We start from the raw sequence: 72,089 nt of genomic DNA on the forward strand, positions 1-72,089 counted from the left end.
ATGGCCTGCCAGCACCCTCCATGCCCCTTCCAGTTGTACTTATGTCTCTTTAACATTCTAGACTATCAAGAAGTCACCACCAGTGCAAGATCAAGAAAAGGTAAGTCATGGTTTGGTCCTGATGTTGTCAGCAGGCCTGATGCACACACTGACCTTGACAAAGAGGTTTCCTGCAGCCTGGGGCCATTTCCACTCCCCACACCACCATCTCTACCCACTTGGTCAGAGAGAGCTGGGAGGAACAAGAGGGTGACAGAGGGGCATGGAGGGGCCACGGAGGACCTGGAACTCACCAAACATCACTCAGACAACCTTCCCTGGCTCCCAATACCACCTGATCCAGGGCCTTTGTCACTGTATTAGCAGCTTGGGAGAAAGTATTTAAGCAAATGCTATGATCCCTACTGAAATAAAGTGTGTTTTTTTTTCCAATTCCCAAAGGACTCTTTTTAGGGTGGTCCTTCCCTAGGACTAGGGGAGTGTTTGGAAAAGGAACCTGTTTGGGAATCTGGTTTGCCCTCTAGGCTCTGATATACATTGAGCTCCATTTCCTTGGTCTTCTCCTTGTCTCCTGCCAAGGAAAGGCTTGGCTGGGGTAGCCTGTGGTGACCAGAGGGCTGAGGAGGGTGGAGGGAGTCTGACCTGGCACTGAGCTGTGAGGGAGACCCAGTCCAGGTGAGCATAGGGACTGAGGGTCAGGTAAGCAGGGTGGGTGAGCAAGTTGAGGGGACCCATGAGAAGTCATTGTAGCAGGGGCAAAGTGTCCTAGAAACAGGGAGACCTGGGCCTGGGATCTGGGGAAACTGGCCTTAATGGCTGGGGTAGCTCTGGTGCTGGTTGCAGTGTGTGACATGGAGAGGCTGAATCTGGCAGAGTCAGGTAAATATAGCCCCATCGCCTGCCCATGCTCACACCCTGGCAACCTCCATTACATTACACAGCCCAGCCAGGCTTCTCCAACAAGGGCAGGGTCATGAACACCAAGGGAACTGGAAAAAAGTTGCAGGCCTTTTGGAGAAGAGTCATTATCTGCAAACCAAAAGGTTTCTTATATCTCTCATGGAGGGCACTCTGTTATGTTACAGGGTGCTATTTATTTGTTTTTTACTTCTTTCACAAATATTTGCGTAGTAACCAACACCTGACAAGTGTCGGGGCAACAGAAGGCATATACATCCGCACCTAGGAGCTGCCAGAGAAGGAAACAGACAGTGTTTCCTATTTCCTCTTTCTAGGAGCCAGAGACATGTCACATACAGACATGCCCAACTGTGATTGTCCCTTGCTGTGGATGCCAAGTAGGCGACATAAAAAGGATAGAGGTAAGAAGGGTACTTAGGAGAGGGAACTGTGCCATCTGGAAGCAGTGTCTGTGCCTAAAGCTTCTTCTAACAGCCACATCTTTTCAGTGCAAACTGGACACCTTGTATGACTTTGTTCAAAGCTGCAACCAGGTACCATTGACATGTCATCCAAAGGTCAAGGTAAGCAGAAGCATAGGGATGCTTTCCATGGTCTAGGAACCTTGCTTTTGCCCTTGACAGTAGCCCAGTCAGATTGTAAGTCAGAGAGCTCTGTCTGGGCGTCTGTCAAGGAAAATGCTCTAAACCTGGAGAAATGGGGGCTCAGGAGCCTTCCAGGCTGATGATGCTGGACATGGTATCCATGCATTTTCCTTGCATTGTGGTCTTAAGAGTGTCAGAAAACTTAATAGAGCATTACCCTACAATTTCCAACTTGAGTAAAAAGGGTTGGAGAGGAAGACAGGCCAGCAAATTCTTTTGGCCCCCCAGCCCCTCATGCCCCCCCACTGACTACCCCACCCTGTGAACCTGCTGGTTCCACCCCATCCACCCCAACCACTCAGTGTCTCCTGGGCTGATCATTCAGGGCCACAAGTTGTGGCAAGTATGGTAACATCCCTCCCAATGATGTCTGACCAACAATCACTGGTTTTACCAGGTAGTAAAGATTCTTTGTGTCATTGCCTGTGACTCAGGAAGAAGCCAAATTGTTACATTGTCCTCTTTGGAAGTTAATAATAAAGGCTAAGTTTCATTGGATCCTTCCCATGGACCACTTGCTAGCCTAAGAACTTTACACATTTTCACTATTTTAATCTTGCTTATAACTATGCAAGTAGATACTACTATTATCCTTATGTAACCAAAGGGGAAACTGATGCACTGAGCAACTAAGTGACTTGTCCCAGGTCACAAAGGCTGGGAGTGGCAGAGCTGGACTAGAACCACAAGGCCTGGCACTACCCTTCTCATTGTTCTGCCTCCTTTGGGTCAGCACTCCTGGTCTCATGAGGTCACCCCCAAACCAACAGAAGGCTGCCCTACTCAGCCCCAGGGCCCCAAGGAGAGTGGTACACCTGCTTACCTGGCAATTATCTGCCTGGGTTTTTCCATGCTCAAACTCTTTGCTCAAATGGGCAAGGGATCCTGGAGGATGTTTTATTCCCAGGGTCTACAGTGAAGGCTGCATTGGCCATATCCAGGGAGCACTGGCTGTCAGTGGACTGGCAGGTGAGCATTTAGCAGTTCTGGGCAGTATCATTCTCCTCCCATACCAAGAGGCTCTGGGTGCTGCATCCTCTTAGTATAAGATAATGATACTGTCACCTACCTGAGGGTGCCCTAACTGTCCTTATGCTAGGGCCCTGTAGCCTAGTATAAGGTCTGTGGAGAGGGCTCATTCCTTCTTGCTTCAGCACATTCTCACCTAGAAAGAATAGCAATGCTGGGGCTATGAGGGATGTAGCTTCTCCCTTGTCCTTGTTTCCCAGACTTTCAATCTGGGGGATCAGGAGTTCCACATCACAACAAGGGGAGTCCAGAGTCAAGACAGTGGATGGAGGGCTGCCTCAGAAACACAGAGCAGAGATCTGACACCTGAACTAAGTCTCCAATGAGGACCCTAGGCTGGACTCCAGAACCCAGGGAGAAGAAGGGCATAACAAAGGCCCAATCTATAGTCTTGATCGGTCCTGACCTGAACTGCCTTAAGTCAAGGAAAACACAGCTTCTGATCTCAATTTCAATGGCTTCTCAGTAACCTCTCTCTTCTCTTCCCTACAGGGGAAGTGTGTCACCTTTGCACCAATGAAGCCCTGCCTCAGGCAATTGCCCTGTAGCCCAAAGATATGCCTTGGGCCCAACCAAGAGTTCTTCCCTCTTAACAGCTGCTACTCATGGTGCCAACACCCCTCAAAGATATGCTCTCAACCTCCCTCCAGGATGCTATCACTGAACTCTCCCCCTTCCCGGGCACTCTGCAGAACTACTTTGTGTCTCCCACACCCATAGTCCAACCTGTAGAGCACCAAAATCCCAAAATCAGTAAGAGACCTTTGTGTACTAAATTGGACATATACATTGAGCCTTAGTTTAAAGTCAAAAGTAGTTGGAATTGTTGCTGATTAGCATGAGAGATTATTACCTGATGAGCATTGCTCTCTGTGTGAGATGTACCTATACTGCTCTTTCAGGACAAAGCACCCTACTGTCCTGTGAGTGTAAATCTGGATGATTCCCATTCTCCACAGTCTAGACACCAAGAGCTGGGACACCTGGGTTTCTAGCCACATTCTTCTCTTTAAAAAATTCCCAAACCATCTTTGAAATATAAATACAATCTTACGTTTATTCCTCACAGGTTTTATGAAATCTCTTGGGCAACTTATTTAAATTATCTGTGCTTTTTTTTTTCTAACTGAAAAGAATGGGATAATGGTGTCTCCTTTACATGAGGTTGATGGTAAGTGTTGCAATGTGCTCAGCACAGTGCCAGGCCCCTGGTAAAGATTCAGGTGCCAGTAGCTAAAGTCTTCCCTCCCTGCCCCAGGAAAGGGAGTGAATATGAGCTCAGAGACATCAAGAAGTATTTGGAGAGCTCAGGGCTGTCAGAGTGGAGACCATGCCTGAACCTTTCTGCTCAAGATACTAGGGCACAGAGTCCACACATGTGAGCAATCCCAATAAGAAGGCTGCCAACCACATGTTCATTCACATCCCAAGCACACCACCCAATGTAGCCTCCTTAGCACCTTGGAAAAGCCCTGTCACATACTGCCTTCTTCAAAAATTTCATTTCCCTTCCCATATGCTTAATGTTTTTCATTATATAATGGAAACCCATGGGAAAACTTGGAAAGAAAAGAGCTGTGATCCATCCCTTCCACCAAGAACATACTTTCTTCTAAGGAACAGAAGTTGTGTGGATGCAGGTAGACCTTTTACACTGGGACAAGTTACTCCAGCATTTTTACCTGCATGTTCTGAGTCAGTTAGAGTGCATCAGTCCTTTCAGCAGAACCTGCCATACGCACTTAACCTTTTGTGGCTCAGGTGTGCCAAGGCAAAAAAAAAATGGCCCAAATGGAGGAACAGATCAAAGCTCCAGAACAAATACAACTAAGCAACAAAGAGACAGCCAGCTTATCAGATGCACAGTTCAAAGCACTGGTGATCAGGATGCTCACAGAATTGGTTGAATTTGGTTGCAAATTAGATGAAAAAATGAAGGCTACGATAAGAGAAATGAAGAAAAATGCACAGGAAACCAATAGTGAAGGGAAGGAAACTGGAACTCAGATCAACGGTATGGACCAGAAGGAATAAAGGAACATCCAAACAAAAGAATAAAGAAACAAGAATTCAAAAAATTGAGGAGAGGCTTAGGAACATCCAGGACATCTTTAAATGTTCCAACATTCGAATCATAAGGGTACCAGAAGGAGAAGAGGAAGAGCAAGAAATCAAAAACTTATTTGAACAAATAATGAAGGAGAACTTTCCCAATCTGGCAAAGGAAAGAGGCTTCCAGGAAGTCCAGGAAGCTCAGAGAGTCCCAAAGAAGTTGGACCCAAGGAGGAACATAACAAGGCACATCATAATTACATTAGCCAAGATTAAAGGTAAGGAGAGAATCCTAAAAGCAGCAAGAGAAAAGGAGACAGTTACCTACAAAGGAGTTCCCATAAGACTGTCAACTAATTCCTCAAAAGAGACCTTGCAGCAAGAAGGGGCTGGAAAGAAGTATTCCAAGTCATGAAAGGCAAGAACCTACATCCATGATTACTCTATCCAGCAAAGCTTTCATTTAGAATGGAAGGGCAGATAAAGTGCTACTCAGATAAGGTCAAGTTAAAGGAGTTCATCATCACCAAGCCGTTATTATACGAAATGTTAAAGGGATTTATCTAAGAAAAAGAAGATAAAAAAAATATGAACAGTAAAATGACAACAAACTCACAGTTATTAACAACCACACCTAAAACAAAAATTAAGCAAACTAGAACAGAAACAGAACCACAGAAATGGAGATCACATAGAGAGTTATCAGCAGGAGAATTGGAGGGGGAGATGGGGGAAAAGGTACAGAGAATAAGTAGCATAGATGGTAGGTAGAAAATAGGCAGGGGGAGGTTAAGAATAGTATAGGAAATGGAGAAGCCAAAGAACTTACATGTATGACCCATGGGCATAAACTAAAGTGGAGGCAGTGGGGGAGATGTGGGTAGGAGGGGCTGTGCAGGGCAGAGGGGAATAAAGGGGGAAATGGGACAACTGTAATAGCATAATCAATAAAATATATAATTTTAAAAAAGAAACCCATTGTGCCCACTTTCCTGAGCTTTAAGATCTATTCTTCCCCTTACAGAGCTGGACCTTCCAATCAATCAGATCCTCTTTCATAGTATTTGTTGATCTGATAATTTCCTTTTGCACTAACATGCTTTAATGCTGTCTATGGACAAGACTCCCTTCTGAAAATCTCAGTACATTGAAGTGAGACTGAATCTCACCTCACTCTCAGTGGTCCAGGGGAAGAGATTCAGCCTCACTTCCATGTATTGGAATTAGAAAGATAGGAAGAATGACTACACTCTGATCATATTGTCACCTCCCCATACTGCCATAGCACTGCACTGAGAGACCCCCTGGACCTATGGTTTCCCCAGGAAAAAGAGAGCCACAGTGGACTTCCAGCCTCTCTCAGCATTAAGAGACACCTCCTAGGAAGCCCATTCTGATTTCTCCTAATCAGGATTTCAGAAAATATCTTCAGGGATTGATAGTGTAATTGGATTCAGTTGGGGAAGGCAGGTGAGTATTACAGCAAGCAGCACTCAGATATTAGCTGATTATGACCTTCTATCAGTGGTCCCTGAATAGAGATCTCAGCCAGTGTTTCTTCCCATCTGCAAAGAAAAGCCAGTGGTCCTATCTGGACAAGAAGCTTGTTGGGCAGTTCAGCCTGATTCAGGGCTCTAGCCAATGAGCCAGACAAGCTCAAAGCCTGTTGTACATCATCACCTTGGCAGAAAAGAAAATTCTACTCCTATCTACTGGTGACTATAGCCCTCAGTTCTTCTTAACTAAGAAGCCTAATCAGAATACCCTAGAAGCTGCATAGCCCTTCCTACTGTCCTGCTTACCATGGCACTCAAGAGACTATAGCCAGAAAATCTTCCCATCTGCAGACCCAAACCAGTGGCTCAGAGTGACCATGAAACATGGTGGGCAGTTCCACCTATTTCAGGTCTCTAGCAAATGACCCATTATGACCTTCAATCTATTCTGCAGCCCTGCTTAGGTAGGGAAATGGATTCATGGCCCCAACCTACTGATGACTAGAGCATGAGAAAACATTACCAAAGAATCAGGACAACTACTGAGCTAATTCTACAGCCATACCTGGGCATGGAACCAAGAAAGCTGTGGTTCCTAAAAGTTCCCAGTTAATGGCACTCCACCCAGAGGTTGATCAATGGCCTCACACAAAATAGACACCAATAGCAAATACCTTTTGTGCTGATTTGTCCAGAAGCTCAAGCTGAGCTGACTAGTGAAGGACTGTCTCCACCAAAACAAACCTATAAATTTGGGAAGAAGAGATTACTAACTCAAATGTGCGGATACCAATACAAAAAAAAAAAAATCAGGGATCACAAAGAACCAGGTGAACATGATGTGACAAAAAAAACCTAATCAATCTCCAATAACTGACCCTAAAAATGGAGATCTATGAACTTTGTGACAAATAATTCAGGATAATCTCACTTTAAAAATATATAAAGATCTACATTATAAAGAACTTCCAGGACACACAGACACACAACTAAATAAAATGAGAAAATCAACAAATAGAAATCATCAAAAGAGCAAATAGAAACCTAGAGCTGAAGAATAAAATGATTGTAATAAAGAATATAATGACAGTGCTAAAGAATACAATGGAGAGCTGAAACAGCAAACTCAAGTAAATAAAAGAAATAGTGAACTAATAGATAAGTCTTGAAATTACCCTGTAAGTGGAACAAAAACTAAAAAATTAAAGGAGTAAAAAAATACTGTGTTATGACACATCATGAACAGAAAAAATATATAAATTATGGGAATGTCAAAATATGAGAGAAAAATAGGAAAGTACTTTTAAAAAATAAAGTTATAAAAGTTATCAAATATGGAGAGAAGTGAACATCCAAATTCATGAGGCCCAAAGGATCCCAGATATGTTGAGCCTGAAAAAGGTACACTGAAACACATTATAACTAAATTGCCATTAGAATTTTGAAAGCAGCAAGAGAAAATTTAGTCATCACATACATGGAAGCCTCAAAAACATTTAGGTTTGATTTCTCAATAGAAACTTGCTAGTCCACTTTACTACAGCATGGATGGAACTGGAGACTATTATGCTTATTAAAATAAGCCAGGCAGTGGAAGACAAACACCATATGATCTCACCTATAAGTGGAACCTAATCAACAAAACAAATGAACTAAATAAAACCAGAGACATGGAAATTGACAGTGACCAGAGGAGAGGGAGAGGGGGATAATGGGGGAAAGAAAGAGAAGGGTCAAGTCAAGGAACATGTATAAAAGACCCATGAACAAGCACAATGGGGTGAGGATTGATTATGGGAGCAAGGGTGTGGACAGGGCAAGGGAGAGCAACAGGGGAAAAATTGAGACAACTGTAATTGAACAATAATAAAAAAGGATAATAATAAAAGAACTCCAAACACACACACACACACACACACACACACGAAGCTTGCCAGTCCAGAAGAGGGGGATAAAAGATATGTGTTGAATGGGGGAAAACCCTGTCAATTGAAAATACTATCCCCAACAAAACTGTTCTTCAGAAATAAAAGAGTGCTATAAATATTCCCAACAAACAAAGCTGAGAGATTTCATCACCAGCAAACATGCCTTACAAGAAATGTTAAAGTATGTTGATCGAGCAAAAATAAAAGATGGTAATTAACATCATGAAAATATTAATGTATTTGTAAAACTCACTGGTAATATAAATACATTGTCAAAGTCAAATTCTCAACATTATAGTACATAATTCAGGTACAATGTTAATTTAGAAGTTTTAAAAAAATTTTAAGCCAAAAATATTCAAAACTGTAACTGCGGTAATTTGTTATTAAATACACAATATTAAAAAAGTGTTAGTTTAACATTGATAACCTAAAATATGAGGGATAGAGAAGTAAAAGGATAAAGCTCATATATATTATAGATGTTAAGGTATTATCAGCTTAAAATCTGAATGTGAAGATGTTATCAGCTTAAAATAGGATGTTGTAAATATAAGATATTTTATGTAATCCTAACAATAACTACAAATAAAAAGGCTATAGTGGAGAAACAAAAGATTATGAAAAAGGAATCCAAGCATACCCCTACAAAGAGTCATCGAATGACAAAATAACAACAAAATAAGGAAGAATGCATCTACAAAACAGAAAACAATAAACAAAATGCCAACAATAAGTCATTTCCTATAAATAATTACTTTAACATAAAGGAACTAATTATTCAAATTAAAAGACACAGAATGGCAGAAGAAATTAATAAATAAATTCCAGCCCTGGCTGGCATGGTTCAGTGGATTGAGTGCCAGCCTACAAACCAAAGGGTTGCCCATTCTATTCCTAGTCTAGGGCACATGCTTGGATTGTGGGCCAGGACCCCCCAAGAGGGCACCATGTGAGAGGCAACCACACATTGACATTTCTCTCCCTCCCTTTCTCCCTCTTTTCCCCTCTATCTAAAAATAAATAAAACAGGTGAGGGAGGTTGGAAGGATTGGGGTGGTGGGAGGGGTGGGGGGGGAAAGGCAGAATTTGTACTTGAACAACAATAAAAAACTGATTAAAACAAATAAATAAATAAAATCTTTATAAGTAAATAAATAAATTCAAATGATATGCTGCCTACAACAGACTCACATTAGTTTTAAAGACACACATACACCAAGAGTGAAAAAATAGAAAAAGATATTTCAAGTAAATGGTAACATAAGACAATGTTAGCTTTACTTACATAAAGCAAAATAGGCTCTAAGACAAAAATGATCAAGAGACAATGAAGTTCATTATACAGGGTCCAGCACACATAAAAAACACTTTTTATTACAAAATTATAAGTATGAATTTATGTAATATAACAATATCACACTACTCAAGCACACCATATAAAATTTTAGGGGAAATATTCAAATTAAAACTACAAATTATTACACCCATATTATTACCCTACCAACCACACTCAAGTAGGTGTTACTTCTGCCAGGCACTGTATAAATGATAAAAGGTCAATCCATCAAGAAGATGATACAATTGTAAATATTTATACACCCGACATTGGAGCACCTAAAGTAAAAGCAGTTACTAACAAAACAAAAGAAGACATAAACAACATACCATAGTTGGGAACCTAAACAACCCACTCTCAACAATAAAAAGATCATTCAGACAGAATAGGTAAAAAATCAGCAGATTTGAACAACACTATAGACCCAACCAGACATACCAGACATATACATTATATTACATTCCATCCAAAAGCAGCAGAATACACATTTTCTCCAAATATCTATGGAATACTGTTAGGATAGATTATATGGTAGGCCACAAAACAAGCTCAATGTAATTTAAGAAGACTGAAATCATGCTGGAGAGACCCAAGAAGGCTGCAGAGTTGCTGGAGGCTCTGTCTACCTGCTCCCAGACTCAGATGAGTCTTGCAGCCAAACCACAGACTGGTCAGCTTGAAAATCCAATGGAGAGTGAGTGAGTGGGTGTGTACATGGATGTGAGTGTGTGTGAGTGGACAAGAGCCTGCCTGCCTGCAGAGCACCCAAGAGTGGGTGGCCTGGGCTCTCCAAGCAGAGTCACTTTTGCTCCTGTGGCCCAAACCAGCACCTCTGGCTGCAGAGAGTCACAGTGGCTGCAGATTGGTGCAGGAGCCATGAGCACCGATGGCAGAGAAAGACAGCTGGAGAGATTCTGGCTTCAGAAACAGCTTGGTGGGAACAGGACCACCTGAAGCTGAAAATCCCTGGAAGGAGTAGGAACAGCATGCTAGCAACACCCCTTGTAATAGTATATATGCAGGGCTTTTCCCAAAGCCACCTGGGAAAGATGCAGAGAGAAACTTTATCTAAAACTGTCAGAAGTTCTGACAGGTGATGGCCAGCCCAGATCATGAGAAACTCTGTGATTTTGGTGGAGGGAGACTGAATGCAAAAAGGTCCCCCAGGGCTTGGTCCTGCAGCGTAGAGGCCACACAGAAACTCTTTTAAAAAGGGAGCTGAGGTGAGACCTGAGATTCAGCAGGCACCTGGGACTCCCATGTGAGTGAGCACAAGTGCAGTGCCTCTACTAATAGAGACCTCAAAGGAATAAAGTCACACTGAATGATCTATGGGTCCCACCCAGCATGACTAGCAAGCTGGGGGATGTTCAGAGTAGAGAAATTGGGCCCTATCTTCCTGTGAGAGAGTGGTAAGGTGGTGACTGGAAGCTAGGAACCAAATGCCTGAGATTTGGTGCAGCCAGCCAAATCCCCTCACAGATAGGCAAGCCCAGCCACCACCTGTGGCATTACAGGCTCTTCACATCAGTGAGGCCAGGTTCAGAAGCATTCTGTTGGGCACATTTCCACAGGGGAAAGAAGAAAAAGTTCTGAAAGGGCCCTTAACCAGACCCTACAAACTACACTGTTCCTCAGGCACTGAATCACTAAACCCAATAGAGAAGAGAAAATAGAGACAGCTGTAACAAGTGGGATTCAGGGCCCCACCACCCAGCCTCGGCATCTAGACAGAGCTGCTGCCTACACCAAGAAGGAAAGACCTGTCCATTTTACACAGATTAGTCCCTCACAGGAAACAGGAAAACATGAGAAATTATACATTATTGGAAAAAATCTGGGACAGACCAAGACATGTGATGACAGGATGAGGAAACACTCCCACCATATTCACTGAAGACTGAATAGTGCCCCCCAGGGTGACCCAGTGTTCCCACCCTCCAGAATGCACCAGAGGCCTCCTCTGGAGACAGGTGGAGAAGGTACTGGCAGTCCCCTCAGATCATTAAATGAACCACACTTGGGCCCAGGGCTAATGGAAACCCCACAGGGCAAAATAGTGGGGTCCAGCCAAATCTGAATGAGACAGCCACAGACTGTGGATCTCCTGTAGCTTTGAACAGGCTGCCTGGGGCCAGACTGGGACACCATCTGACGTCACCACAGGCAGATCCAGAATGAGAATACTGGATTCTACTGAGATGAATCCACTGTGGTCTTCTTCATGGTTTGCAGTATTTTCCTTCCTGCATAGCTTCATAACGTTCATTCCTTTTCCTTCAAGTTTCTGCCTATTATGTCATGAGTTTCTATATTATAGTTTATCCCAAGTATTATATATTGCTCCTCCCTTCTCTTACCCCATTATACCTTCTTCCTTCCACTTCTTATTTTTGTTTTTAATTCTATTTTCTCTCCTGCTATGACTTTTTTGCATTCTGCTCTTACTATTTGTCCCCACCCCAGCCTCTCAAAACCATGTTTCTTGTTATTAGTCGCCTCTCATTCTTTTTCCTGTTCTTAAATACCCTTATTCTCTTTCCATCTTTATCAACCATTGCTTGTTGGTTCTTGGTAAAGCAATTGTTGTTGCACTTTTTCAATTATATTTCTATATCTTCACTATTTTTGTATTTCAAAGGTCAAATTTTACTGTTCCCCTCTCCTACTCCATTTTGCTTTCCTCTTGCCCTTTCTTTTTTCATTTTAAATATTAATTTTCCCTGTCCTAGTCTGGCTTTTATTCCTCACTGTTAGTATTTCTTCCCCCCCCTATACTCTCTTGAGCACTTCTCTTTTGTCCAGACATCGTTTTAGGATGTTCTTTCCTTCCTTTTCCCTTCTTACTCCCATCCCACCTACTCCAATCTTTGCTCATTTGTTGCTGATATAGCTGTGGTGGATTTTTTTTCCTCCAATTTTGTTTCTATTTTTTTTCTTTTTCCACTATGTATTTTTAAAATTTTTGTTTAAACCTAATACTATACTTGTCCCTTCTCTAATTTCATTTTCCCTTCTTCCCTCCCTTTTTTTATTTATGATGCAAATTTTATTTTCTTTCACTCTTTACCTTGTTTCTATCCCCTACTATTTTTTCTCCTCCCTCTTTGCCTTCTCAAAATCAATTTTCCTTCAGTTGGTCAACTCATATTCATTTTTCATTTTTATGATAGCCTTACTGTATTTACATCTTTATTGATATTTGTTTATTTGCTTTTGATAGTCTGGTTGTGGGTGGCAGTTATTTATGTGGTGTGGGTTTGTTTCCAGGGCTGTATGGTTTTGTTCTCACAGTAACTGTATAATAGCACACAAGACATGGTGGGTAGAGTGACTTTCTGTCAGCAAACAGTGGGAAGGAGCACCAAATAATAACCCAACAACAACCAAAACCCAATCACAACTGGAAAACCCACATAAATGGCATACAGAGCATCCCAAAAGCACCAGGATGAGGAGAGCAAGGAGACTGCAAAACTGAGCCCCATGGGTCTCCTACTACAGAAGATCATACCATGAAGACAGTGAGTCAAAACAGAGCATTCTGAATGCAGAAACAAACAAGAAGAGTCACCTAAAATGAGGAGGCAAAGAAACAACCCCCAACTGAAAGGAAAGGAGGAATCCCTAGAAGGGTGCTAAATGAAATTGAAACAAGCAAATTATCAGACATTGTGTGTAAAACAATGGTTATAAGGATGCTCATGGAGATCAGTGATAACTACAAAGAACTCCAGGGAAGCTACAAGGAACTTAATGAGAACTACACCACCATGAAAAAGGACACTGCAACTATCAGTAAGAAACTGATGGGAATTTACTGAGAGCAGAGGCGGATGGGGTAGTAGAAAGTAACTGGGGGGAAATTCAGACAACTGTAATAGAACAACAATAAAATAAAAACATTTTTAAAAAGGGAAAAGAACTCTGGCTGTTGTGGTTCAGTGGATTGAGTGTCTGCCAGCAAATCAAAAGTTCACTGGTTCAATTTCCCAGTCAGGGCACATGCCTGGGTTGCAGGCCAGGTTCCTGGCTGGAGTATGTGAGAGGCAACAGATTGATGTTTCTCTCACACATCAATGTTTCTCTCCATCTTCTTCTCCCTCCCTTTCTCTCTGTCTGAAAACAAGTAAAAATAAACTGTTTTAAAAAAGGAAAAATTATATGAAATATCTTTTTCAACCACAATAATATGAAACTAGAAATGAATAACATGTGGTAAGCTATAAAATATCAAATACATGATAATGAAACAATACACTCTTGTACAACAGGAAACTAAGAAAATTTTTAATGTATCCTAAAAATGAAAATTGAAACAGCATTCCAAAGCATGAGATATTGCAAAAAAAAATTTAAAAGGTGAGTTATAGCCATAAACATATCCATCAAAAACAAATCTCAAGTAAATAAACTAATTTTCTTAGAAAAAAAAACAAAATGCAAAGTTAGCAAAAGAAAGGAAATAATGAAATTTGGAGCAGAAATTAATGAACAAGAGAAAAAGAAAACAATAAAAATATTTTAAATTTTTTAAAAATTTTTCAAATGTAGACCACAGGATAGGATGCAAAACAAGCCTCAACAAATCCAAGAAAACTGAAATCATATCAAGGATTTTCCCAGAGCACAAGGGACTGAAACTAGAAACCAACCTCAAGGAAAAGAATCAAAAACACTCAACCTCATGGAGATTGAATAGCATGCTATTAAACAATGAATGGGTCAAGAATAAGATCAAGGAAGAAATCAAAAAGTTCCTGGAAGCAAATGAAAATGAACTCACAACAATCCAAAACTTACAGGACACAGTGAAGACAGTCCAGAGAGGGAAGTTCATAACAATACAGGCACATCTAAAAAAGATAGAAACATTTCAAATAAACAACCTAACCTTACTCCTACAAGAACTCAAGGAACAGCAAAGACAACCCAGAGAAAGTACAAGGAAGGAAATAACCAAGATCAAAGCAGAATTAAATGACATAGAGACTAAAGACACAGTTCTAAGGATCAATAAATCCAGAAGCTTATTCTTTGAAAACATAAACAAAGTTGACAAGCCTTTAAGCAGAATCATCAAGAAAAAAAGAGGGCCCTAGTAAACAACCAGAAATGAAAGGGGAGAGATGATGATTGATACCAGAGAAATGCAAAGGATTGTAAGAAATTACTACAAACAACTATATGCCAAGAAATTTTAAAACCTAGGTGAAATGAAAAAAATTCTAGAAAAATATAATCTTCCAAAGCTCAATGAAGAAGAAACAGAAACCCTGAACAGATCAATAACAGCTGATGAAATTGAAGCAGTAATCAAAAAATTCCTGATGCACAAAAGCTCTGAACTGAACGGTTTCACAGGAGAATTCTGCAAAGCATTTAAGGAAAAGCCAACCCTTATCCTTCACAGAGTATCCAAAAAAATTCAAGATGAAAGACTCCCACACTCTTTTTATGAAGCCAGCATCATCCTAGTCCTAAAGCCAGATAAAGATATAACAAAGAAAGAAAATTTCAGGCCCATATCACTGATGAACATAGATGCTAAAATCCTCAACAAAATATTAACAAACCACATCCAGCAATACATTAAAAAGATCTTACAACATGATCAAGTGGGATTCATCCCAGAGATGCAAGGATGGAACAATATTCACAAATCAGTAAATGTAATCCATCACAAAAACAAAACCAAAGAAAAAATCACATGATCAGATCAATAGATGCAGAAAAAGCATTCAATAACATACAGCACCCACTTATGATAAAAACACTCATCAAAGTGGGAATAGAGGGAGCATTTCTCCACATAATAAAGGCCATATACTAGAGACCTATAGCCAACATCATACTCAATGGTCAAAAACTTAGAGCTTTCCAACTAAGATCAGGAACAAAACAAAGATGTCAGCTTTTATCACTTCTATTGAACGTAGTATTGGAAGTCCTAGCCACAGCAATCAGACAAGAGAAAGAAATAAAAGGCATACAAATTGGAAAGGAGGAAGTAAAACTGGCATTGTTTGCAGATGACATGCTAGTGTACATAGAAAATCCTATAGATTCCATTGAAAAACATCATGACCTAATAAGTGAGTTTGGCAAAACAGCAGGATACAAAGTTGACACTCAGAAATCAAAGGCATTTTTGTACACCAACAATGAAATATCAGAAACAGAAATCGGGAATAAAATCCCATTTGATATAGCAACAAGAAAAATAAAGTACCTGGGAATAAACTTAGCCAAGGAGGTGAAAGACCTGTACTCAGAAAACTACACAACATTGAAGAAAGAAATTAAGGAAGACACAAACAAATGGAACCAAATATCATGTTCATGGATTAGAAGAATTAACATCATCAAAATGTCCATACTACCCAAAGCAATTTATAGATCCAACTCAATCCCTCTTAAAGTATCAATGGCATATTAAACAGATACAGAACAAACAACTCAAAAATTTATATGGAGCTATAAATGACCCTGAATAGCTGCCACAATTTTGAGAAAGAACAAAGTAGGAGGGATCACAATACCTGATATCAAACTGTATTATAAGGCCACTATAGTCAAAACAGCTTGGTGCTGGCATAAGAACAGGCATAGAGACCTATGGAACAGAATAGAGAGCCCAGAAAGAAACCCAAGTCTCTATGGTCAATCAATATTTGACAAAGGGGGAAGAAGCCTAAAATGGAGTGAAAATAGCCTCTTCAACAAATGGTGTTGGGAGATCTAGATAGCTACATGCAGAAAAATGAAACTCAAGCACCAACTTACACCATACACAAAAATAAATTCAAAGTGGATAAAAGACTTAAATATAAGTTGTAACACCATAAAAATCCTAGAGAATATCGGCAGAAAAATCTCAGATATTCCATGCAGCAACATTTTTACTGATATGTCCCCTAGAGCAAGGGACATAAAGGAAAGAATAAACAAATGAGACCTCATCAAATTAAAAAGCCTCCGCATGGTTAAGAAAACAGCATTAAAACGAAAAGAGAACCAACTATATGGGAAACCATATTTGCCAATGATACCTCAGACAAGGGTTTGATCTCCAAAATATATAAAGAACTCACACTACTCCACTCCAGGAAGACAACCCAATTAAAAAATGGACTAAAGATCTGAACAGACACTTCTCCAAGGAGTACATACAGAGGGGGCAGAGGCATATGAAAAGATGCTCAGCATCACTAGCCATCAGAGAGATGCAAATTAAAACCACAATGACATACCACCTCACACTGGTCAGAACAAATCTGACCAGTCATGGCTGTCATAAACAAATCAACAGACAACTGTTGGAGAGGGTGTGGAAAAAGGGAACCCTAGTGCACTGTTTGTGGGAATGCAGACTAGTGCAGCCACTATGGAAAACAGTATGGAATTTCCTCATAAAACTAAAAATGGATCTGCCTTTTGACCCAGTAATTCCACTGCTGGAATTATACTCTAAGAGCCCTCAAACACCAGTTTAGAAGAACCTATGCACCCCAATGTTCACAACAGCATGATTTACAATAGCCAAGTGCTTAAAGCAACTTAAGTGCCCATCAATAAATGAATGGATCAAAAAACTATAGTACATCTACACAATGGAATTCTATGCAGCAGAAAGAAAGAAGGAGCTCCTACCCTTTGCAACAGCATGGATGGAGCTGGAAAGCATTATGCTAAGCGAAATAAGCCAGGTGGTGAAAGACAAATACCATATGATCTCACCTTTAACAGGAACCTAAACAACAAAACAAACAAACAAGCAAAATATAACCAGACACTGAAATAGAGAACAGACTGACAGAGTTCAGAGGGAAGAGAAGAAGGAATTTCAGGGGAATTTCAGGGGAAAAGGGGAACAGTATATAGGAACAAGTATAAAGGACACATGGATAAAAACTAGGGGTGGATGGAAATGGTAAGGAGGAAGGGAGGGCTGGCTGGGCGGGTTGGGATGGGAGTAAAAGATAGAAAATTATACTGCAACAACAATTAAAATAAAATTTAAAAATTAAGTTAAATTTTTAAAAAACTATGGTACATTTAGACAGTGGAATTCTATGCAGCAGAGAGAAAGAGGGAGCTCCTACCCTTTGAGACAACATGAATGGAACTGGAGAGCATTATGCTAAGTAAAATAAGCCAAGCAGAGAGGGATAAATATCATATGATCTCACCTTTAACTGGAGCATAATCAACAAAAGAAAACAGCAAACAAAATATAACCAGAGACATTGAAATTATGAACAATCTAACAATAGCCAGAGGGGAGGGGAAGGGAACTGTGGGGAGAAGGGATTTCAGGACTAACTATAAAGGACACATGGACAAAACCAAGGGGGGGGGGGGGGGGGAGCAAAGGGGGGAGGTGGGTTTGGTTGGGCTGGGGTGGAGTGGTGGGGAGAAAATGCAGACAACTGTAATTGAACAACAATAAAGTAATTTATGGAAAAACAGTTATATGGAAACATAAACGATCCCTAATAGCTGCACCAATTTTGAGAAAGAAGAACAAAGTAGGAGGGATCACAATACCTGATATCAAACTGTATTACCAGGTCACTGTAATCAACACAGCCTGGTAGTGGCATAAGAACAGACACAGAAAACAATGAAACAGAATGGAGAGCCCAGAAATAAACCCAAGTCTCTATGGTCAATGAATATTAGGCAGAAGGGCAGAAGCATAAAATGGAGTAAAAGTAGCATCTTCAACAGGCGGTGTTGAAAGACCTGGACAGCTACATGCAAAAAAAAAAAAAAAAAAGGAAACTCAATCACCAACTTACACCATACACAAAAATAAATTCAAGGTGGGTAAAAGACTTAAATATAAGTCATGACACCATGAAAGTCTTAGAGGAAAACATAGGCAGGAGAATCTCAGATATTCCACATAGCAATATTTTCACCAATATGTCCCCTAGAGCAAGGGACATAAGAGAATAAACAAATGGGATCTCATCAAAATAAAAAGCTTCTGCATGGCTAAAGACAACAGCATTAAAATGAAAAGAAGACCAAATGTATGGGAAACCATATTTGCCAATGATACCTCAGACAAGGGTTTGATCTCCAAAATATATAAAGAACTCACACTATTACACTATGGGAAACCATATTTGCCAATGATACCTCAGACAAGGGTTTGATCTCCAAAATATATAAAGAACTCACACTATTACACTCCAGGAAGATAAACAACCCAATTAAAAAATGGCAAAAGACCTGAGCAGACACTTCTTCAAGAAGAACATGCAGACGACCCAAAGACATATGAAAAGATGCTCAGCATCACTAGCCATCAGAGAGATGCAAATTGAAACCACAATGAGATACCACCTCACACTCATCAGAATGGTTTTCATCAACAAACAAGTGTTGGAGAGGATGAGAAAAGGGAACCCTAGTACACTGTTGGTGGGAATACAGACTGGTGCAGCCACTGTGGAAAACATTATGGAATTTTTTCAGAAAATTAAAAATGAAACTGCCTTTTGATCCAGCAATTCCACTGCCAGGATTATATCTTAAGGACCCTGAAACACCAATCCAAAGAACCTATGCACCCCATTGTTCAATGCACAATTGGTGCACAATTTATGATAGCCAAGTGCTGGAAGCAACTTCAGTGCCCACCTGTAAATGAATGGATCAGAAAACTATGGTACATTACACAATGGAATACTACACAGCAGAAAGAAAGAAGCTCCTACCCTTTGCAACAACATGGATGGAAAGTGATAGCATCATTCTATGTGAAATGAGCCAGGCAGTGAAAAACAAATACCATATGATCTCACCTTTCAGTGGAACATAATCAACAAAATAAACAAGCAAGCAAAATATAACCACAGACATTGAAATTAAGAACAATCTGCCAGTAACCAAAAGGGAGATGGGAGGGGATAATGGGGGAATGGGGGAAATGGATTTCCGTACTAACTATAAAGGTCACATAGACAAAACTAACAAAACCAGGGGGGAATAGGATTGGGAGAGGCGGGGAGATATTGATGCAGTGGTGGGGGGTAGTGGTTGGGAGAAAACGCAGATAACTGTACTTGAACAACAATAAAATTAAATTTAAAAAATTCACTGAAGCCAAAGGCAGCGTCTCCCAACAGTGCCAGCTGGTATATTGATAGAGATGGGTTCCTAGAACCCTCAGCTACTGGGGAAGCTTGTATTACATGGATCCATCCTCCAAAAGATTTCTGGTGTTTGGGGAATCAACCCCTTGTAGACATAGAGACAATCCAATACTGGAAATGAGCTCCTCATTGCACTGTTAATTGTGTAGAAACTACAATAAATGAAAGGAATATGTGGGCTTTTTCTTTTCATAGATCAAGTCCAACAAAGACTTGAAGCTACATATGAAACTACAGCCATGTTTACTAAACGGGGCTTTCAAAGACTGAAACTCGGAATTTCCAATCTGTGTAACAGCAGATAGAAGTGCAGTCCATGGAGCAGGCTCAAGCAGTGTTGGGGTGGGATCTGTGATTCCAGAGAGGGATGGGTCAGGATTGGTGCTGGGTGGAGCCTGGGGCCTACTTGTACCACCACACCCAACCCCACCAACTCAATTACAATGATCCCTCACCTATCTCAGGGGTCAAGTTCCAGAGACCCCCGAGATAGGTGAAAATCTGAGAAGTAGCGGTGTTATATTTATTATTTATATATATATTAAGGCTTTATAAACCCTTCCCACACTCCTATAAACCTTTTCCACTCTCTGATTAACCTTTCCCACACTCTTATAAATACTTCATATGCTCTTAAACACTTTCTACACTCTTAAACCTACATAATTTTAGCAACATATAAAATTCTATATGGGTACTCACCAGTGAAGTATACTACAACTTGAATGATGAAGATTATGAATTATGTAGCTGTGCAGTACTGATGGCGATGAAGGTGAGGATGATGAGATGAATGTACTGCACAGCCAAGAAGAGCATTACAGCTCTTCTGAAGGCATCACTTCATCGGGGCTTCATCAGGTGGTGCAATATCTTCACCCTGGGCCGAAACTTCTATTTCTGCTGGAGGCGTAGGCGTAACTGATCTCTTCCTCCGAGTGATGAACATAGTTATGGGAAGCTGCTGGCACTACTTTTTATCCACAGAGGCAGCTTCTGCATGCAGAGAAACACTCTTGAGTCCAAAGCATCTCTGAAATTTGTCAAACCATTTGCTAGCACAGAATGGAGTTTGTCTGGTGGGAGAAGCACTCGACGGCCCTGCTTCTGTATTGTTGTCCTCATCTTCACCCTCATCACCATCATGAATGTCCATGCTTTCTGCAAAACTATCTAAAGTTTTTTGGCCTTCATCCAGATAGTGTTGGTGTCCAGTGAGATATTCTTCTTTCTGCAGTTATTTATCCACAGGGCCAATCCAGACTCCATCCTCACAATGGCCTTATTGAGGGAAGTGACCGTCCTCTTTGCAGTCTTGTTAAAAGTCATTCTTGCCATAGACCTAATATACTTCTCATCTTCCTTTATGTAGTGAATAGTAGATTCACTGATCCCGTAATGGCAGCCTACAGCCATGTAGCTTTTGCCTTCCTTTAACATGTCGAGAAGTTCCACCTTTTCTTTGATGGTAAGCATATTCCTCTGGTGCTTGGGTTCACTGCCAGAAGCCTTAGAAGGTGCAGAATGTTTGGGTGGCATTGTAGGGCTTGAAATAATTTCAAACTTTTATGAAAATTTCACAAAAACATAACACTGCAGACCAACACTATGCGCAGAGATCAGACGTCGATGTGAAGTGGACAAGGAGAGATGCTGAACACATGGGCACAGTGCAGGAGAGCAAACAGACAGATGCTAGGGTCACTGAGTCAGTCAGCACCCAGGACAGAGAACACAGTTCTGTGGTTGGTTGCCTTCCATTCATCAGCCAAGTATGTGCCATATACAATCTCATGTTGGCAAACTTTTGCAAGCGATAGTGGCGTACTGCATTTCCATTGTGTACAGTATGGTATTCATTCACTGGTCAAATACATACTGTATTTTATTTTGATTTAATATTCTTTTAATATGTTTGAATTAACACTTTTTATATTTTATATTGTTTTAAATTTTTAGGCAAAAATAATTAAAATCATAAATATTATATGAATACCTATATACCACAAAATCCCATGATATAGTGAAAACTCCATGATACAGAATTAGATATATTTTTTTTTAAAACCTGTAATACAGTGACGCCACAACAAGTGAACCACGATATAGTGAGGAATGACTGTACATGGCCCAGGCATTTGGAGTCTCACAATGCAGGGAGTGCTGACCAGGTGTGTCTTCATCTGCCTGGGGACAGCAGGCTGTGAGGTGACTAGAACGACCTGGTGAAAAGCCTGGGTAAGTGCAGAGCAAGCAGAATCAGAGAGATTTTGCAGTGTTGAGAGTTTGGGAAGAGGGATTCAGCTCAGTCAACACTTGCTGCTGCCTTACAGACCAAGCCCTGTACTGCCTACTGGGAAAGAATACAGGAAGAAACTGCCTCACCCTAGAAGTGCTCACACCAGAGACAAAGGCAGGTGAAACAGGCAGATAAAGGACCCTTGAAATGTACAGGGAGATGGGAGAACTCAGAGAGAGAATCCCTTCTGGGAGAGGTCAGGCTGCTCAAAGTTAGGGGGTATCATGGTTGAGCCATATATATATGTGCAGTGTATGTGCACATGTGTATGTTAGGAAGAATCAAACAGTGGTTCCTTGCAAAGGAAGTAGTGTGTGCAAAACCCCAGAAGGGTGGGAAGCTTGGCTTCGGAGGGAAATAGCTTAAGGGCCTTGTCAGGAAGGTCAAAGGGTAAGGGAAATGTACCTAGGGAAGCAGGCAAAACTGGGTACCAAGGGTCTCATATGGCAATCTAAGGAGCTCATATTTTACCTTAAGAGCAATGGGGAGCATTGAAAGGCCTTTAGCTGGAGAGTAACCTGACTAAATAAGTTGATACTAGAGGGCTCATCAATGCCTACTCTTGGGGCCTGGGTGGGTGGGTTAGTCTCCAGGAAACAAGGGTTTATTTTATTTGTTAGGATTGAGGAGGGAAGAGTGGTGGTTGGAGGATCTAGCCCACAGGGGTCTTGCTTGGCTGAAATCCATGCTTTATAAGAGACGTAGAGCAGAGGTAGGGAGAACAGCACAGCCTGTCCCCAAGTCACCCATGTCCCAGCTGAATTAACAGATTCCCAGGAATGTTTAAATCCAAAGCTATCTTGTGCTAAGGAGTTGAAAACACAAAAGGGAGGCCAAGACAATGAGCAAATGACATCCCCTAAACAGGCATGATGCTGCAAGCTCTGCATACCTTCCTTCATTTTTTCCCCAGGCATCCTGGGATGTTAGAACTGCTCTTTCCATTGTACAGATTAAAAAACTGAGTCTCAGAGACACTGGGTTACTTGCTGAACCCCACAGCTAGCAGGCAGGGGCATAGCTAAAACTCAGGTCTCTTCACCTCTATCCTCAGGCTCTCTGTGAGCCTTACTAGAATCAGGCTTATCCTGCTTCAGGAAATCTCTTTGTCCCAATTATCACAACCCAGTGGCCTTAGGTTCAGACATACTAGACAGACAGAACAGTGAGGACAACAAGGTCAAGGTGGGGCAGCTGTATGGCCTCGAACAAAGCAGCCAGAACAGGCCAAGGGGCCAGTTTTGTCTCGGGTAGTGGGAAAAAGCCTTTGGGGATGTAGATGTGTCAGGGAGAGCCCAGTACTAGGGACTTTCCAAAATCACCTCCTGTCCCAAGTGAACTGATTCTGGGCCTTGCTCCCAGTGGGGCAAGAACAAAGGCCCATCCTTGGGACCCTACTCAGCTAGGCAGGCAGAAGTTCCCTTCTAAGAACCCGGTCAACCTGGCATGATAACATGACATTTGCTGAGCAACTACAATGTACCAGACATTCTTCTAACCACTTCACACTCAATATCTCACTTGAGCCTCATACCACCTCTACAATGTAGATATCAGTTACCTTGTCCACGGATGAGGAAACTGAGGCATCAGGAAGCTAAGCACCAGCTTAGCCTTACTAATAAGTGAGGTTGCCACACTAGTGAGTGTTAGAATCTGGGTTAGAATCTGAGCAGCCTCACTCCAGAGCCCAATGTCTTTAGGCCTTGGCTGCCCATCTAGAAGAGCTGGCTTGTGGCAGCAAGATTGCAGGTAGACACCACCTAAGACTGTCTGAGCTACCAGTGAAGACCAGGTGTCCTCTGGACACCAAGCTGGAGTAGGACTGGGAACAGAGGAAGATGAAAGATCAGCTTGGAGGCATGGGAGGTGGGGTATCTATGCCTTCTTACAGAGCCAAAGTTCTACCTCCCAGGTCAAAATGACAGAAGGCAAAGACATGGCAGTTCCCCTGTGATGACCATAAAATGCATTACAGATATAGAGTCACAGGCTGGGCTGAGTCACATTTTCAGTGAAAATGTTCCTGTCTGGACCTGCTTACTCCAGGCAAGACCCAGCAGGACCCTTGGCAGAACTTTCTTCCAACAGTGAGGCCGGGGGTGGGTTTCAGGTAAGAAAACCTGGAACTCTATTGGTCCATGCAGATATCCAGGCATCTGATTCCAAGAAAATTGTCCTTTCTTCCCCTAAAACCATGAAGTATAAAGTGAGGCTGATGCTTCTCAATGCAGTGAAATCACAACCACCTAGGAAGCTATTTACAAATAGTGCCTTAGACCTGCTGAATGGGTCACTCCACTGTGACATATAGCCTGGTCAGTCACTGCTGCACAGACAGCCCCTTGAGTCCCAGCATGGGGGCAAAAGAAAGTCCCTCCTGGGCGGCACCCAGAGCTCAATACTGAGAGCTCAGAGGCCCTCCAAACTCCCAGAAGACCTGCATTCCTCTGTCCCATTCCTTTAGTGATGAGTTTCAGGAAGACTCATTGTCTGCAAAAGTTTGAGTCTTTGATAGAGTGGATGAGGTAAACAGAGCTCAGCTTCTTAGTTAGCCCGTGGGTTAACTCCTTGGCACTATCACTTACTAGCTGTGTAACTTTAACAAGTTTTCTGAGTCCAGCTTCTCTGCCTATAAAATGGGGCATTCATGTTTACCTAGTGCAACTGTCAAGATAAACCAATGAGAAGAGCACTGCATCTATAGCATCTAAAGCATCTAACTTGCAGAGCTTCGCACATGGGAAGTGCTCAAATTACTAATAGTGGTAACAGCAGCTAATGACTCCACAAACAAGAGATACATAGTTGGGCAACATCTGGGACTGCATAGGCTCTCTGGATGGAATTGTTAGGGATGGGGACAGAGAGATCCAAGTCAAGAGGCTCTCTTCCCTGCCTTGGTTCTTGTCTCACCAAGAGACTATTCTCTTGTCTCACCAAGATGCTATTCCTGCAAGAGAATGATTCAAGTGAGGGACAAGTACATATAGTGGAAATGAGCTAGCAGGTGTATTTATGAAACACATATGAGCACAAAGCTGCAAGCAAACACTGATAAAGTTGTTAATAAGTTTGTTAGTAAGTTTTTTAATAAGTTTGTTGTATACACTTAAGTGGGTACTCAGCTAATCTAAGTACACCAACTATTGAGGTTCAGGGGTTATATACTTTAGTCAGCTTCTAAGTTCCCCCTCCTTCTCTTCTTACTAAATGTTGGGAACAATACGCAGCCACAAAGGCATTTTTTCTTAGTTAGTAAAGATTCTCTGCTTTACTTAGTGAAATTGTTACAGAAGCTCCCAGTATAGGCCTCCCTCTTCCTCCTGTGCAATTCCTGCCTGTGATGTTCAGAATACCAGGCAACCTTAGTAAGATTGTTACAGAAGCCCTTTTTCTCCGCACAGTCTCCCTTCCTCCTATGCTAATTTGCTTGTAATGCTCCGGACACCCAGGAATCTTATCAAACTGAGATAAGTACTGCTGAGTTGATGGATGAGACATGTCTTCATTTTGCTTCTAGCCTCCTGTATTAAGTTCTTGTTAGATTGTAATGGTAAGGGCCTTGGCTTTATTTCTCCTCTGGCCACTCATTCCTAGCTGCTACCTAACAGAATTCCCACCAGGAATCATTTCTAATAATTTCTGCTATTATATATATAATGAGATGAAAAATGAGATGAGAAATGAGAAATGAGGAAGAAAGAAATGAGATGAGAAAATCTGTCACCAGAGATTTGAAATTCAAGCAAAGTACATGAAATGAATGGCTTCTTACCTCTTACTCAAAATAAATATCCTTATAGCTGTACTATGGATGGGAATCTGCTCTGTATTTTCAGGATCTAACCCAGGGATTGGATGGAAGGGTAGATAAATAGATAGACATTACAAATGGAAGGAAGGAAGGGTAGATGACTAGATGGATAGAAGGATGATGGAAGGAAGGGTGGATGGATGGATAGATAGATAGATACATGGATGGGTGAAAGGATAAATGAAAAAGAAGGAAGGAAGGAAGGAAGGAAGGAAGGAAGGAAGGAAGGAAGGAAGGAAGGAAGGAAGGAAGGAAGGAAGGAAGGAAGGAGTGGTCAGATGTCTGGGTGGAGAATGGTTTGATAGATGAATGAATGAGTGGGTTGGTAGTAGGCGGGGGAGTAGATGAGTGGGATAGGAGCATATAGAACAAGTAAGTGAAGAGGTGAGTGGAAGACCAAATGCAATGGGACTAAACTCCCTTCTATTTGAAGGCTCTCTGAGTGTCCCTCATACTCAATGCCTATCATCTCCTCCACTCCTCTACCAAAAACACTACTTAAGAGGATCAGTCATTTGCATCTAAGAAACCCTGTAGGACAAAAGTCTAAAGAGCCCCTAAGCAAGCCCTGGATTACAGATTTGGAAGTCAAGGACCCAGGTACTTTGGTTATCTGCTTTATTTCACAACTTTCAGAGCATTGTGCAGTTCTTTCTAAACTAACCCTCTGCCCGCATGAGTCTGTAGATTTTGCAAAGGCCCTGACTTGTCACAGTGCTCAGCTGGGTGTGCTGGATCTCTATCTTCTTGCAAGTACCCACTTCTCAGGAAGCAAGCAGGCTGAGTTCAAACCACACCTGGCTTCCCAGTCTCACCTGCCACTCTACAGGCAGTGTTGAGCTCCATGAAGCCTGTCATTACTTGTTCCTTGTTCTTGTAGCTTTGGGTAGGCTTATCCCTTCCTGCTACCTGTCAGTGGTGCTAGGGGGAGCTGAGGGGAGCTAGGCCTGCTGCCTTCTCTCAGATGGCACTGACTAGGAGAGGCACAACCTGATCAGAGACCACACCCCCAGGGCAGGGACAGGAGGGGTTTAGTGGCTTCTCCCTGCGAGCTGTGGCTCTGGCTGGTGCCAGCCTTTTAATCAAGGGGCCATTCTGTGGAGAAGATATGGCAATTCCACAAAGCCCAGCAGGGAACCATCAAACTTTCACAGCCAGACCAGACAGGGCACATTCTCTCAGGGTGCCCCCTTGTCAAGAAATTTCCTACACAGCTGATGTGCTCTATAGGCCCACCTAAACCCAGGAAAGTCACTTCCCACAGGATGCAGTGCCATCCCCCTTCTTTTGTACCCCTAAGCTCACAGCCTGCAATGCCTGCCCCCCATTTCTCCTCCCAAGCTTCCATAACCCAAGGAATCTCTGCCAGCCTCTGGAATCTCATCACAAAAGGTCTAGGAACAGCCCTGGAAAGAAGGTTAAGGGAGGGAAAACAGCAGGTAGAGCCAGGACACTTCTGAAGACAACAAGGTGCTAGGGAACACACAAGTGTTTGTGCTGTCACCCTGATAAAAACACTGTTGAACTCTGAAGCCCCTGCTGGTTCTTTCTCAGGCCAGGCACTTTCTCCCTTCTCTACAATCTCTCACCAGGCCTCCCCTAGTGCTATCCCATGACTTTTTCCTGATTCTTCTCTCTTTCCAACACCAAAGGCTACCACCAAGGTTCTAGACCTCTTCTTCTGACCCACACAGTAAGTATGGGAACTCTGGGAATGGCCACAGTGGCCACCTTCAAAGTCTTTGCCTGTATTGTCCAACTCTCCAAACCCTGACCCCTCAAAGCTGGAACTGGCTCTGAGAGCTGGAATTCCATCTCTCAGGATGGCAGAGAGGTGCTAACTAGCTTGGCCCTGCCTCACTCCTCCTTAAAAGGCCTCTCCCTCCAACCTGAGGGCTCTCCTTGACCAATACAGCTAAAGGCAAATGGAGCTTCTGCAGCCCTGAGGTCAAAGGGCCTTATGGCAACTTGGTGTAGAGTGGAAACTGTTATATCAAAAAGCTGCTGCCCTGGACCAAGAAGGACCCCTCAGTCCTCCCCTTACCCAAGTGGTCAGGCAGGAGGAACCAAGTCAGGCAGGATCAGGAAGGAATGGAGACTCAGCCACTAGCTACAGGGACCCTGCTAGATTTCACCTACCAGGGCAGGCTGCAAAGAAGGCCAGGAGCCTGGGATACCCTCCCAACTTTCCTACTTTGAGCAGGCCTGAGTTCTCTTGCAGATTGAACAGGAGGGTATCTCAGTGACAGGCAGCCCACATTTCAACCCAGACCCCAACATGGATACCCTCTACAAAGCCATGAAGAGAATTTGGTGAGTGGGCACCTGAGGCCTTGCCCCAGGAGTGCTATGAGTCTCTGGGGTTCTGCCTGCTCTGCTCAAGACCCCTCTGCTCATATCCCTGAGGGAAAAATGCCAGGAACAGCCCAGGGTTTAGGGTGTCCACAAAAGCCCCTGGGACTGACTCCCAGCACCAGAGAATCATCACACAGGCCCCATCTTCCCATTAAAGAAGAGCTTCAGGAAGCCTTGAAACAATGCTCTAACTCCTGGAAAGTGGAGCTGAGGGGTTTCTATACAGGCAGAGGATTAAAAAAGTCCGTCTCATTAGAAGTTTCAATCAGGATACACACGGTTCTATATGCAATGGAAAGAATGTGTAGAAAAGATAAGTTGAGTTGCTGTGCCCACAGAGTCAGAAAATTTTAATTCAGATCTGGAAACAAATTTTTTGAAACTGCTCAAGGTGATTTTTATCAGATGTAGAAATAAACAGATACTGTTATCTATATCAATTGATCTTCAGTATTTGAAACTGTATTCATATATATGATTACCCGCCATGGTTCCCACCTTAGTAAAAAAAATTTGGGAGAGCTCATTGCTCTCTCTCTCTCTTTAAAAAAAAAAAAAAAAAAAAGACTCTTCCGGCAAGATGGAGGAATAGGTGGACGTACTGTACCTCCTTGTACAACCAAGATTAGAAAAACAATAATTTACAACAATAATTTACTATCAGAATAACACTCAGATCCGGCAGAGGATTTATCTCAATGGAAGTCGGGCAGCCAAGAAGCTGAAGTAGACGCGTTCATCCGGACTGGTAGGAGAAGACGAGCCAGGCGGGTGCGGGGCTGGGCTCGGTCGGCAGCACGAGGAGGTCAGGGGGAAAGTTTGGCGCGAACTCAGCGCAAAAGCCATCAGGCGCGCAAGAAGGCAGCGGTGATCCCTGAGTACGCAAGCTGCGGCTGGCAGACCCAGAGGGGTAGCGATTGTGGACCAGGGCAGAACTCGCGGCCCGGAAGCCCAGACAAGGGTCTGAGTCCAGGAGAATGGAACTACCGCCATTGTTTTCTCCCGTCCCCGCTCCCGCTCCCACCCACCCTCACATATAACGTCACAATCTAGCGACTGGTGAGCACCTAAGGCTCCGCCCCCCACCATAAGGAGAGCAACCAGACCAGAAAAAAAAAAGGAGAGACAGGAGAAAAAAATATGTTTTCAACAGAGCAGATCAGTCCCCCAGGACTCATCCTTTTGAGCGACCAAGAATTAGCCAATCTGCGCAATCAGATGCGCAGATTCAAACACTGGTGATCAGAAAGCTCACAGAACTGGTGGATTTTGGACGAAATTAAGATGAAAGAATGCAGATTACCATAAAACAGATGCAGGAAGACACACGGAGGAGAGCCAATAGTGAAAGGAAGGAATATGAGTCTCAAAACAATACAGTGGACCAAAAGGAAGATACAATCAACCAAGCAGGAAAGCATGAGAAATAAGAATTCAAAAAATTGAGGAAAAGATTAAGAGCATCCAAGACACCTTTAAACGTTCCAATATCCGAATTATAGGGTACCAGAATCGGAAGGGGAAAAGCAACAGATTGAGCACGTATTTGAACAAATAATAAAGGAGAACTTCCCCATTCTGGCAAGGGAACCAGTCTTCCAAGAAATCCAAGAAGCTCAGAGAGCCCCAAAGAAGTTGGACCCAAGAAGAAACACACCAAGGCACATCATAATTACATTAGCCAAGGTAAAAACGAAGGAGAGAATCCTAGAAGCAGCAAGAGATAAGGGGACAGTCACCTACAAAGGAGTTCCCATCAGAATGTCAGCTGATTTCTCCAAAGAGACCTTACAGGCAAGAAGGGGCTGGAAAGAAATATTCCAAGTCATGAAAGACAAGGACCTACATCACAGATTGCTCTATCCAGCAAAGCTCTCATTTAGAATGGAAGGGCAGATAAAGTGCTTCTCAGATAAGGTCAAGTGAAAGGAGTTCATCATCACCAAGCCTTATTTTATGAAATGCTAAAGGGACTTATCTAAGAAAAAAAGATAAGGAAAAGACATGTATAGTAAAAAGGACAGCAAACTCACAAATATTAACAACCACACCTAAGCAAAACCAATAGAAACTAAGTAACAATTAGAACAGGAACAGAACCACAGAAATGGAGGGCACATGGAAGGGCTAGCAGTAGGGGAGTGGGAGGAGGAGAGAGGGGAAAGGTATAGAGAATAAGTAGCACAGAATGTAGGTTGAAAATAGATAGGGGGAGGGCAAGAATAGTACGGGAAATGTAGAAACTAAAGAACTCACAAAGTATGACACATGGACATGAACTAAAGCGGGGAAAAGTGGGCAGGAGGGGGGTACACGGGGAGGGGAGAGAAGGGGGAAATGGGACAACTGTAATAGCATAATCAATAAAATATATTTAAAAAAAAGAATACAAGAAAAAAAAAAAAGACTTAGCCCTGGCTGGTGTAGCTCAGTGGATTGAGCACAGGCTGCGAACCAAAGCATCGCAGGTTCAATTCCCAGTCAGGGCACATGCCTGGGTTGCAGGCCATGGTCCCCAGCAACCGCACATTGATGTTTCTCTCTCTCTCTCTTTCTCCCTCCTTTCTCTCTCTAAAAATAAATAAATAAAATCTTTTTTTAAAGACTTTATTTATTTATTTATTTATTTATTTTTAGAGAGGGGGGAGGGAGAAAGAAAGAGGAGAGAAACATCAATGCTGTGCGAAACATCGATAATGTGCAAAATATCGATGTGCGAAACATCTACTGGATGCCTGTTGCCAACCCCCAATCAGGGACCTGGCTCCCAACCCACAACTGTAACCTGACCAGGAATTGAACCAGCAAAATGCTTTTGGTTTGTGGGATATTGCCCAACCCACTGAGCCATGCAAGTCAAGGCTCATTGTTCTCTTTTGGCTACTGATCAAGTCAGAGAAGTGGAAGCAGTTTCCTTTCTCATACTTAGGCTAAAAAAATGATGAATTATGTATCTGAAATTCAAATGTAACCAGCCTCCTGTGTTTTATCTGGAAAGCTTACTTAGGTTCCCCACACCCTGGTCTACTGGCCAGCCTTCTGTTGTCCAACCCGCCTGCCTTTCTCACCTTCTCACCCACTTTGCTCCTTCACATTTTTTCCATGACCCCATCCGTCAGCTGCTTCCCTGCCTCTGTGCTTTGTTTGTCCTGTTTCTGAGATTGGAATGACCTCTTTCACATGTGCCGTGCAGAAGACAGAAGACATGGGAGGGACTTTGTTCTGTCTGGGGCATGAGCATTCACCTCTCATTGAGTCTCCTTCTGCATGGGAACTCTATAGAACAGCACGGAGCCTTTTCCTCTCCTCCCAACCTCCACTACCCCCAGGAAAAAGCCAGGCATTAGGATGCTAGGTAAACAGGAATAAATGCTCACGTAGCCATGGTTGCTGGAAGCCTCCATCGGCACACATCATTAACTTGGAGATTTAAAACAAGGAGATAAGTGATGAAGCCCAAACATTTCATGGAAGAAATAAATGTGCTTTTATTTTTACATTAATTTTTTTATTGTTGTTCAAGTACAGTACTCTCCTCTTTCCCCCCAAACCTTCCCCCAACCCCAGCCATCCTTACCCCCCACCCTCAATCTTACAACCCTTTGGTTTTGTCCAAGTGTCCTTTATACATGCTCCTGAAAAAAACCCTTCCCCTTTTCCCTGCTTTATCCCCTCAAACCTCCCCTCTGGTTACTGTCAGTTAGTTCTTTATTTCACTGTATCTAGTTATGTTTTGCTTGCTTGTCTGACTGGTTGATTAGAAGTTATAGGTCAGATCATATGGTATTTGTCTTTCACTGCCTGGCTTATTCGCTTAGCATAATGCTCTTCAGATCCATCCATGCTGTCACAAAGGGTAGGAGCTCCTTCATTCCTCTCTGCTGTGTAGTATTCCATCGTGTAAATGTACCATAGTTTTTTGATCCATTCATTTACAGATGGACGCTTAGGTTGCTTCCAGCACTTGGCTAATGTAAATTGTGCTGCTATGAACACTGGGGTGCATAGCTTCTTTTGAATTGGTGTTTCAGGGTTCTTAGGATATAATCCCAGCAGTGGAATTGCCAGGCCTAAAGGCAGGTCCATTTTTAGTTTTTTGAGGAAATCCCATACCGTTTTCCACAGTGGCAGCACCAGTCTGCATTCCCATCAACAGTGTACTAAGGTTCCCTTTTCTCCACATCCTCTCCAATACTTGTTGTTTGTTGATTTGTTTATGATGGCCATTCTGACCAGTGTGAAGTGGTACATCATTGTGGTTTTAATTTGCATCTCTCTAATGGCTAGTGATGTTGAGCATCTTTTTGTACGCCCCTGGGTCCTTTTATGGCCTCCTTGGAGAAGTGTCTGTTCAAGTCCTTTGCCCATTTTTAATTGGGTTATCTTCCTAGAGTGGAATTGTGTGAGTTCTTTATATTTTGAAGATAAAACCCTTGTCTGAGATATCATTGGCAAATATGGTTTCCTTTACAGTTTGTTCTCTTTTCAACTTAATGCTATTTTCTTTAGCCATGCAGAAGCTTTTTATTTTGATGAGATCCCATTGTTTATTCTTTCCTTTATGTCCTTTGCTCTACGGGACAAATTGGTGAAAATATTGCTGTGTGGAATATCTGAGATTCTCCTACCTATGTTTTCCTCTAGGACTTTCATGGTGTCATGATTTATATTCAAGTCTTTTACCCACCTTGAATTTATTTTTTGTATGGTATAAGTTAATCAAGTTTCTTTCTTTTTTTTTTTTTTTTTTTTTTTTGCATGTAGCTGTCCAGCTCTCCCAATATCATTTGTTTAAGAGGCTATTTTTCACTTCCAGCAAGATGGAGGCATAGGTGGATGCACCGTACCTCCACACACAACCAAGATTAGAACAACAACAATTTAGAGGCAGAATAACACCCAGAACTGACAGAGAATTTATCTGAATGGAAGTCGGACAGCCAAGAAGTTGAAGTAGACCCGTTCATCCAGACCGGTAAGAGGGGTGGAGAGGAGGAGCGGGCACAGGTCTTGGCACTCAGAGATTGGGGAGAACTGAGTGCAAAAGGCAACCGGGAGTGCATAAGCCTTCCAGGACGTGCAAGATTGCAGCAGTGGACCCTGAGTACGCAAGCGGCAGCTGGTGGACCCAGTGAGGCAGCATTGTGGACCAGGGCAGAGCACGCAACCCAGGATCCGGGGGGGGGGGGATACTGAGGCCCCAGGAGAGGGAGCTACTGCCATTGTTCCCTCCTGCCCCACATACAATGTCACAATCTAGCAACTGGGGTGCCCAGCCCCAGGGAACACCTAAGGCTCCGCCCCTCACCGTAACAAGAGCCACCAGACTGGAAAAAAAAAAAAAAGGAGAGAGAGACAGAGATATGTCTCCAACAGAAGAACAGGTCAACCCCAGGACTCATCCTTTTGAATGACTAAGAGATAGCCAATCTATCAGATGCACAGTTCAAAATAGTGGTGATCAGGAAGCTCACAAAATTGGTTGGTTTAGGTTGCAAATTACATGAAAAAAATGCAGGTTACCATAAAAGAGATGAAGGAAGATGCACGGAGAACCAATAGTGAAGGGAAGGAAACTGGGACTCAAAACAATAGAGTGGATCAGAAGGAAAAAAAACAACCAAGCAGGAAAGAATGAAGAAATAAGAATTCAAAAAAATGAGGAGAAGTTTAGGAACCTCCAGGACATCTTTAAACATTCCAACATCCAAATTATAGGGGTACCAGAAGGGGAAGAGGAAAAGCAACAGATTGAGCACATATTTGAACAAATAATAAAGGAGAACTTCCCCATTCTGGCAAAGGAAATAGACTTCCAGGAAATCCAGGAAGCTCAGAGAGCCCCAAAGAAGTTGGACCCAAGAAGAAACACACCAAGGCACATCATAATTACATTAGCCAAGGTAACAACGAAGGAGAGAATCCTAGAAGCAGCAAGAGATGAGGGGACAGTCACCTACAAAGGAGTTCCCATCAGAATGTCAGCTGATTTCTCCAAAGAGACCTTACAGGCAAGAAGGGGCTGGAAAGAAATATTCCAAGTCATGAAAGGCAAGGACCTACATCCCAGATCTATCCAGCAAAGCTCTCATTTAGAATAGAAGGGCAGATAAAGTGCTTCTCAGACAAGGTCAAGTGAAAGGAGTTCATCATCACCAAGCCCTTATTTTATGAAATGTTAAAGGGACTTATCTAAGAAAAGAAGATAAAAAAATATGTATAGTAAAAGGACAGCAAACTCACAATTATGAACAACCACACCTAAAGCAAAACCAAAAGAAACTAAGCAAACAACTAGAATAGGAACAGAACCACAGAAATGGAGATCACATGGAGGGTTAGCAATAGGGGAGTGGGAGGAGGAGAGAGGGGGAAAAGGTTCAGAGAATAAGTAGCATAGAATGTAGGCTGAAAATAGATAGGGGAGGGTAAGAATAGTATGGAAATGTAGAAGCTAAAGAGCTTGTAAGTATGACACATGGACATGACTAAAAGGGGAATATGGGTGGGAGAGGTGTACGGGTGGAGGGGAGTGAAGGGGCGAAAATGGGACAACTGTAATAGCATAATCAATAAAATATATTTTAAAAAAGAAAGAGAGAATAAGATCCAAATACAGAGATCCCAGAATCATAACCAAACCCAGGTTCGGCTGTCTGCTGCAATGAAAGCCAAACTTGTGAGACAGGTACTGATGGAAAAGGAAGGAGGTTTACTCAGGTGCCGGTGACCCAAAATATGGAGGGTCTCTCATCCCAAAGACCATCTTAACAGTTCTGGTCAAACCAGCAAATTTTATAGGGCTAAAAGCAGAGGAAAAAACTGGTCGTGCACGACATGTAGAACATGCAGAATGTATAGGATGTCATTCTTAGGCCTTGACATGGATCTTCACTGTCAGCATCCTTGAGCTGGCCATCTGGTTTTTGTCAGCTGAATTCCTGTGACTGCGCAGTCCGCATCAGCTGGGACCTTGAGATCAGGCTGCCTCCTATGCTATTACGGTTTTGCTGGAAAGAGCACTTCTATGTATCATCATCTCAGTCTGCATGCCTATGTACACCAAGAGTTGGCTGGAAGCAGCCCTGAGAAATGCATGAGGTCACTGCTGTGGCCTAACTTGTGCCTTTACCCTTGTGCCTGAGCTCTAAGTTCCCAGTGGTTTTCTAGACCATAATCAGACACAGAAAGAAAGGAAAAACTGAGACTGACAAATTTTAGACAAGGTAAAAAGCAGAGCTTCCCCACAAAAATATTTTTATTCTGTCAGCTACCTCTGATTATAGGCATACCTGAGATATTATAGGTTTGGTCCCAGACCATCAGATAAAGCGAATTTTTCAATGACGAAAGTGACAATAATTTTCTGGTTTCCTGGTGTATAAACAAGTTCTGCTTACACTGCTGCAGCCTGTTAAGTGTGAAATACCATTCTGTCTAAAAGATTAGTGTACATGTATTATTTGAGCCTTCAGTGAGTCACAATCTTATTGCTGGTGGAGACCCTTGTAGTTATACTGATGAAAATGCATTATCTGCCAAGCATAATAAAGCGAAGCTCAATAAAATGAGGTATGTCTCTACTTCTAGTGGTCTGGAGGACTCTAGGGCAATATGGCCAGCTAAGCTTTGTTCAAAGTTGGCTTTCCACAGGCCTCGTGCACTGTTTGTATTTGGGGATGGGAATAAAAGAAAAATCTTCTAATTTTTCACTGTTTTCAATCATGGGAACCTCATGTAGATGTTACTGCCTGTTTAATGAAGTGATAAAAATGGAGGGTAATAAGGAGATGAAAGAACTTTTCCAAAACCAATTGATGTTTTTTAAATAAATAATATTTATTTCACTTCAAAAAAAGGAGGCTATTTTCTTTACTCCATTTCATGCATCTACCCCCTTTGTCAAATATTGATTGACCATAGAGACTTGGGTTTATTTCTGGGCTCCCTATTCTGTTCCATTGGTCTCTATGTCTGTTCTTATGCCAGCACCAAGCTGTTTTTATTATAGTGGCCTTATAATACAGTTTGATATCAGGTATTGTGATCCCTCCTACTTTGTTCTTTCTCAAAATTGTGGCAGCTATTCAGGGTCATTCCCGGTTCCATATAAATTTTTGAGTTGTTTGTTCTGTATCTGTTTAATATGCCATTGATACTTTAAGAGGGATTGAGTTGGATCTATAAATTGCTTTGGGGAGTATGGACATTTTGATGATGTTAATTCTTCCAATCCATGAACATGGTATTTGGTTTCATTTGTTTGTGTCTTCCCTAGTTTCTTTCTTCAATGTTGTGTAGTTTTTGAGTACAGGTCTTTTACATCCTTGGTTAGGTTATTCCTAGATACTTTATTTTTCTTGTTGCTATATCAAATAGGATTTTATTCCTGATTTCTGTTTCTGATATTTCATTGTTGGTGTACAAAAATGCCTTTGACTTCTGAATATTGACTTTGTATCCCGCTGTTTTGCCAAATTCATTTATTAGGTCGAATGGTTTTTTGATGGAGTCTATAGGATTTCAATATACATTATCAAGTCATCTGCAAACAAGGCCAGTTTTGCTTCCTCCTTTCTAGTTTGGATGCCTTTTGTTTCTTTCTCTTGTCTATTGCTGTGGTTAAGACTTTCAATATTATGTTGAATAGAAGTGGTGAAAGTCCACAACCTTGTCTTGTTCCTGATCTTAGTGAGAAAGTTTTAACTTTGGCCCACTGAGTATGATGATGGATGTAGGTCTCTCATACAAGGCCTTTATTATGTTGAGGAATGCTTCCTCTACTCTCACTTTGTTGAGTGTTTTATCATCAATGGGTGCTATACCTTATCGAATGTTTTTTAGGCATCTATTGATATGATCATGTGGTTTTGGTCTTCATTTGTTTATATGATGTAGTATGTTTATAGGTTTGTGAATATTGTACCATCCTTTCATCCCTTGGATGAATCCCACTTGACTATGGTGTATAATCTTTTTAATGTATTGCTGGGTGTGGTTTGCCAATATTTTTTTGAGGATTTTAACGTCTATGTTCATCAACGACATAAGCCTGTAGTTTTCTTTCTTTGTTGTGTCTTCATATGGTTTTAGGATTGGGATGATGCTGGCTTCATGAAAAGAATTTGGGAGTCTTTCATCTTCTTGGATTTTTTGGAATAAAATGTGAATGTTAGGAATTAGCTCTTCCTTAAATGTTTTGTAAAATTCGCTGTGAAACTGCCCAGTCCAGGGCTTTTCTGTGCTGGGCGTTTGTTAATACTGCTTTAATTTTGTCAACTGTTATTGGTCTGTTCAGGGTCTCTGCTTCTTCTTCATTGATCTTTGGAAGATTATATTTTTCTAGAAATGTTTCCATTCCACCTAGGTTTTCAAATTTCTTGACATATGGTTCTTCATAGTAATTTCTTGCAATCTTTTGCATTTCTGTGATATCAGTTGTACTGTTTCCTCTTTCATTTCTGATTGTGTTTATTTGGGCCCTCTTTTTTTATTGATGATTCTGCTTAAAGGCTTGTCAACTTTGTTTATGTTTTCAAAGAACCCAGATCCTGGATTTATTGATTCTTAGAATTGTGCTTTTAGTCTCTATGTCATTTAATTCTGCTTTGATCTTGGTTATTTCCTTCCTTCTACTTTCTCTGGGTTGTCTTTATTGTTCCTTGAGTGTTGGGTTGTGTGTTTGAAATGTTTCTATCTTTTTAAGGTAAGCCTTTATCACTATGAGCTTCCCTCTCAGGACTGCCTTCACTGTGTCCCATAAGTTTTGGATTGTTGTGAGTTCATTTTCATTTGCTTCCAGAAACTTTTGATTTCTTCCTTGATCTTATCCTTGACCCATTCATTTTTTAATAGCATGTTATTCAATCTCCATGAGTCTGTGTGTTTTTGAATTTTGTCCTTGAGGTTGGTTTCTAGCTTTAGGCCCTTGTGGTCAGAGGAAATGCTTGATATGATTTCAATTTTCTTGAATTTGTTGAGGCTTGTTTTGTGTCCTATCCTGTGGTCTATCTTTGAAAATGTTCTATGTGCATTTGAAAAGAATGTGTATTTTGCTTCTTTGGGATGAAAGGATATATATAGATAGAGATAGAGATATATAGATATAGATATAGATATAATCAGTTAAGTCCATTTGATCTAGGACATTGTTCAATGCTGCATTATCTTTGTTGATATTTTGTTTGGAAGAACTATCCATTTTTGAGAGTGGGATGTTAAAACTTCCTGGTACATCTTTCTTGAAGTCCTCCAACATTTTTCTTATGTGTTTGGGTGCTCCTATGTGAGTGCATATATGTCTAATATTTATGTCTTAATGGATTCTTCCCTTGAGTGTTATGGAATGTCCTTCTGGATCTTTTTTTATGGCCCTTCTTTTGAAGTCTATTTTGTCTGATATGAATATTGCTACCCCAGCTTTTTTTTTTCCTGTCCAATTGCTTAGAATACTTTTTTCCAACCCTTCACTTTTAGTCTGTGTAAGTCTTTTGTTCTTATTTGTTTCTCTTGTAAGTAGCGTACATGAGGGTCATGTTTTCTTATCCATTCAGCTACTCTATGTCTTTTTATTGGAGCATTAATCCAGTAACGTTTAAGGCAATTATTAGTAAGTATTTATTCATTCTCCCCCCTTTGTACCTGTGTTCCTCACTTTTTCACTCTTTTCCTTCCTATTCTTATAGTAATTCTTTAGCATATGTTGCAGTGCTGGTTTGGTGGAGATGTATTCTTTCAGTCTATTTTGTCTGGGAAATTCCGTATTTCACCTTCTATTTTAATTGAGAGCCTTGCTGTATAGAATAGCCTTGGTTGCAGGCCTTTGTTTTTCAATACTTGAAATATCTCTTGCCATTTTCTCCTGGATTGGAGTGTTTCTGTTGAGAAGTCATCTGTAAGCCTTATCAAAGCTACTTTGTATGTTACTTCTTGTTTCTCCCTTGTTGCTTTTAAGATTCTCTCTTTGTCTTTAAAACTTGGCATTTTAATTATGATGTGTCTTGGAGTAGGCCTCTTTGGCTTCATCCTAATTGGGATTCTCTGTGCTTCCTGCATTTGTGTGGTTTTTTCCCTCCAGGTTAGGAAAGTTTTCTGTCATTATTTTTCAAACAGGGTTTCTGTCCCTTGTTCCTTTTTTCTCCTTATGGTGTTCCTATGATTTGAATGTTTTTGTGTTTTATGTTGTTTTTCAGTTCTCTTAAGCTGTCTTCATAATTTTTTAGTCTTTTTTCATGCACCTGCTCTACATGGGTGTTTCTTTCCACCTTATCTTCCAGCTCACTGATTCCATCCTCTGCTTCATCCAGCCTGCTTGTAATTCCTTCTAGTGTCTTTTTTATATCTGAAATTGTATTTTTCATTTCATCCTGACTTTTGTTTATAGTTTCTATTTCCTTTTTCATACTGTTGTAGTTCTCACTCAGTTCCTTGTAGTTGTCTGTGAGTTCCTTGAGCATCCTTATACCATTCTTTGAATTCTATATCTGATAGTTTACTTGCCTCCATTTCATTTAGTGGGGAATGTTCCATTTCTTTTGATTGCATGTTCTTTTTTTGTCTCCCCATTTTAGGTGACTCTTTTTGTTTGTTTCTGAACTTCCTGATGTTCTGCTTTGCTAGCTGTCTTTGTAGGGTGAACTTCTATGGTAGGAATTCTGTCAGTTTCAGTAATGTCATCTCTTTGATCTCCTTGTCTGAATGCTCTAGGGTTGACCTTTCATTTGTTTGTGTAGGCTTTCTTGTTGTACTTGTGTTTTTACCTTTTGGTGGTTCCTTTATTGGTGGGTTCTCTTTTCCGCAGGCATATTGGTGTTCACAACTTCCACCTTCTTTTGTATATGATCAATTGCAGGGGGAAGGCAAAATGGATTAAGATAGCAGGGGAGTGTTCTATGGGAATTAAAGTACCAACGAGTCAAGAAGAGATAGGAGATCCTTTGGGTAAATACAGCATAAACCATGATTTTACTCAACTAGCCACTTTTTATAAAAGCTGAAAAAGAGATAAGACTCTTGTTAGAGTGGGGGAGGACTGTGAGCTGATTCCAGAGAACAGAGCTTTTGTATGAAGTCAGATAATGAGATATAGTGAGAGTAAAGGGATAAAAAGTAGACATAGTGTGAGGGAGAATAGAGTTAACCACAATAGTAATAGAGCTTTGGAAGATAGTAAAATGGGCTAAGACCAGGGATGGGTGCTGCATAATATTTACAGTTATATGGAACAACAATTATTTACCATAATACTGGAACAAAAATAATATGAAAAGAAATATATGATCTGAATAACAAAAATAGCTAGTACACAACCAAGAGGAGTGTGATATTGGAACATGAGTGAAGTGAGAAAAGGAAAATTAAAATACACTATGAAAGAGAGAACAAGGAAAAACAGTCAAACAATGCAATTAAACAAACAAATGAAATGAAAACTAAACAGAAAGAAGAGAAATTTAAAAATACTAATAAAATAAAAGAAGTAAAAATAATGAAAAATAATAACAATACAAATAAACAATAACATGTAAGTTCTCTAGAATAGAAAAATGAAATTTGTCTCAGTTTCTCAGTTGTTTGGATTAGCTTTGTGTTCCCTCTTTGGATCTGTCTCTGGACCTTTCACGGCTCCAGGTCTTATTGCCTCACTTGGGGAAAAGAAAAAAAAAAAGCCTCCTGCTAACTTTAAACTACCAAGTGAGTTCTGCTGGTGTTCCTGGATGCTGCAAGCTAAGTGGGGCTGGTCTTCGCTTTTCTCCTTTCCCTATGGTTTTGCAAGGATGGGGCTATGTCTGGGCTGCAATATTCACAGTTGCCCAGCCTCCAGCCCAGGTCCTTTGTGCGCTGCCTGGCCCCCACTGTCCATCTGTGCCAGGTCGTCACCTCTAATCCACCAGTTGTGCTGTCCATGAGGTGCACTAATTAGGGGCAACTCACACACCACCTTCTCCCTCTTGGCTGGCTTAGGTGCTGCACACTCTCAAAGTCTCTTCAGGGTATTTCAGTTCCCCCACTGAATTAAGTTTTTCTGGGGACTGTTAACACCCTGAGCCCCATTGCCCTCCTCTGAACCATCCCTGTGGGGTGCCTCCTCCTTCCCCTTTGGGAGCCAGCCATAGTGCAAGCCAGCTGCAGTGGTGAGAGGCAGATGCTGCATGAGAGTTCTTTAAACAGCAACTGAGAGCTTTTTTTTTTTTTTTTCAGTAAAATCCTCTTATTTAAGCCTGCCATTCTTAACAAGCACCCAGCTTTACACACAGCCCAACTTTATAACCAGACTGGGAACTATCTTGGTCAGGGCCCATCATGACCCAACTCTTCTCCCTTCTCAAGTGTCACCCAGCTCCTCACTTTCTCTGGTAATGACCTAGCTAGCGTCCACAGTCCCAGCAGGTGAACACCACCTCTGTGCATCTCCCACTTTGTTTTTATTCCCCCCAGTGATTTCAAGCATCCAGGTCTATCCTGGTGCCGCTCTGTCCTCACTGTTTAGTAGGGGAGGGAACTGTTGATTTGGCTCTCCTCCAAGGATCCTGCAGCAGGTGCCAGGCTGGGGGCCGTAGCAGCCTTGGTCCCTGTGCAGATCCCAGGGACCTTACCATCCCAATGAAATCTCCTTACCGTCTGTTTTTCAATGTCTTCTACAATTTTGGTCTCCAAACTTCATATAAGCTGGGATTCCATTGGCTGTTCACACTCTTCGTTAGAAGATCAGCTAGGTGTTCCACCTGTGTGCAGGGAGAAGTGGGCTCTGCTCCCACCTACCTTGTCACCATCTTCTCCTAAAATAACATCCTGATATGCATTTTAAAAATAATAATAATTTTTCTCTCTTAATCATTACATGCAACATCAGAGGAAAAGGATGTTCTGAGAGGTTAACTGGCCCAAGGTCCAGAGCCTATAAGCAGTAAGGTAAGGACTTAAAGCTGACAAGCCTGACAATGCCCTTGGTCCTTTGCTGTGCCCTTTAGAGAGATAAACTAGGTATGGCCTTATGGCTTCTTGTAGAGACACGTATCCTTACAAGGGCTCATAGGTGAGATAGCTTCCTTAATTCAGTCATGCATTGATTGAGTGCTGATGACTAAGTGATTGGGATTTGATGGTGAACAATGATGAACTTGTATTTCAAGCTTTTAATGTGCCTAGCACTGCACTGAAAGCTGAGTTGGGCCATATAAATCTCTCCAGCAATTCCCTAAGCAGAAAGCAGAAGCATCATTATCTCCATTTCACAGGTAAGGGTGCCTAGAGGGGCTAAGTTGCTGGCTCAAGAAATCCCAGCCAAGACTAGCACATGGCAGAGCCCTCATTAGAATCTAGCCAGAGCCACTGGGCCTGCCTACCATCTTGCTGCCTGCACACAGGTGAGTGCATCATACAGATCATCACTCTCTGTCATTCCTGCATTAGGATTTCACTGAGACCTTGAAGTCAGACCTAAGTGGTAAGTTTGAGAATGTCACCATGGCCCTCATGTACCCACCACACAGATACAAGGCCAAAGAGTTGCATGATGCCACAAAGATAACTAAACAAGAAGGTGGGGCAAAAATGAGTACAAGGACTGGGGTAGGATAGTGATGCCTAGGACCCCTTACCAAACACAGCCTAGTACTGGGAGCTCTGAGCTCCCCCTGAGCCATCATTCAGAATGGTCACCTGGACCTTGGCTGAGCCCAGCAAGCTTGCAACAGACTGCTCAAACTGCCACCAAACAGAACTGCTGCCACATGGCCATGACGAAGCCAGGACATCACAAAACCAAGCGTGCAAGAATTAGAAAGCAGCCCCTGCCATTTCATGCCTGGTTCCTCAACTGCCTCTTATTTCCCACTCCATTTGCATTTGCTATTATTTAAGAGGTATCAGGCATCTTGACCCAAGAGGGTATGGACAGAGCAGGAAGGCCCAAGCAGAGCTCTCCAGAATGCTGAGAATTTATCCACAGGGTTTAGGAACCAAGGAAGGTGTCTTCATTGAAATCCTGGCTTCTCAGACCAAGAACCAGCTGCAGGAGATAATGAAAGCATATGAGAAAGTTAAGGGACCTGCAAAGAAGAGTTCAGAGTCTGAGTTAAAGGCTCACTTGGGAATGGCCTCAGTGTGCTGGGCCATGTTGTAAATGACCTTTCTGGGCCTTTCCACACATGAGTGCTAAACAGTTATTGTGTGCCAAGTCCTGTGCCTACTGACAAAATTAGACATGACTCAGGCTAGACTCTAGGCTCATGAGCTGCTGGAGATAAGGCACGGACCCACTAAATTCTCTGCCCCTTGAGGGCATAGCAGTGCTATACAGGGCCACGGGCTATGTCAGTAACTGGGTCTGGCTCCTCCTTGCCAGGCACAGGTTAACCCAGGGCTCCAATGCACTGGGGAGTGTGAACCACAAGCCAGCTATCATGGAGTCTACAGGAAGAAAGGCATGTTGAGGCCAGCCAGAGGTCTGCTCCATGAGATCTGCCTGGTAGGCAGTCTGCCTAAAGGCTCTAGCTTTGCCAAACCACAAGATGAAACATAGCTTAGTCAGCAGCCCATAGCAGGGCTCTCTAGCTTGGCCCATCACGCTGGGTTGGCTGTCTAAGACACTTTCTAGTTCTGAACAACCACCAGGTGATGGAGCCTCTACCACTTAGACACCTGGGCAGTGTCCACTTTTCATGTCAAAGACTCATCCTTCCTGGACAGCTTTAATCAGAATAAGTGTGGGAGACAGGGCCAGGAGGAGAAAATCAGGTTATGGGGAGAGGAAAGTAGGTCCATACCCCATGATCCTGTTTCCCCTGCAGACTACGGATCCAGACTAGAGGAAGATATCCAAGCAGATACCATCTGCTACCTGGAGAGGATCCTAGTGTGCCTCCTTCAGGTACCACAGCCCAGTCTCCTGGGACCCTGGGGGATCTCAAGAGCCCCACCCCAGGGACATCAGCTCTTGAACAGCTACTGAGGAAGTGGGAAAGGGTCAGAGCAAGGGCAGGGTATAGCCCCAGTAGCTGGGGCTCACTGGGGATGTCTCAGTATGGCTCAAGGTTTCTCACTGCAGAGCCCCCGCACCTCTCCTAATGTAGTCACATGAGGGCATAAGGTGGTGGAAGGAGAGTGCCCTGTCATTGAGCATGTCTTCACACCAAGCTCCATGGCAGCCACTTTGCTTCCGTGAGCTCACTGCATCCCCCGGCTCTCTATGAGAGGGTCCTTACTACTCTTACTTTACACATGAGGAATCCAAGGCTTGGAGGTGATAACTGGCTTGAAGAAGGCCCCATGTCCAAAGAGCAGCAGGGCTCTGCCTGCCTTCCTGCCCAGCTCTCCCCTAAGCCCTACTTGCTCTGGTCAGTCAGCCAGCCTCACAGGACTACCTCTTTTATTCCTAGGGCAGCAGGGATGATATGAGTAGCTTTGTAGACCTGGACTGGCCCTCCAAGATGCACGGGTGAGGCTACACCCTAAGCAGTTTTTACCTTGCCATCTAGAGTCCAGGGGCCAATGTCTGGCAGCCTTACTCTACCCCTCTGCCCATGAAGGTCTTTTTTGTTGCTAGGCTAGGACCCAGCTCAACCCTCTGTAGGCTTTTACCCTCTAGTCTCTAAAGAAAAAAAGTGAGGGTATTGAGGAAACTCAGGGACAGGAAGGAGAGTGACTTGGATGGAGGCTGCTAAAGCTCTGTTCTGATAAGAGCAGCCCACAGACCTGAGCCTCTGAGGACTGGATTTGTGTTTTTAGCTCTCCATGGGTCTGCCTGCCCGCAGAGTGCTTGGATGTGCTCAGAGGCAGAGCAAAGCTACAGGGTGGAGAGACTTCTTAGGGCAGCTTCTGGCCTGATTATTGAGAGAATTCAACCACTTGGGGATAGTGAGCTCCCCATAAAAGAGAGGATCAACCAGAGAATGACCTGTTGGGTGGATGGGGGCTGCCCCTCAGCTCCTGCTTCTCCTTCACTGGATTCTTGTGGATGTCCCAATACCAGAATCTGTATGCAGTGAGTGAGAAGATCAACAGTACTGATGAGATGAAATTCATCACCATCTTGTGCATGTGCAGTGCCACACACTTGATGAGAGGTACTGGGCAGGAAGGGAGGAAGTGTTGGAGCCACAGTGGGGTGCTCTGGTCACAGACCCTCTCTCTTCATGTTGAATATCCACTAAGTTATGTCATTGAGTCCTGGAGTTGAGGAGAAAACCAAGAAGTCCTGGTATAAGTGGAGCTCAGGGGTAGCCCACTACATGTGCAATCTCTGATCTGAGAGCTAAGGAGCATCACTCTGAGACCCATGTGTTCCCTAAAAGAAGCCCTGTCTCCACCGTGTTTGAGGAATATGAGAAAATAACCAACAAAAGCACTGAGGACAGCATGAAGAGTGAGACCCACAGCTCACTGGAGGAGGCTATGCTCACAGTGAGTAAGTCATAGAGTTTGTACTCAGACTCACATGTGTCTGTGGGCCATAGGGCCCAGGGGCAGAGTAGTGCCCAGGGCATCCATGGCAAGTGACTGGGTCCCTACATGCTCCTTCAAGGGACTCCCCTTAAGGCCACACTCTCACCATGTATCTTTCGACCCAGGACACTGGCACTGTTGTACCTCCAGTGTCTTCAGTTTGCAGTGTCCTACCAGTGGTTGTTCTCTGTGCTCCCCAGGTAGCACCCCATGCTGTGTGAGTGAGTGTGTGACTATGTGTGCATGTGCACACATTTGCAGGATTATGCCAGACCCAGTGTCCACACTCACTCTCAGCAGCTATAGAGACAATATTCTGGTTCTGATTGTGGAGCCCTGAAGAAAGTCACTTCTCTGGACCTCAGCAAGGATCTGGTATCTGCTTTAGTTTAAAGAAATTGTGATGAGTGATTGATGGTCTGAATCTGAAGAACACTGAGCAACTTCTAAAGACAAGGCGAGGCCAAGAGGACTTATTCCCAAAGCATATTTTGGGGTCCAAAGCTAAGATCATAGTAAGAAGAGTCATTGTAGAAGGAAAACCTGAGGCCTAGGGGCAGAGGGACTTCTCCTCTACTTCCTCCTGTGATAGATCCAAGGTCAAAGTCCCAGGGCTAAGGTACTCAGCTCTACACCAACCTGTCCACATTCAGTGCCAAGCAGCCAATTGATATGTACAGGTCTCTAGGGGTGGACTGGGACATCTGACACTCCCCAGCAGGCATTGACTGCTGTGATAAAATCCAATCTATTGTAGAGCATCTAAGCATGCCCCCTGCTCATATCTCAGCTTCCAAGTCAGCACCTGGATCCAGTTTAAACAACAACCTAAATAAACTTTCAGGCAGGGAAAAGCAAAGTTGTACAGTGCCCTACTGTGCTTGGACATGCCCTATTCATTTTTCCTTGAGACTCACATCATTCACTTCACAGATTAAGATAGTGCCAGGCAGGGAGGTCAAATAATGAAGTCACACAGTGCTGTCAAGGTGGGATTTAAATATCTGTCTATTTCATACACAGTCCATGCTCTTTCTGCTGCCCTGGGCTAAGATCACAGTAAGTGATCTTCCCCAACTTCCCCCATTTAGATGCAGAGTCTCTGAAGCATGTGCAAAAGTGAGTATGGGGCCCATTCTCTGGGCCAGATCGCCCAGGGTGCTTTGTGTTTCAGGGCTGGGCCTACTTATCATACGGAATTTCAAATGCAGGGACCTTGCTGATAACTGACATATAAAGTGGGCCTCTGAGTTTGGTAAGCCCTGTAACTGTGGCTTCTCTGTGCAGCTAGGTGGCTGGATTCTTGGCATAGCCATCTTTGGAGTGTGAGAGTCCAGGGACTGCACTGGGTAGAGCTGTGCTCTAATGGACCAGCCTTGCAGCCCCCAGTACATTTCATGCCTCAGCCTATACACCTTTGCCTAGTGTCTCAGGCTTCCTTTCCTATCCCATCCCACTTGACACAAGCCCTTCATTTTGGAACTAAGCAAGGTACAAATAAATAGATCAAGGCTTCCACAATGTTAACCCTTCAGACCCAAGGCAAAATATAAATAAACATGAACATAATACTGCCTACCACCTAGAGCTGATAACAGAGCTTTCCTGTTTGCTACTTTGTGGAATGTCTTTACTACACCATGAAGGTAACTGCTTTGTCTTCCACCCACTTACACGCAGCCCTATGCAATAGCAAATGTAAAACCAACTTGCACAGAACCATCACCATGTTTTGAGAGAAGACGTTTGGATCTTCTCTTATCCTCGCCTCTTGTGATCATACAGTCTTATTTCTCAAAGGGGGAAGGGAAGCCAGTCTCTCAAAGGCTGCATTTGAGCAGGTGCTTTTGAAACTGGAAAAGATGCATTCATTCTGTCTGTCACATACTGAACCCAATAAGCAGAGACAGGAATTGAATCTTTATGGGCACTGTATTCAGGAGGCTGACAATCTGAGAAGACAGCAGGTTCGAGCCCTAACAGACTGTCTTACATTTTCTTTCCAAGCCAGCTTTTTTATAACAGAGAACAAAGTGTGGTGAGGGGTTTTGAAATTCAAAGAAAATTAGATTTAAAAAACTGCAGTATTCTCACCCTAGGCAGTTAGCTGTTCCCAGGGTTGGTGGTCATCTGTCTCTCCCTAAAATACAATGCCCTGGATGCCTCCACTTGTTCCCCAAGTGGTGATCTTTAGTGGTGCCCCAAGAGATCGACTGTCTCTCCTGGGAGCTAGGATGGGCTTTATCTGTAGTTTCTGAAACAATAGCTTTAACACATACATTACTTACTAAGCTTACAACTATTTACCTTAAACCCAAATTTTCCAACTCTTGAATCCCTTCTCATTCACCCACTGTTAGTTTTAAAATATCATAGATGGTAGGTAGAAAATAGACAGGAGGAGGGTAAGAATAGTATGGGAAATGTAGAAGCAAAAAGACTTGTAAGTGTGACACATGGACATGAACTAAAGGGGGGAATGTGGGTGGAAGGGGGTGTGCAGGGTGGAGGGGAGTAAAGGGGAAAAATGGGACAACTGTAATAGCATAATCAATAAAATATATTTTTAAAAAATAAAATTTCTTATTTCTATAGGATCAGGGGATCCTATATGAAATAGCGAGTCCTTCCACATATTAGAAACTATCCTGTAGGCAATTTAACATGAACATAAGCTTGAGATACATCAGTGTTGGTGGTGCAATTCATCTTCACACATGCTGAGAGCACAAAACAATTTTTAGTATAGTTGACAAAACCTGTACATTCTCTAGGTAGGACTACATTAGCGACCTCAAAGGAAAACATTTCCCTGTCCTTTATAGTTACCACTGGTCCCCAATTATAACTACCAGAGTAGGTCATTTACTATTTGATATGCTCAAACACCATATAATTTCTAAGGCTTTCCAAGGGAGTGCAGACACCTACAAGGAATGAAATGAAAGTTTGTTCAACATAAGTTCCTCCTGCAAGACAAAAGTCAGAAATATTCAGAACATTTTTGCTAAATTTTTGGGAACTGCCCTGCCTGGTTTCAGAAGCTGTAACCCCTCGTGGCTAAGGCTGAGTGAGCAACCTTCAGACCATAAGCCACTAAGGAGACAAAGCTTATCTACTTGGCAGGAGCACCACTTCTGCTCCTTTTACTTCACCCTACCTGGCCCCCAATGCTTGGTCAGTTAGCCAATGCTTGGTCAGATTCCCCAAGGGGGGAACGACCTAAGATAGGCACTATTGTGTGCCTGGGAGGCCCCAGGGAAGGACTTGGGGGGCTACAGAAAAGAGGGTGATGGACCCTCGCCCCTCGGCTTTGACATGGCCTGAGTCCTCATTCTATCTGCAAGAAGTCTCCTAATCTCTTGGCTGCCTTACTTCCCTGCTAGACTTAAGCCTGAAACAATGCCTTAAGCCTGAAACAATGCTGGTGGTGGGTGCTGCCTTGTGCTGGAAAGGGCAGGTTCCCTAGGGCAATCAGACCTAAAAAAGAATATGTAAAATACTGTGAAAGCTGCTTTGTTTAGGATGCTCTCAATTAAATGATAAGGGTCCAAGCAAGAAGTGAGTTTGTTCCTCAAAGTTTTATGGCTCTTTAGCTATCTGACCCTGACTCAAAATAGGCCCTCAGAGTTCTTTGTATGTTTGATTCTTACTGCTTGATAATGATTAATGAGCTTTACCTGTATTCTTGTGCAAAACAAACCCAATAAAAGCCTGTCAAGGCAAGGGTTGGGGCACTCTCCTCTTGAGAGAGTAGCCATGCTGTCCCTTTTCCTCCACAGGACTCGGCAGTCTGAGTGAACTTGTCTCATGTCTCACCCATAAGGGCGCGGACATTGGGGGCCGGTGTCTGCATCACTAAATATAGACCAAATATTTTCATCTTGTTTGAAAGGAATGAAAAGAATGTAAATATTGTTTTCGAAAGATGACTTTCAGGTCTTCTTGAGGTTCGGCAGTCCATTGTTCCTCCAGTGCTTTCTTTACTCCGGTGTTATGAATCCAGAGTTTTATTCCTGCCAACTTCATCATGGTAGGGGTGGTGAAGAGTGCATCCCAAGGTCCAGTCCACTTTTCTTTTAGCTGGCCTTCTGGAGATGCTCTCATCCCAGTCTTGAGTAGCACCTTATCTTCAGGCTCAAAGGAATGCAGCAAACCTGTGGGGGAGAAGTCTTTAATACAGGCAAGGTCATTAATTACAGCAAAGGTCTGACTTAAATTTTGTACATATTTCTTTACCTTCAGTGTGATATATGTGTGTGTGTGTGTGTGTGTGTGTGTATATAATCACCCCAATCATAGCCTGAAATGGTCACCTGTACAAAATTTCACAGGAACTCATTTGAATCCCAGTCCAAGGAGCCATAAGGCAACAGGTGAAGCTTGATGCCAATGGAGATCAGTTTCTTGACACAGCTTGGCTATATTTTTCTTCAAGGTGTGATTCATCTTCTCTGCCTTCCAAGAAGCCTGAGGTCTCCATGCTATATGGAGTCTATACTTGATTCCTAAAAATTTACTAACCTTCTGTGTAATTTCTGAAGTGAAAGCAGGTCCATTATCACTCTGCATGCTGCCAGGGAGGCAAAAGTAAGGGATTATTTCCTTTAGTAAGGCTTTCACTATCTCTAGGATTTCTCCATTCTAGTAATATAAACTTCTACCCATCCTGAAAAGGTGTCCAGAAAGACTAACAAATATTTCTATTCTCAGACCCTTGGCATCTGAGCAAAGTCAAGTGGACACTGTTCTTGGTATTGCTTTGCTTCTTTCCTTTGATGGGGATCTGTTTTAGAGGTGTTCTGACACACAGCACATCTAGCAATTACATTTTGTATGGCTTTAGAAATTCTAGAACCTGTGAGCCACAGTTTAACATAGGTGATTAATGAGTCTCTTCCATAGTGTGTGGCCTCATGCAAATGCTTCATGACTAGCCCCACTAAATGTTCAGGAAAGTAGTATAACTCCTTTCTTATTCTTTTTTCCATCCACTATCAGGACCTTCTTCATCAAAACCCCAATCCTCAGCTTTCTCTAAGTCTGCAGTTAAATATTCAAAGTCCAATTTTGACAAGTCCAGAACAGGTACCAAACATATTATAAACATTCCTTTAGCAGCCTCTTTTGCTGCCTGATCAGCCAGATTGTTTCCTCTAACCACTTCAGTGTCCTCTTTCTGATGCCCCAGGCAGTGCCAAACTGCCACCTGTAAAGGTACCTGAACAGCCTCTAATAATTTTAAAATTTCTGCTGCATGCTTATTCTCCTTTTTATTTGGAAGTTAACAGTTCTTTGTCTTCCCAGATGGAACCATATGCATGCAAAATTAGGAAAGCTTACCTTGAGTCCATATACACATTCACTCTTTTTGCACAGCAATTCCAGTACCCTCATCAATGCAATCAGTTCAGCTTTCTGAACAGAGGTTCCTGGCAGCAAAGCCTTGGCCTCCACTACTCCTTTAAGAGTCACAACTGCATACCCAGCCTTTCTGTTTCTTTTTTTCCATATAGCTGCTTCCATCTGCATAGACAGTCCAGTCTGCTTCTTCTAAAGGATGGTCCTGTAAATCAATTCTGCTAGAATAAACTTCATCAGTTATTTCTGCACAGTCATGTATTAGTGCAGCCAAGTCAGACTCCAGGAGAAGAGAGGCAGGATTTAACTTACTTATATTTTTGAGGGAACCATTGGGATTGTCAAGAGGAATGGCTGCATAGCTGCCCACTCTTTCAGCAATGAACCACAAATTTTCCTTTTTCTCCAGCAGGCTCAACACTTGCTGGGGTGCATAACTGGTGATAGGTTGTCCCAAGGAAAACTTTTCAGCTTTCTGTAAGAGCTCACAGGTGGCTGCCACAGCATTCAAGCAGGCTGGCCACCCCTGGACAACATGATCTAGTTTCCTTGAGAAGTATGCAATGGGCTGTAAAATGTCACTAAACATTTGGGTAAGGAATCCTAGGGCAATGCCCTGTCTCTCAAGCACATATAATTGAAAGGGCTTCAGTAGGTTTGGAAGCTCCAAAGTCAGTGCAAAAGCCAGGTGCACCTTCAGGGACTCAAAAGCCTGAGTGCATGCCTTTGCCCATAAAGGGCTATATTCTGGCCCTTTCAGTGCTTTATACAGTGGTTTAGCAATGAGACCTAAGTTTAGAATCCAAATGTGGCAGTCACTTGCCATCCCCAGGAATCTCCTTAACTGTTTCCTGGTGTTGGGAGGGGTCCTCTGTGGACTTTTGTTGCACCGCCTGAATATGGTTGCACCATATTCAGACTCTTATGCTCAGGGATGCCTTTCCCCATTCCCTCAAGGGGGCATTTCTTATAATGCTCTAAGAGAGGAAGGCCATCCCCTTTAGGGTCTCAGTTGGGCTCAGTTACAGGTATTGCCCTGGGAAGACCCAGAGCCCCATCTGGATTTTCTTGGTGTAACCTCTGAGCCTCTTCATTTGCCTTCTCCAACACCAGCCTCTGCTCATCTCCCTTACTGAAGCAAAGAATTCAATAAGGGTCCTATGTCTGCCCAATTGAGATGATAAGTGGAAAAAAAACTGATGCAATCAAATCAGTCATTTTAGCAGGGTTATGTCCATAAGAAAGGTTTGAGCTTTTCCAGTTTAATAGATCTAATGTAGAAAACAGAGTATGTGCCAGATAACATCTAGCAGACTGGCCTTCTGGCCTTACTCTCACTGAAAATTCTCCAAAAATGATATTGCCATACCCTGGTAGTGAAGCAGGAGACAGCATAGGAAGAACTCTGAGACTGCAATACTGTCACTGGCCAGCATTTATCACCCTGGTTTCCAGGAAACATCTTTTACCAATTAGATAGAATAAGTAATAAACTGAGGCAGGGAGAGGAAGGAGACAAGTCTCACATGCTAAGTCAGCAGTCCTGAGCCTCGTCTGATAATATTGCCAGGTGTTCCAATATCACAAGAAACACTATATTAGCAAGAAAGAGCCCATAATTCGAGTTTGCTTAATTGCCTACCTCTGGTCTGGTGGGGACCACCCTGCCTGGTCTCAGGAAGCTGTAATCCCCCATGACTTAGGCTGAGTGAAAGACCTCTGGACCAGGAGCCACTAAGGAGACAAAACTTATTTCCCTGGCATGGACGCTGCCTGTTCTAATGCCTGGCTTCCCTTTTGCATCATCAGCAGTCAACGATGGCTAACAGTTCTCTTAAGAAAGAGAATGAATCTAAGACAGACACGATCACGTGGGAATGCCCTAAGGGAAGAGACTCACAGGGCTGGGAAAGGAAGGGGTGATTGACATCAACCCCTGCCCCCTCAGCTTTGTCAAAGCCTGAGTCCTTGTGAGAAATCCAAGTCTCCTGGCTGCCTTTGTCTTCTCTGTTAACTCAGGCCTGCAGGGGTGGCCCAGACCAGAAACGGCAGATCCCCAGGGTGATCAGGCCTGCGACATAGAATATGCAAGATCCTGTGAGATCTGTTTGCTGGAGGATGTTATTAACTCGGAATTTAAAGGCACAGACAGGAAACCTTTGGAACCTATAGTCCTTTCATATGTTAAAATTCCAATCTCTGCCCAGAATCACAGCAGGAGTTCTGTCTGCACCTTTGTAAGTCACCTACATCTTTTGATCTTTGCTGCCAGACTGTGAATCCACAAACTAAGTCTGTTTTCTCAATAAAAATCTGCTTGGGAATAGAGACCGGGTGCTCTCCCCACTAGACAGAGAGTGGCCATTCCTTTTTAACTTCCCCACAGAAACTGCTTGTCTCTGTGTGTGTCTTTCTCGTGTTTCAACGAGCCACCCACAGCATTCCATGCTCACTGCAGGCAGGTGAGCACGTGCCACTGGTCACTAACTGTCTTACAAGAGAGTCCCTGATACTTACAGAAAGTGCCCATAAATAACTTTGGAAATTGCCCCAAAATGTAATTAACTGCCTCCTGTCATGTATTTGTTTTACAACAGGATGACCAAATGGAGTCTGGAACAAGATAAGAATTCGGGCAGGCAGACTTTCATTCATCCCTAAATTTGGGTAGTCACATTCTCCCAGGAAAGCTGGCACCACATTTACCCATTAATCGATATGTAATTTTTTTCCCTCCTATCCCACCAACTATATAAGTCCTGAGAACAAAGGACTCTCTCTCTCTCTCTCTCTCTCTCTCTCTCTCGGCCCAGGGAGCTCTTGGCTCTCAGGCCACAGAGCCTCTGGCCACCCAGCCTCAGGCTGCCCAAGGGCTTGCCACCCTGGTCTTCAGCCTCTCTTGCTTTTCTCACCCTGCTTTGCTCTGAAACTTTGCCTTTCCCCCCCTACTCTACCCAGTCCTGTTCTCTTCCATGGAAGTGAGCCACTAATAAACTAATTACATACTACTAGATTTGCTGATACATAATTCTTTGCATGCATCAGCAAGAAGAACCAGGTTTCTCCCATCAACAGTAGAGGCTTTTCCTCCACTGTCTTAAATCTGGTTCTTTGACCGATTTAAGATAGTGATACCAGTTCAGGCACACTTTTCCTATTTCACTCATAGAAGTGGATTCCCTGGGCCTGCAGGAACTCTGACCAACTTGCAGCAGTCATCATATCTAGATCTTCCTGGCCCCTCTCCTCTGACCTTCTATCTTTCACATGTAAATTTTCTTTTCTCTGAGCCATTAACTGATTTTCCTCTTTTATTTTTCACTTTTTAACTCTGCATGCATCTTTATCATGTAAACCCAAAAACTTCTAGATAAGGCAGTTTGTTCCGCTTCCCTGATTTTTGACAAAACAACTCTAGTTACAGTATAATACAGTAATTTAAAGACCCATTCAGTGACCAGCTCTCTCCTGAATCTAAGTTATACAGAACACAAACAGAACAGTACTACAACAAAACAACATACGCTTTCTATATATGCTCATAAGTCAACGAATCAGAACTGGCCCAAAGGGCCGTTTCGTGGAATGGAGGCTTTCCCCCCATTCTACCAGATGGAACTCCATGGAGCTCCAAACAGACACCTTTTTGGGACCCGAACAGATGTCTATGCAGACCAGACAGAGCTCCAAACAGAAGGTACCCAAATAGAACAGATGACCTAAGTGTAAGGTTTCCTGAGAATCTCCTGAGGAATAAATGTCAATTAGACACAAAAATAGGCAGAAAAGCTTTATTTGGGGGGTTTGTGTTCCGGGGCAAAGTTTTTCCCGCCCGCACAGCGGGAAGGCTGAGAAAAGACTGCACCGCAGAGAATACGGTGGGATTTTATTCTGGTTGGCCCTCTTCATGGGGGCTGGGGTTTGGATCCCTCCAAACAAAGTGGCAACCCCTCATTGGTGGCTCTTCTCGCACCCTGACTTGATGTCAGCCGTCTCTTCCGGGTCATAGTTCAACTGCCATCTTGGCTGCTCCCAGTGTTCAGCCACAGGCGCTGCCATCCTGGGCATTCACCCAAAGACCGTGGCCCGGAGGACTGAAGCAGCCAGCGGCAGCAGCAGCGGGGGATGAGCATGGCTTGGGGCCCCAGCTTCGTGAGGCCAAGCCTGGGAGACTAGAAATGTGCGGCAGCGGCAACTACAGAGGCGGCTCCCTTCTGTTTTGCCCCGCCCATCTGTTACAGGGTGCAGCCAAGAGGGGGGGCCCCAAATAGGCATTTGAAATGGGGTCCAGAACTTAAGGTGTCCAGGAGCTTTTGGGATGTCTCCATCCCCCCCCCACCACCACCCAGGGTGTGGGTTGGGGGAAGGGACAAATGGAGCAGGGACATTGAGAGCTGTTTAGCATAGCAACAGCCTTGCAGCTAAACTCTGGTGTGGTCGTTTAGCATATCTATAACCTTTGACTGGTTGCATAGATATGTTAAGTAGCTGTGATCAGCTCTAAGCCAGGGGAATGAAAGTAACTTCCCCACCCAGATGTAACTGTGGGGGCAGGTCCCCTGAGTTACAGCGCCTGCATGGGAACTCAGAGAGGATTGGCTCCAGGACATGGGGCCACGCCTGCCCAAACTCATGATGGCAGCCCAGTAAAGCTGGAAGGACACGAGTTCTGGCATGTGAAGCCGAGTGTGGGAGGAGTCGGAAATGAGGCTGCAGAGGAAGATTGCCCACAGGGATTTAAAACCCAGACTTGGCGGCCATTGAAAGAGAGAACCATGCTGCTTGAGGAGGAGAACCATGTGCAGCCCTGAGGAGAGAACCACGCGTCTTTAGCAGAGTGGAGACCCCCACATCCCAGAGAGAGGGAACCACGCGGCAGCCCTGGGGGGAGAACCATGCAGTTTTGGCAGAGTGGGGACCACCCCCCCCCCCCGCAGCTTTAGAAGGGGGAACCACCACCTTGTTTTAGCAGAGATCCCGGCAACTCAGCCGAGGGTGCCGGGAACCCAGGGAGGTCTCCCAGTCGAGATGGAGTACTAACTGGGAAGAACCAGAGGACTGCCTGAGCCATGGACTTCTATTTCCTTTCCTGAGATACGGTACTCTGGACTGGGCAAAGGGGGAAGGAAGGAAGGACTGTGTCTGTGGGTGTTTTAAGGGACTTTGGGATTTTGGTAAAGACATTAGGTCACTACTTTAAGTTTGTATAGCATTAAATAAACATTTCCTTTCATTTTCACAAATCTCTGGCATTGAGAGACATCTTTCCTAGGGCAGCGGACATAACGGACCCGGGGCCTTCTTTCAATAATAGTATATCGTCCCAGGCCCCCCTTGTTGTGTTCTGTAACACATCCTGACACTAAGTTGCGACCCGGGATTTCAACCTGAATCAGAAAGTGCAACAATTCAATCCAATGTGATGCACGACTAGAGGTGCTGGGAGCAAGGGGAGGAGAATCCCCAAGTGAAATCGCTTGGCAGCCGCTTGGGATTCTCGGACTCAAACTCCCAGGGCCTCTCAGTCCAGGCAGCCAATGGGACTCCCCGCCAAATACCCAGACTTACCGGAGAGCCCCAAAGTGTGTGCCGGCACGGAGTCGCCAAAATATGTAACCAGAAAACACACCAGCGTTCAGGCTGCCTGTCACTACCAAATCCAAAGAGCAATGACAGCGATTGAATCTTTTATGGGCACTTTATTCAGATGGCCAGCAATCTAAGAATAGGGTGGGTTCATACCCTAACAAACCATCTTGCCTTCTCTTTCTTGGCCAGATCTTTTATAAGGGGCTGGGGGAGGACAAGCAAGTACGGTGAGGGCTTTGAAATTCTGGGAGGATTAGGTAAGCGAAGCTGCAGCTTTCCTGTTCTTGGCAGTTAGCTGTTCCAAAGGGCGGGGTGGGGGGCGGTGGTCACACAAAAGGCCTGGATGCCTCCAACATGTTCCCAGGCAGTAATCTCTAGCCAGTGCCCCAGGAGGTTGGCTGCTTTTCCCAGGAGCCAGGATGGGCCTTATCTGTAGTTTCTGAAACAAAAGCTTAACATACACATCACTTGCTAGACTTACAGCTTTTTACCTTAAGCTAAAATTTTCCAAGTCTTGAGTCCCCTATCACATTCAACCATCCCTCCTGAAGCCCAGTGTACAGCCACATCCTCTCAATGTGCTGTACATTCAGAGCATTCAGGAGCAGAGCATACCCAAGATCAACAAGCAAGGCAGAGCAGTGATTAGTGATTCAGGAATAGAGGGGATTTTAGCTCACACAGATGGGAAGCAGTCTGCCTCTACCCTGTGTTTTTCTGACTTAATCTTTCTCTTTCTCTCTCTTCCCCTGCCCTCCCTCCTTCTGCCTCAGTTTTCTTACTTTTAAATACAAAATGAGGATCCCAGTTATAATTGCTGAATTTCAAACCACCTAAAGCTAGTGGGGTAAAATCATTTTATGATGCCAGGGGTTTGCAGGTCAGTAATCCAGCTGAGGCACAATGCTAATTACTTCTGCTCCAGCAAGGCTGGGGCACTGTCAGGAAAACCTGAAATCTGGAGTAACTCTAGGACAGGTGCTGGAATCATCTAGAGGCTTCTTTCATTCACATGCTGGGTGCCTGGGTGAGATAGCTGGAAGCCTGGGCTGTGTCCTAGTGCTCCTACATGTGGACTCTCCAGCATGGGTCCTCAAGATAGTGGGACTTCTTACACAGCAACTCAGGGCTGCATTGCCTTCTGTGGTGGAACCTCAGAAATCAAGCAGATCACTTCTGCCAGGCCCTGTTTGTCAAAGACATCACAAGCCAGCCCAGTTTCAAGGAAAAGAGAAACACGCCCCATCTGTCAATGGGAGAAGGGTTAAAGATTTGGGGGGACATTTCCTGAAATCCTCAAGTAGTTTTGTGACAGGACATAACTGAGCAGTAGCCATTCTCAGATAACAGTAATCTCAAGGTCGCACACTAATTTCCGCATTCTGCTTCTGTAAGCCCGCCTCCCCCCAGCAATTGCTCAAAGCCAACCACCCACAACTGCATTCTTCTTGCTTCCGCTTTTGCAGCAAGAATATAAGCAAGTCCCCGCCTGAGCTTGGGGGCCCAGAAATTGGAGACCTCCTCCTCTGGGTCTGAATGCATAAATAAAACTCCACTTTGTAAACCCCGAAGCTGTCTGAGTCACCTTTTCCATAACAGTTTAAAATAATAAATAATTTATGCAGCACATCCCAGGCTGCTGTCTGCTGGGCTGGAGCCCTCTGTGAGGCCCCCTGTAGTGTCAAGAGGCAATTATTACCTTTGGGTTTGGGGGCTGTCTCTAGGCCCCCAGGCAATGCTCCTGGGTGGTGAGAGAGTTTTTTTGTTTGTTTCTTTGTCCAAGTTCTGCCCTGGATTTTCTTTCAGTGCTAAATCATTGAGTCACTCTGCCAATGAACTTTAGAAAGGACTTGGAGGATTCTTAAAGCTGTAATCCGTTTGGAATGCTAATTCTCTGGAAGCAGGATTATCTGGAGACCCACCCAAAACAAGTCTGGCGTGGTCAAAAAGGATCCTTGAGAAAAGCTGCAGCCAAGGAGATGGTTCAGGAAATGGTGTCATATTCAACTAACTGCCCAGAAAGGGACTCTGTCTTAGAACCATGCAATTCATCTACTACTCCTGGTAGAGCAGAATGCAGCTTCCTTGTCCCCACAATGTGGAAGTGTAGGAGGGTGCAGCCAGAGGGGGCCCCAAATAGAAATTTGGAATGGGGTCCAGAACTCAAGGTGTCTAGGTGATTTTAAGATGTCCTCACCCCCACCCCCCAGGTGTGGGTTGGGGGAAGGGACAAATGAAGCAGGGACATTGAGAGCTGTTTCCCATAGCAACAGCCTTGCAGCTACCCTCTGGTGTGGTCATTTAACATATCTATAGCCTTTAACTGGTTGCATAGATATGTTAAATAACTGTGACCAGCTCTGAGCCAGGGGAATGGAAGTAACTTCCCCACCAAGATGTAACTGGGGGGCAGGTCCCCCGAGTTACAGCACCTGCATGGGAGCTTGGAGAGGACTGGCTCCTTGACAAGGGGCCACGCCTGCCCAGACTCCTGATGGCAGTCCAGTAAAGCTGGAAGGATCTGAGTGCTGGCATGTGAGGCTGATTGTGTGAGGAGTCAGAAATGGGGCTGCAGAGGAAGACTGGCCTGGGGATTAAAACCCAGACATGGCAGCCATTGAGGAGAACCATGCAGCTGTGGCAGTGCAGGGAGGACCACAGCCACTGAGGAGAGAGAACCATGCAGCTTTAGCAGAGTGGGGACTCCCGCAGCCGTGCAGACACCGTCCACGATGCAGCCGCCTATGGCTCCTCTACCGCCTGGTTCCGAGCCCCAGTGGGTTCTGCAGCTGCGGCCGCAAGAAGGGGCCACCAGTAAGTGAATCCGGAGCACCGGGTGACTGCCCACCGCAGCCACCGCCAGGCCTCCGCACACTGAGCCTGCGCTCTCACCCTCAGGCTCAGCCAACCTTGCAGCCACCTGCTCTGGCCAGGACACAATGAGCTCCACGCTAGCCATCTCCGTGCTGCTGCTGCTGCTACTGCTGCTGCGGTCCCTTTCCCAGAAATGGGGATCATGAAAAGAATCCTCCCCACAGCCATGAAAAGAATCACCACGAGGCTTTAGCTAGAGATCCTGGCAACACAATCAATGGTGCTGGGAACTAAGGAAGGCCTGCCAGCTGAGCACAAATTACTAGGAAAAACCGAGAGCTGCCTAAGCCACGCACTTCTATTTCTTTTCCTAAGATACAGTACCCCAGACTGGGCAAAGGGGGGAAGGAAGGACTGTGTGTGTTTGTGGGTGTTTCAAGAGACTTTGGGATTTTGACAAAGACATTAAGTCATTACTTTTAGTCTGTATAACTTGAATAAATAACTTTTCTTTTTCACCAATCTCTAGCATGGAGAGCTATAATTCTCTGGCTTAGGGAAAGGTGAACCTAGTACAGGGGTACCCCGGAGAAATGGGAATTAATTCCGTAGCATTGTGGGACCCTCTTCCCTGGTGGCCAGTTGGGGAGGATCATGGGAAACCACATGCACAGTAGCTTTAAAGTAATGCAACTACTTGTATATACTCAGTAAAAGCCCACTAAAACTAGCCAGAAAGGATCCACCCTATAAGAATAAAGTCCCTCCAGCCCATGAGGTCAATCCCTGCTTGGAGTTGGCCTGCTCCCATGTTCTCTTCTATAAACTCTGGGTGTTTGGTTTCAATTCTTTGTCCCGATCACTAAGAACCTGGCTACCTGTGCCCACCTGTGACAATTCTTCTTCTCATGGCTGTGGGGGGTGGGGGAGAGGGACCCCCTTTCTGTGAGAGCGACTGCAGCAGCAGCAGCGCCCATAGGGCTAGCACGGAGCTTATCATGTCCTGGCCCCAGGTCCAGAGCAGGCGACTGCGAGGTTGGCCTGAGGCTCTGAGAGCCCAAGCAGTGAGCGTAGGAGCAGTACTCCGAAGCCTGGCAGTGGCTGCGGTGGTCGGGCAGTGACCCGTTGCTCCCGAGTCACTTACTGGTGGCCCCTTCTCGCAGCCGCAGCTACAGAGCCAGCTGGGGCTCAGAGCCAGGTGGACGGTGTCTGCGAAGCTCGGGAGTCTCCACTCTGCTAAAGCCGCATGGTTCTCTCCTCAATGGCTGCCAAGTCTGGGTTTTAAATCCCCACACCAATCTTCCTCTGCAGCCCCATTTCCGACTTCTCCCACACTGAGCTTCACATGCCAGAACTCTCAAAGCCTTCCAGCTTTACTGGACTGCCATTGTGGGTCTGGGCAGATGAGGGCCCCATGTCATGGAACCAATCATCTCCAAGTTCTCACACAGGTACAGGCACTGTAACCAGGGGGAGTTGCCTCCCAGGCACTGTAACTAGGGAAAGTTACTTCCATTTCCCTGGCTCAGAGCTTGGCTAGAGCTATTTAACATATCTATGTAACCAGCCAAAGGCCATAGATATGTTAAAAGACCATGCCAGAGGGTAGCTGCAAGGCTGTTGCTATGGGAAACAGCTCTCAATGGCCCTGCTCCATTTGTCCCTTCCCCCAATCCACACCTGGGGAGTGGAGGGTGAGGACATCCTATATATTTTTTTAATATTTCCTGGACACCTTGAGTTCTGAACCCCATTCCAAATCTCTACTTGGGGCTCCCTCTGGCTGCACCCTCTACACTTTATTTTTCTTTTTTAATATTTTTATTGACTATGCTATTACAGTTGTCCCATTTTCCCCCTTCACTCCCCTCCACCCTGCATACCCTCTCCCACTCACATTCTCCCCTTTACTTCATGGCCATGTATCGTACTTACAAGTTCTTTAGCTTCTACATTTCCCACACTATGCTTACCCTCCCCCTGTCTATTTTCTATATAAAACTATCCCCTGTTGCTAACCCTCCATGTGATCTCCATTTCTGTGATTCTGTTCCTGTTCTAGTTGTTTTCTTAGTGTGTTTTGTTTTTGTTTTTGTTTTTGTTTTAGGTGTGGTTGTTAATAATTGTGAGTTTGTTGTCATTCTACTTTACATATTTTTATCGTCTTTTTCTTAGATAAGCCCCTTTAACATTTCATAAAATAAGGGCTTGGTGACGATGAACTCCTTTAACTTGACCTTATCTGAGAAGTACTTTGTCTGTCCTTCCATTCTAAATGAAAGCTTTTCTGGATAGAGCAGTCTGGATGTAGGTCCTTGCCTTTCTTTACTTGGCATGCTTCTTTCCAGCCCCTTCTTGCCTGAAAGGTCTCTTTTGAGGAATCAACTGATACTCTGATGGGAACTTCTTTGGAGGTATTGTCTCCTTATCTCTTGCTGCTTCTAGGATTCTCTCCTGCATTTTAATCTTAGCTAATGTCATTATGATGCCTTGGTGTGTTCCTCCTTGGGTCCAACTTCTTTGGGACTCTCTAAGCTTCCTAGATTTCCTGGAAGTCTATTTTCTTTGCCAGAATGGGGAAGTTCTCCTTTATTATTTGTTCAGATAACTTTTCCACTTGTTGCTCTTCCTCTTCTCCTTCTGGTACCCCTATAATTCAGATGTTGGAACGTTTAAAGATGTCCTGGAGGTTCCTAAACCCATCCTCATTTTTTGAATTCTCATTTCTTCATTCTTTTCTGATTGTATATTGTTTCTTCCTTCTGGTCCCTTTCATTGATTTGAGTCCCAGTTTCCTTCCCATCACTGTTGGTTCCCTGTACATTTTTCTTTATTTCACTTAGTGTAGCCTTCATTTTTTCATCTAATTTGTGACCAAATTCAACCAATTCTATGAGTGTCCTGATTACCAGTGTTTTAAATTGTGCATCTGACAGGCTGGCCATGTCATTATTCCTTAGTTGTATTTTTGAGCTTTGATCTGTTCTTTCATTTGGGCCAATTTTTTTTTTTTTTTTTTTGCCTTGAAGTGCCTGTTATGTAGTGAGGGGCAGAGCCTTAGGTGTTCACCTGGGCAAGGCAACCCAGTCGCTGGGTTGTGATGCTGTATGTGGGGCAGGGGTCTGAGAGGGAACAATGGCACTTGCTCTGCTCTCTGCCAGATTTCAGTCACTTCCCCCACTTCCCCCAAGCAAATTGGGCCATTCTGGTGCTTATTCCCATGCGGCTGGGTTTGTGTATGCTCTAGGACCCTGTGGGTCTCTCCAACGAACTTTCCTGTGAGGCTGGGAGTTTATTCCACTGCCACCTCAATCCCCACAGGTATTTTCAATTGGTGTTTTAAGGCTTCATTTCCCCTAGCTGGAGCCCTGGGTTGCGTGGTCTGTCTTGCTCCCCAGTTTTGCCTGGTTTATTTACACATGAATGTGGAGCTGCACCACACCCTGTTCCACAATCCACCACCTTGCTGGGTCCACCAACTGCCACCTTGCACACCTGGGGTCCACCAGTCACCACTTTGCTGCGACACCTCTCCACCTGGCCTCCCAACTCCACCCCTCCTACTAGCCTGGATGAATGTGTCTACTTTAACTCCCTAGTCATCAGACTTCCATACAGTTCAACTTTCTGTCAGTTCTGGTTGTTTTGTTTCTAAATTGTTGTTGTCATTATTTTGGTTGTGCAAGGAGGCACAGTGTGTCTACCTATACCTCCATCTTGGCCGGAAGTCACTTCTCCCCTGTGATGAATATTTTGAATGAACAACCACTAATGAGAGCACAAACTTTGGCCCTGGCTGGTGTGGCTCAGCTGGCTGGGCATCAGCCTGCAATTGAAAGGTCACCGGTTTGATTCCTAGTCAGGACACATGCCTGGGTTTCAGTTCCCAGTCAGGGAACATGCAAAAGGCAACCAATCAATGTTCCTCCCTCACATTGGTGTTTCCCTCCCCCTCTCTGGAATCATTTAAAGAAAAAAATTTTTTCAAAGAAAGAGTACAGAATTTGGGGACAGGACACCCAGCAGGCCGGTGAGCCTGAGTCCATCCCTGTTGTCTCTGAGTTTCTGAGAAAACACTCTGAACTTCTTGGACTTCCCTGAGGAGAAAAGCCTACTCAGCCAACCCTATTGAAAACAGTCCTGCCCTGGCTGGTGTGGCTCAGTGGACTCAGTGTCAGCCTGTTAACCAGGGGGGTCACCGGTTAGATTCCCAGTCTGGGCGCATGCCTGGGTTGTGGGTCAGGTCCCCAGTAGGGAGCGCATGAGAGGCGAGGACACACTGATGCTTCTCTCCCTCTTTCTCCTCTCCCTTCCCCTTTCTCTAAAAATAAATAAAACCTTTTAAAAAACAGTCTTGAAAAGGATCAAATGAAGAAGGCAGTTTCTGTCAAACTTTTTAGCACCTACTTGGCACCAGGCCTTGTTTCAGATGCAATGCAAGTCCTGCAGAATCATTCCCTGCTTGTGCTCCTTTGGAATAGCTCACCACCCTGACTACCACCAGCCCAGTGGGGCATGCAGGCAATGGTCAGTACATACATGCCCACCAGTGTTGATCTCATGCGTCTGGGGTCTTAGGACTGCATGTTGGTTGTTTCAGAGTTTATTGTTGAGTAAGAGAAGGGTCATCCAGCTGAGGGTTGAATTTTGGGCAATATCAAGATTCTCTTCATAAGGAGTAGAAGTATTTGTGGTTAACACTTTTTATGGTTTGTTACTATGGACAAGCTTTCTACCTGCCACCAGGCTGGAGCTGGCCAGGTAAAGCTTCATAAGGAGGGTGATGTTTGAGCAGTCTCGAAGGATGACTCATTGCTTATCAGATAGACAAGACAGGGAAAGACATTCCAGGAAGAAGAAGGAATGCAAATAGTGGCAAGGGGTCTGGTCTCTGCTAGACCATAGGAATGGTATGTTCATGCCACCAAAGGTGGGAGAGTCAAAGGATAAACATGTTTTCCAGGGCCAGGTCAGGAAGGGCTTCAGTTGTCAGCCTGAGAAGCTCAAACTATTTCCAGGGACAATGGGAAACTACAAGGAGTCAGGCAAGGAAATGGGCCTCTAGAATGGATCTTAGTAAGATTTCTGACATTATAACACTTAAGATGAGTGGGTCTGTGGGAGTCTGGAGACAGGGAGCTCAGCCCTGAAGCAGTTGCAACTGCTGACAGCAGTTCCCTGCAACCTCCCAGCTTAGTACTTAGTGGTTCTAGAGCTAATTCCCTAGGGAGAAGGTGACCTTGGCCATCTTCTGTTCTTGTCCTTGGAAGTCTTTCTACATAGTTATGATGTAGCCTGGGCCACTGTATTTCTATCCCTATAGTGAGGAGTAGATGCCTATTTCCACACCTCCCATAAACAACTGAAAGAGCTCTGTAAGTCCTAGGTCTGGGCGTGAGGTTCCAGGGCCTTCCATGGCCTGATATAGGTGTTCAAGTTCCCTCATGGTACTAGGCTGAAATAGGCCGTGGCTGATGCACCCCCACCCAGTGGCCTATGACTATTTTTGTTCCCTGCCAGCCTATTGTCTTTGTGCTCTGATAGAATTCTGGGGCCACCAGCCTGAATATTAGGGTTTGCACCATCTCTCTTGCAAAGTCTGGACCTGAACTCCATCTGCATCCCCAGGCTAAATCCTTGGGGTGCTGGACATTCAACCTTGACTAGAAATACTTACCTCACTCTGTCTGAGTCAGTCACCTCCTACCCAGGACCACAGGTTTATAGTCAGGACTTTCTTTCCAGAGCCCAGTATTTTTCCTACTCTCAGAATGTCTTGCTGCTGAATGACCAGATTAGCCATGAGTGAACCATGACCTCTCCATTATCCCTGTGTCTTCTGTCTATAGGTCCCCAAAATAAGTTCCCCACCCTCTACTTCCAACCCATCCTGTCATAAATTGATGCTAATTGAAATAGAAATCATTTAACTCTGCCCCTGGCCTGACAGTACATGTGGCGAGCTAACCCACCACAGGCATGAGATTTTGCCATCTTCCCCATATTTCCATGTGCCAAGCTTTCGGAAACCTATTGCCCAAAGTTGTCCTTCATTTCAGTCCCTCCTTTCCCCACTAGGCTATGTCTGTTCCCCTGATGTCCCCATTCCCAGGTCTGTGTTCTGAGAGAACACACTGGCAGGGAAACCTTTCCACATGCCAGGTGAACTCATTGCTCTGTCCTCCTCTCTGCCTCTTACCTGACCATGTATATGATTTATAAAGTCCCCCCCTGTCCTCAGAGCAAAGCAGTCAGGGCCTAACTCCAGCTTCCTACTGCAGCTAGAGAAACCTGCTCTCACAGTGCCCTCTGGTGGCCATCCTTGACCAACAGAAACACTAAATGCCAGCTCAGGGATTGACACCCACTGCTCAGGCAGAGAAGGCTTGGAGGCTGTGGAAAGAGAATCCTGGCTCTCTCCACCATCATGTCATCTTGCACCCCAGCTTTCTGGAGTGCCCTGTATCCTCACCACTGAACACTGCATTTCTCCAATTAGGTTTCAAAAACACTTACTGGTACTGACCCTCAGTAAGTCACTGCTGCCCTTCCTTGGCCCACTTTGTTCCCTGAGAAGTGACTTGCCCAAGACTACCTGGAAACAACTAAAAGTTGTTTAGTTGGAAACAGCTAAAATATACCTTGGGCTTCAAGGCCAGGACTGTTCCTACTGACTGCTACTTTTTTTATTTACTTACTTATTAAATATTAAATGTAACATATACATCTGGTAAGAAAAAAATTCAGGAATGATTTACAGATATAAAATTTTAAAGCTTCTAGAATAAAACAGATATCTTCACCAACTCAGGGAAGACAATATTTCTTAGACAGACACAGAAGCAGTAATTACAATGAAAAAATATTGGTAAATTGGACTTCTGGCCAAGATGGAGGCATAGGTAGATACACTGTGCCTCCTGACACAATCAAAAGAAGGACAATGACAAATTTAAAAACAAAAAATAATCAGAACTGCCAAAAAATCCATCTGCAGAAGTCTGACAAGGAAGTAAAGAAGAAACATTCATTGAGATGGGTTGGAGGGGCAGAGACAGGCAGTAGGGCCAGAGAGGATGCTCAGCAGGCAGAGGCTTGAGGTCCAGGCAGGTGAGTGAGGCAGCAGCTGGTGGACTGGGCAGTCCCACATTTTCCTGCAGATGAATGAGGAGAAATACCTGGGAGCAAGACAGACTGCACAACCCAGGATTGCAGCCTCAAAACCTCTGACTGTAAAAACTGGTGGAGGTTGCAGTGGTGGGAGAAACTCCCAGCCTCACAGGAGAGTTCATTGAAGAGACCCACAAGGTCCTAGAACATACACAAACACACCCACTCAGGAATCAGCACCAGAAGAGCCCAATTTGCTGGTGGGTAGCAGGGAAAGTGGCTGAAAGCCAGCAGAAAGCCAAGCAGGAAGTATCATTCTCTCTTGTACCCCTCCCCCACATACAGCACCACTACACAGCCAGGAGGGTTGCCCTGCCCAGGTGAATACCTAAGATTCAGCCCCTTACAAAGTAACAGGTGTGCCAAGACAAAGAATATGGCCCAAATGAAAGAACAGATCAAAACTCCAAAACAAAACAAGTGATGAAGAGATAGCCAACCTATAAGATGTGCAATTCAAAACACTGGTAATCAAGATGCTTACAGAAATGGTTAAGTATGGTCACAAAATAGAGGAAAAAGTGAAGACTATGCAAAGTGAAATGAAGAGAAATATACAAGGAACCAACAGTGAAGGGAAGGAAACTGGACTCATAAACAATTTGGAGCAGAAGGAAGAAATAAACATTCAACCACAACAGAATGAAGAAATGATAATTCAAAAAAATAAGGAGCGGCTTAGGAACCTCCAGGACAACTTTAAACATTCCAACATCTGAATCACAGGGGTGCCAGAATGGAAGAGGAAGAACAAGAATTGAAAACCTATTTTGCAAAAATATGAAGAATTTCCTCCCAATCTGGCAAAGGAAATAGCTTTTCAGGAAGTTTGGAAAGCCCAGAGAGTCCCAAAGAAGTTGAACCCAAGGAAGCACACAGCCAAAGCACACCATGATTACACTACCCAATGTTAAAGAGAAGGAGGAGAATCTTAAAAGCAGCAGAGAAAAGGAGAAAGTTTACCTACAAAGAGTTCCCATTAGACTATCAGCTGATTTCTCAGAAGAAACCTTGCAGGCAAGAAGGGGCTAGAAAATAAGTATTCAAAGTCACCAAGGCAAGGACCTACATCCAAGATTACTCTATCCCACAAAAATATCATTTAGGATGGAAGGGCAGATAAAGCAATTCTCAGATAAGGTCAAGTTAAAGGAGTTCATCATCACCAAGCCCTTATTATATGAAATGTTAAAGGGACTTATTTAAGAAAAGAAGAAGATCAAAACTATGAATAGTAAATGACAACAAACTCACAACTATCAACAAATGAATGTAAAAACAAAAATAAACCCAGCAAACAACTAGAACAGGAACAGAATCACAGAAATGGAGATCCCATGGGTGTAATCAGTGAAGAGGCAGGGAGGCTGGGGGGAAAGGAACAGGGAATAAGAAGCATAAATGAAAGGTACAAAATAGCAAAGGGGAAGAATAGTAGAGGAAATAGAGAAGCCAAACAACTTATATGTATGACCCATGGACATGAACTAAGTTGGGAACGGGGGGGGCGGGGGTGAGATGATGATGGGAGCGTGGAGTGCAGGGTGGAGGAGAATAAAGGGGGAGGGGGGATCAATATAATATACTTAAAAAAAGAAAGGAAAGCATTGATAAATTGAACCTCATCAAAAGTTTAAATTTCACCAGTAAGAAAATTAGTGGATAATAAAGAACTAGAGAAAGTATTCACCAAATATACCAAATAAGGGAACTGATGCCAGAATACTCAAGAATGGCTACAAGTCTTGGTCAAAGAGTGTAAACTTTCAATTATAAGATTAATAAGTTCTAAGTATGTAATGTATGGGATAATGATTACAGTTATTAATATATTGTATTATATACTTGAAAATTGCTAACGAGTACATCTTAAATGTCTTACCTCAAAAGAAATAGTGATTATGTTGAGAAAGCAGGTGTTAGCTAACCTTATGGCAGTAATCATTTTGCCATATAAATTTTATCAAATCAACATCTTAAATATACACAAAGTTATATGTCAATTATATCCCCATAAGGCTGAGAAAAAATCCACAAATCAATAACAAAAAGCCCAATTTTTAATTAAATATTTTATTGCTATTTTAATGTAGTAGTTCCAACTTTTCCCCCTTTACCTTCCTCCACCCAGCCTACACCTTGCACCCATTACTCATTCCCCACCTGTTGTTCATACCCATGGGGCATTCATGCATATTCCTTGACTAGTCTCTTCCCTTCTTTCCACCCTTATCACCTTTCTCCTTCCCACTGGTTGCTGTCAATTTGTTCCTTGTGTCCATGCCTCTGGTTCTATTTTGTTTGTTAGCTTATTCTGTACAAATATTTTATCTCTTTGGTTAAGTTTATTCCTAAGTAAATTATTTCTCTTGTTGCTATAGTAAATGGGATTTTTCCTAGTTTCTGTTTCTGATATTTCATTGCTGGTGTACAGAAGTGCCCTCGATTTATGAATATTTACTTTGTATACCACTGTTTAGCCAAATTCACTTATTAGGTTGGGTAATTTTTTGGTGGAGACACTAGGGTTTTCTAATGTACATTATCATGTCATCTGCAAATAATAACAGTATTACTTACCACTTTCCAATTAGGATGCCTTTTATTTCTTTTTCTTGTCTGATCACTCTGGCTAGAATTCCCAATACTATGTTGAATAAAAGTGGTGAAAGTGGACACCTTTGTCTTGTTCTTGATCTCAAGGGGAAAGCATTTAGTTTTTGACCATTTAGTATGATGTCAGCTGTAGGTTCCTAGTATATGGACTTTGTTATTTTGAGGTATGATCCCTCTATTCCTACTTTGCTGAGTATTATTTTATCATAAATGGGTGCTGTATTTTATCAAATTCTTTTCAGCATCTATTGGTTCATGTGGTTTTTGTCTCTCATTTTGTTTATGTGGTGTATTGCTTTATTATTTTTGAATATTATACCATTCTTACATCCCTGTGATGAATCCCACTTGATCATGGTAAATGATCTTTTTAATGTATTGCTGGATCCAGATTGCTAATATCTGTTGAGAATTTTAGATCTATGTTCATCAGCATATAGACCTTTAGTTTTCTTTCCTCATTGTGTCTTTACCTGGTTTGGAATTAGAATAATAATGGCTTCATAAAAAAATTTGGGAGTCTTCCCACTTCTTGAACTTTTTTGAATAGTTTAAGGAGGATAAGATCTTCCCTTAAGAATTAACTCTTCCCTGAATCTTTGCTAAACTTCTCCTGTGAAGCCATCTGGTCCAGGACTTTTGTGTGCCAGGAGTTTTCTGATTACTGCTTCAATTTAATTAGTCATCATTGGTCTATTCAGGCTTTCTGCTTCTTCTTCATTCAGTTTTTGAAGACTGTATGTTTCTAGAAATTTGTCCATTCCACCTAGGTTTTCAAATTTCTTGGCATATACTTGTTCATAGTAATTTCTTACAATCCTTTGTATTTCTGTGGTATCAGTTGTAATTTCTCCTTTTTCATTTTTGATTCCATTTATCTGGGTTCTCTCTCTTTTTTTCTTAAATAGTCTGGTTAAAGGTTTGTCAGTTTTGTTTATCTTTTCAAAGAACCAGCTCCTGGATTTACTGATCCTTTGAATTGTTCTTTTGGTCTCTATATTATTTAATTCTGCTCTAATCTTGATTATTTCCTTCCTTCTACTCACTGTGGGCTTTGTTTGTTGTTGTTCCTCTAATTCATGTAGATATAGTGTTAGGTTGTTTATTTGAAATTTTCCTTATTTAGGTAGGCCTGTATTGCTATGAACTCACTGCCTTTGCTGTTTCCCATAGGTTTTGGGCAGTTGTGTATCCATTTTCATTTGCTTCCAGAAACTTTTTTATTTCTTTCTTGATACCATTGTTAACCTATTCATATTTTAATAGCATGTTATTCAATCTCCATGAGTTTGAGTGTTTTTGAGTATTTTCCCTTGAGGTTGGTTTCCAGTTTCAAGACATTGTGATCTGAGAAGATGTTTGATGTAATTTCAATTTTCCTGAATTTTTTCAGGCTTGTTTTGTGTCTTATTATGTGGTCCATCTTTGAAAATATTCCATGTCATTTGAAAAGAATGTGTATTTTTGCTTCTTTGGGGTGAAAGATCTGTTTATATCAGTTAAGGCCATTTGATCTAGAGTGTTGTTCAATGCCTCAACATCCTTGTTGATTCTTTCCTTCAAAGATCTATCCATTGTTGACAATGGGGTGTTAAAATCCCCTACAATGAGTGTGTTGTTGTCAACATCTTTCTTGAAGTCCTCCAACATTTTCCTTATATATTTGGGTCCTCCTATGTTGGGTGCATGTATGTTTACAAGTGTTATATCTTCATGATGGATTATTCTCTTAAGTATTATGTAGTGTCCTTCTTTGTCTCTTTTTATAACCTTTGTTTTAAAATCTATTTTACCTAATATAAGTGTTTCTAACCCAGCTTTCTTTTCATAGTACTTGGAATGTTTTTCCAGCCCTTTACTTTCAATCTGTGTAAATCTTTTGTTCTGAGATGGGTCTCTTGGAGACAGCCTATATGCGAGTCATGTTTTCTTATCCATTCAGCTACCCTATAATCTTTTGATTGGAGCATTTCACCAATTTACATGTAGATTACTATTGATAGGTACTTATTCATTGCTGTACCTTTTCCCTTTGTACCTGTGTTCCTCTCTCTCTATTTTTTACCTTCATCTTTTTTAAGATTTTATTTATTTTTAGAGAGGAAAGGGAGGGAGAAAGAGAGAGAGAAACATCTATGTGCGGTTGCTGGGGGCTGTGGCCTGCAACCCAGGTATGTGGCCTGACTGGGAATCGAACCTGCGACACTTTGGTTTGCAGCCCACTCTCAATCCACTGAGCTATGCCAGCCAGGGCTTATCTTCATCTTAAGGCCATTCCTTTAGCATCTCTTGCAACGCCAGCTTAGTGGAGATGTATTCTTTTAGCCTTTTTTTTTTTTTTTTTTTGTCTGGGAAACTCCTTATTTTACCTTCCATTCTAAATGAAAACCTTGCTGGGTAGAGTAGTCTTTGTTACAGGCCTTTGCTTTTCATTATTTGTAATATTTCTTGCCATTCCCTTCTGGCTTGTAGTGTTGCTTTTGAGAAGTCAGCTGCTAGCCTTATCAGAGCTCCCTTGTATGTCTAGCTTTTTCTCCCTTGCTGCCTTTACGATTCTCTCTTTGTCTTCCAGTTTTGCCATTTTAATTATGATGTGTCTTGGAGTGCACCTCTTTGGGTTTATTTTGATTGGGAACCTCTGTGCTTCCTGGACTTGTGTGATTTTTTTTTCTCTCATCAAGTTAGGGAACTTTTCTGTTATTACTTTTTCAAACAGGTTTTCTATCCATGCCCCCCTTTTCTCCTTCTGGTTTCCATATTATACAAATATTTTATTTCTTGTTATGCTGTAGCTCCCTTAAACCACCATCATTCTTTTTGAGTCTTTTTTTCATTTGTTGCTCTGTCTGGGAATTTTTTTTCTACCTTGTCTCCCAGCATGCTGATTTAATCCTCTGCTTCATCTTACCTGCTTTTTAATTCCTATTCATGTATTTGTCATTTCAGATATTGTATTCTTCATTTCCTCTTTGCTCATATTGATAGTTTCTATATCCTTTTTCATGCTGGTGTAGTTCACTATAAGTTGTAGCTTCCCTGGAGTAA

General features: G+C 43.2%; 1 protein-coding gene across 1 annotated transcript; it reads left to right on the top strand.

Moving 5' to 3' along the window:
• Window positions 1-36,911: 36,911 nt before the first annotated feature.
• LOC114497141 (annexin A8-like) lies at window positions 36,912-54,984 on the top strand. The gene is given in 9 exon segments (XM_028512740.1): window positions 36,912-36,932; window positions 42,462-42,573; window positions 42,998-43,088; window positions 43,839-43,920; window positions 44,429-44,456; window positions 44,459-44,487; window positions 45,022-45,114; window positions 45,360-45,452; window positions 54,865-54,984. Coding segments are annotated over 9 exon segments (669 nt in total).
• Window positions 54,985-72,089: the final 17,105 nt, after the last annotated feature.

The sequence above is a fragment of the Phyllostomus discolor genome, chromosome 5 (genome assembly GCF_004126475.2).
Source record: "Phyllostomus discolor isolate MPI-MPIP mPhyDis1 chromosome 5, mPhyDis1.pri.v3, whole genome shotgun sequence".
Taxonomy (NCBI): domain Eukaryota; kingdom Metazoa; phylum Chordata; class Mammalia; order Chiroptera; family Phyllostomidae; genus Phyllostomus; species Phyllostomus discolor.